At 41.7% G+C, this 60948-nt stretch overlaps 1 protein-coding gene across 2 annotated transcripts; it reads left to right on the forward strand.

Moving 5' to 3' along the window:
* Positions 1 to 3268: 3268 nt before the first annotated feature.
* igdcc4.S (immunoglobulin superfamily, DCC subclass, member 4 S homeolog) lies at positions 3269 to 59282 on the forward strand. 2 transcript variants are annotated; one of them, XM_018255252.2, is made up of 20 exons: positions 3269 to 3620; positions 25178 to 25471; positions 29847 to 29988; positions 31145 to 31278; positions 36056 to 36196; positions 37539 to 37694; positions 38708 to 39118; positions 39281 to 39445; positions 42570 to 42707; positions 43435 to 43605; positions 43805 to 44029; positions 44764 to 44871; positions 46507 to 46690; positions 46835 to 46962; positions 48287 to 48457; positions 51053 to 51190; positions 52188 to 52296; positions 55462 to 55696; positions 55786 to 55950; positions 56693 to 59282. In XM_018255252.2, exons 1-20 carry the CDS (start codon positions 3551 to 3553, stop codon positions 57194 to 57196), a joined length of 3789 nt encoding a protein of 1262 aa, XP_018110741.1. In that variant the 5' UTR covers positions 3269 to 3550; the 3' UTR covers positions 57197 to 59282. The 2 variants fall into 2 exon arrangements, with proteins under 2 accessions (XP_018110741.1, XP_041444132.1); XM_041588198.1 differs by having other exon boundaries at positions 52191 to 52296.
* Positions 59283 to 60948: the final 1666 nt, after the last annotated feature.

Genomic DNA, 60948 nt, shown 5'->3' on the forward strand with positions numbered 1-60948 from the left:
AGCTTTTTGTGATGTGATGCTATTAGTAATGCTTAAGCTCAATTCTTCTTAATAGCCGCTCCCAGGTAAATCATGGCTTGCGCTGAACTGGTTGGTTCACCTTCGAGTGAACTTTTATTATGGTATTTATTATGTTGGCTAATTCTAAGCAACTTTTCAATCGGTCTTCATTTTTTCTTTTTTATCGTTTTTGGATTTGTCTTCTTTTCCTGTATCTTTCCAGCTTTCAAATAAGGGTCACTGACCCCATCTAAAAAAAACAAATGCTCTGTAAGGCTACAAATGTCTTGTTACAGCTACTGTTTCTTCCTCATCTTTCTATTCAGGCCTCTCCTATTCATATCCCAGTCTCTTATTCAAATCAATGCATGGTTGCTAGGGGAATTTGGCCCCTATCAACCAGATTACTGAACTGGCAAACTGGAGAGCTGCTAAATAAGGCTAAAACCACAAATAAAAAGAAAATAAATTGCAAATTGTCTAATAATATCACTCGTTAAATCATGCTAAAAGTTCATTTTAAGTTGAGCAGCACATGTAAGAAAGCCGATAGAAGGGCAGAGTAGTAGTTCTAATTAGAAATAACTATTATATGTAAAAGACAGGTATGAACTGCAACAACCAATAATGGCCTCTCATCCTACTATCAACAGATTTTCAACAGTTTATTACAGATGATTTATTTACAAACCAGGGGAATAACAAAGCAAAAGTAAATTTGGTCCAGCATTTGGCAGTTTATATATACCGTAGTTAATCGGGAAAATAACAGAACAGGGAAAAATACATAAAAATATCATGAGTTATCTAGCTCAGGGGTCCCCAACCACCGGGCCGTGGACAGTCCTGAACTGGGCAGCAGAACAAAGAGTGCGGTGTGCCAAATTTGACGCCGGCGCACCCCTCCTGACCCCCCGACCCCCTCTGCCCCCCCGGTCCTAGGAAAAAAATTGTCTCTTTTTTTGTTCCCCTGGCCACAAAAGGTTTGGGACCCCTGATCTAGCTCATACCCTGGTAATTGCTGAGGGAATTATACCATACCACATTATTTAAAGACAATGTAAACATTAAATAGAAATGTCACATTTCTCAGAGTGCTATTCTAAGCAGATTGCTTTAATTATTTAGTTGAATGTGTCAGAAGAAACAAGTAAGTAAAAAATTATTTAGCAGCGTGCTCGGCTCTATTTTCCCCTTCCTCTCACTTTTATTTATTAAGTTAAGTATTTGTATTCAGTTCAGCCAGTCACTTGGATTTGACTGAATCCTGGCTGAATCAATTTGCTGCATTCCTAATATGCAGAGTCAGACTGGAGGCCCATCGGGGCTTTTGCCACAGGGCCCCCCTTTTCTTTGCCAGAAAGAAAATGCCAATATACCGCCCAATGACAATTGGTCACCCACTGTGCGTATGGGGTGTATTTCAAGTGCATTTTTGGCCAAAATTCCCAGGCCCGGATTTGTGGAAAGGCCACCTAGGCCCGGGCCTAGGGTGGCAGGATTTTAGGGGGGCGGCATGCTGCACAACCACACCCACATTGGTTCAAAAACACTGGGGATGCGCTGGAGATACAACCATTTTTTTAAATTTCCCATGCGCCAATCCCCATTGCTCCTGTCCCCCTGGAGGGGAGAGGGGCAACGAACGGCAGTGGGCCTAGGGGCGCCCACTATGTAAATCCGGCCCTGAAATTACCTCGTGTGACTGCTTGAAGGATATGGAAATCCTTATTCATTAGGGTTGTGCCAAAAAGTTTTATCCTCTGGTCTGTGTTTTTTTTTTAAACTGGTAAATGTCCAAGTGCATGGAAAAGTCGAACCTGGTGTCTTGCGTGTGCCGACTCTGCCAGTGGCATGCTGGGAGTTGCAGTTAAAGGGAAACTTTACCCCCAAAATGAATATTTAAGCAACAGATAGTTTATATCATATTATGTCGCATACTAAAGAATCTTACCAAATAGTTATATATATTTAAGTAAATCTTGCCCTTTTACATTTCTTGCCTTGAGCCACCATTTCGTAATGGTCTGTGTGCTGCCTCAGAGATCACCTGACCAGAAATACTACAACTTTAACTGTAACAGGAAGAAGTGAGGAAGCAAAAGACACAACTCTGTCTGTTAATTGGCTCATGTGACCTAACATGTATGGTTTGTATGTGTGCACCGTGAATCCTACGATCCCAGGGGCTAAATCTTATTTTTTAAAATGTCAATTTTCTATTTGATTACCAATGGCACATACTACTAAAAAAGTATATTATTATGAAAATGGTTTATTTACATGAAGCAGGATTTTACATATGAGCTGTTTTATGCAATATCTTTTTATAGAGACCTACATTGTTTGGGGGATATAGTTTTCCTTTAAGCTGCAGTTTGCCCACCTCTCCTTTACAGGATCGGACATACTGAGATCAGCATTTCTCTAGAAAGTGCCTGACCAACAACTGGTCAGTATTTATTAAACAAAACAGTAGAGTGGAGGTTATCCCTATCAGCTGCTTTCTTTCCCTTATACAGAATGCCATTTTATATATTTTTCATAGGACTAAATGGCCACTGACATCTCTGATGGGTTATGTATGTGTCATGCGTTCCGCTTCAGTAACCCATAGCAACAAGTCAGCAGTTAAATGATGCAAACAGATCAGTGGCTACTATTTTATTTATTTTTTGCTGTTCTGGGGCAAATTTTACTTGTGTTAATATATAACCACCCTTGGTTTCCCGCTGCCACCAGCAAGCAGTGACCTCTAGCAAAATGGGGGGCCGTTAGAGCAGTTTCTGTAAACTCTCCCTGCTGTCCTGCTATGACTTGTACATGCAGGTGCATTTTATAAGGGATACATATTCAATAAATATAGAAATAGCTGTGTCTGTGCAACTGTTGTTAGGGAGTAGGCACCACTCTCTGGGGCTGTAACTAGGGTTGCCACTTTTTCTGGAAAAAAATACCGACCTTCCTATATATTTATCTTTTTTCCCTATCCCTAACATTGGGATCAACCATCATTTTTACCGGCCAGGCTGGTAAAATACCGGCCAGGGGGCAACCCTAGCTGTAGCCCATATTTTTTGTGTGCCAGGGAAGCTGTATAAATGCTAATGGCAATTCCCCAGTGTTATCTCTGAAATGTTTTAGACCCCTGTCCTTTGCAGTTTAATATTTGTTATTTCTGTTTTTTTTTTTCCACATACTTCCCATGTTTTTCACAAGCTTTTTCCAAAAGGCAATTTGCCCCCCTGCTGTGAATAGTGAGGGGGCTGCCGATCTTGAGAACATGTGACCCTTTTGTTAACATGAGACAGTAAGGAATAATGTCCTCACACAGGCACAATAACCAATAGATGGCAGTAAAAGGACACAGAGATTGCAGCTGCCTAAACAAACATAAAGGGGGTTAAAAAAAGGAGAGAGAAAGAGAGAGAGAGGAAAAAAAAAACTTGTGCAAGATGGCGTTTGACTGGAGGGAGAGGGAGCCCCTCTGTGCAACCCCTGGCTGCTGAGAGAGGGGAGCAGGCAGCCTGGGAGGGAGGCTGCACCCTACATGGCGCTGGGAAGGCTATCTCTGCTGTGGGGTTTGCATTGGGCTGGCTGTGTCCTGGTGGTGGCTGCAAGTAAGTACTGTGCATGGGGGGCTGATACACACGAGGTGCTGCTGGGTGATGGCAGAGATGCAAATAATGATGAAAGGTTTGCATGTCCTTCCCTATGGCATGTAACCCTGCAGGGATCTAAAGGGGCAGCATAGCCATCTGTGCAAATTCTATGGCACCCTTTGTTTGCCAGATCAGTCAAGTCTGCATTTCAGGAATGAAAGGATGGATGCAGCATTCCAATCATGTGCACAACATTGGCACCCAGCGGAACTGGGGATGCTATGAGCACATACATATTTGATTCCTTATATTATTATGTTTTACAGCAGTATCTAACCATTTGTCTCTTCCGGGGGTTGGGAGTTATTGATCACCAAGGGGACCGTTACATTGCTGGGATACTCACATATGCCATATAGAAACCCTGCCTCCATTGCATGAATATTTATCCCACTGTTGTGAATAAACACCTTGATACACCGTCGGTTTCATTGACATCCCGGCTAGTAAAAGGCCCCATTGACTCGCTGCCCAAATGCTGTAGCATGGATGCCCTAATGATGCTGCACTGACAAGCTCATTTATTATGCCTTTTTGGCACCTGGCTGCCTCGCCTCTTGCTACACTTTCTATCTGCCTCCATTAGCAGCTTGATAAAGTGCTACTACAGATTGCTACATGATAGCTCATGGATAATGATAGAACTGGGATATAATGATTTTATTATCTTATATCAGTATTCATTGCATGTTTATTCTAACATTGGGTGGACATTTGACCAATTGGGTGTTTAGCAGCCGACTAGAGTTTAATGTGAACGTTTACCCTTTCAGTGCATGATTCTGGGTTCTAACCTGGCTTAAAGTTAGACTTTTGGGTGCCCCTTTGTTTTATTTCTCCTGATGCTAGACGACGGTGCAGCACTGGGGAAGAAGTGCCCCATAGGGCAAGACGCTTGCTTTATTACATGTGGGGGGTGGATCGCAGTCTATTATAGAGGCTGCTATGCAGAATGCTGGCTGTGTGTGCTATTGGGATTCATCCAATCCAGCATCCTGATGTAGGGGCATACTGAGCTGCCAGGACCTTGTTGCAGATGCAAAGGGAAACTGGTGATTTTGGCACCCCCTGTGTTCTGGTAGAAACTCATCATAGCCTGTCTCATTTAACACACAAAGCTTTAGCACCTGTTAAGTGTGAAATGTTGGGTAGTAAAGTGAGTGCCTGTACCAAGCTGCAATAACAGATGCAGACTATTATATGTCACAGCTCCATGAATTCCCCTCCACCACCACCACCACCATGCCAGAGGGTACAGGGAGTTGTAATCTGCTACAGGTTTTCCTTTCCATGCCTTTGCACTCTTCAGTCAATATATAACAATAAGCCTACTCTGCGCAGACACTTATTTAACTGCATGATTGTAAGTATCGATACCCTATGTGTGGAACTGCCAAAATGCTTCTTCCTTTCCTACCACAGACCAAATGAAACACAAGCCCCAGTGACCAAATAGCCAAGATAACGGTGAACGCTTGCTTGGTTGTAACAAGCAATAACTCTTATTGCATGTAGCATGGATCCTATAAGTTCTATGCAAGATGTTGCCATTTTACAGAGTGATTTGAATTGAATTAGAAAACTGGGCAGCAAACTGGAAATGAGGTTCAATGGCAGTGTGTTGGGAGTTTCCTTAAATGAGAAGGATCTAGGGGGTCTTTGTAGATAACAAGTTGTCTAATTCTGGGCAGTGTCATTCTGTGGCTACTAAAGCAAATAAAGTTCTGTCTTGTATAAAAAGGGCATTAACTCAAGGGATGAAAACATAATTTTGCCTCTTTATAGGTCCCTGGTGAGGCCTCATCTGGAGTATGCAGTGCAGTTTTGGACTCCAGTCCTTAAGAGGGATATAAATGAGCTGGAGAGAGTGCAGAGACTAAGTGCAACTAAATTGGTTAGAGGGATGGAAGACTTAAATTATGAGGGTAGACTGTCAAGGTTGGGGTTGTTTTCTCTGGAAAAAAGGCGCTTGCGAGGGGACATGATTACACTTTACAAGTACATTAGAGGACATTATAGACAAATAGCAGGGGACGTTTTTACCCATAAAGTGGATCACTGTACCAGAGGCCACCCCTTTAGACTAGAAGAAAAGAACTTTCATTTGAAGCAACGTAGGGGGTTCTTCACAGTCAGGACAGGGAGGTTGTGGAATGCACTGCCGGGGGATGTTGTGATGGCTGATTCAGTTAATGCCTTTAAGCTCTATAGTTAGTGTATGAGTATATATAGTTTATGGAGGGGTTTGTATATGGATACTTGGTTTCATTTGGAGGGGTTGAACTTGATGGACATTGGTCTTTTTTCAACTGGATTTAACTATGTAACTATGTAACTATGTACTATGACTAACACAAACACATATAATGTTCGCAGAGTCTAAATCTGGACTGTGTTAGATCAAGTTCTGAAAAAAATTGTCCCTCTAAAGAGCATTATAGATATGGATTTGTTTTGTAAATATGTTGTGAGCCAAAGTATGCCTTACCCTTTCTAAGTGGTTCCTATAGGATTTCTTTCTACTAAACACACAAATGTTATTTTGAGCCTGTGAATGGGTGATCCCATACTGATTCTGCCTATGAGGAAATCTGAAATGTCATCTGTAAGTGTAGCAGAGTGCTTCTTAGTGGTTATAATAGTGGTTTGCCAAGTATCACAAGCATCTCTCTTTCTAACAACATAAAGGGTCAGTATAATATCTATTTTAAGACATCAGATTCAAAAAACAACCGTAACCAATATAGGACCTGTTATCCAGAATGCTTGGGACCTGAGGTTTTCCGCATAACATATCTTTCATAATTCGGAACATTAAAGGGGACCTGTCACCCAGACATACAATGCTGTATAGTAAAAGTTCTTTTGAAATGAAACCCAAAATCGTTATGTTATTAAAACATGCATACATGTTAGAAACTCGTTTAAAAGTCTCAGCTATCAATCATATATTGCCTGCCCCTCCTTTATGTCTCGGCATAGAGGTGTAGTTATACAATGCTATTCCGAGATGTCCAGGGATGATCCTGGGGTTGTAGACATCTGAAGCAGCAGCCACGATGCCCCCCCCCCCCGCTCTGCACTAATATAATGAGCTCAATAGCGCCCTCTGCACTAGCGGAGTTAAAAACTGGAAATTCAGCTCTTAAAGTTACAGGAGATGACTTTTTGCCGTCCTGGCCTCTCACTGCCAAGATTTCTACCCTACCTCATGGCAGTAGCAGCTCTGTAGATGTCAGTGCCCTCCCCACATTCCCCCTCCTCACAATCTAATTGTGTATCCAGTTCATGGGCATCAGGTGCCCAATTCTGACGCATAAACAAGAGTTTGGTATGATGCAAAGCTTGCCTCAATAACAGTCCACAAAATGGCACCTGCCTGCTTTCTGTGATTCCAAGACTAAAAGAATCAAGACTTATATAGTGTAAGTGAAGCTTATTTTCTTTGAATAACATAAAAAACAGGATTTGGAATTATTTCTTGGGGTGGCACGTCCCCTTTGAATAAACCCAATAGGCGACTTTTGCTTCCACTAAGGATTAATCTTAGTTTGGATAAAGCACAAGGTAATCCTTGTTAAAAGATCAGATTTGGATAAAATGGAATCTATAGGCGATGTCCTTTCTGTAACATGTTAACATGTTTCCAGATTAGATCCCATACCTGTGCTGCAAGTTTTAAATAATATTACAAGAAAACATTTTTACATTTTACTCCCCCCAAAAAAAAGTCTGAAAGCAATACGTGGTCATTAGGGATAAAAGCTAATCTGTGTTCAAAGATCAGCTCTTGGTCACTGTCCCAAGGTCCTGTGGGATAATATTTAACAACAGATCACCCTCCTGCCAAATGGTTAAGCAAATCTACCTGCCTCCCAATATTAGTCCTACAATGGTCTAGAACAGTCCTGTACAACGCCTGTGTTACTGAGGGCCGGAATTTTTCTGGCCTATGTGGTGGAGGGCTGGTAATGGAAGCCAGTGTTGACCATGCGCCTTTTAAACCACACCAATTTACACCACACCCATGCTACCTCAAGAACTTTTAAGACCCTGTCCACATTAATGGTGATAACACACCAAAACAATAAATGGTTGGTGCTCACTGCAGGGATATCCCATACCTCCCAACTGTCCTTTTTTCGGAGGGACAGTCCCTCTTTTGACAGCTCAACCCGCAGTCCCTCATTTGTACTGGAAAGTCCCTCTTTTCTATGCACTGAACAGCCAGAAAAAGAAACAAAGTTTCTCACTTAATTGGCTTTTAGCAGAGAGCCCAGAACAGCTAACAGGTGCAAATAAGATACTTTGTAACAATTTTGAGACCCAAAAACACAGTTTAGATAAGGAGAAATATTTTCAAACTTTCATAACCTGCCAACTTTTGTAAAACAAACATGGTAATTAGGGGGTATGGCCACAGAAAGGGGTGTGGTCAAAAAATTGCTGCGCTACGTGCGGAAAATTTTTGTCCCTCTTTTTACTTCCAAAATGTTGGGAGGTATGATATCGGTCATCACTCATACCCTTAAATATACCGTAAACATACCCTTAAATCCATATGCTGCCTCCTCTTCTGTAGATAACACAGTACCCCTCCCCCTCCAGCAACACCTTGGGGCCCTAACAACAATTTCCAAATGCTAATACACTCCCAGAAGAAACCTTATCAGGTTCATATCCCACAGGGTACAGAGTAAGGCAAGCAGAGTATGGCACACACTGGGAGCATAGGGCAAGCAGAGTATGGCACACACAGGGAGCATAGGACAAGCAGAGTGTGGCACACACAGGGAGCATATGACAAGCAGAGTGTGGCATACAGGGAGCATTAGGCAGGGAGAGGATGGCACACACAGGGAGCATAGGACAGGCAGAGTATGGCACACAGAGAGCATAGGGCAGACAGAGTATGACACACACAGGGAGCATAGGGCAAGCAGAGTATGGCACACAGGGAGCATAGGGCAGGCAGAGTGTGGCACACAGGGAGCATTAAGCAGGCAGAGGATGGCACACACAGGGAGCATAGGACAGGCAGAGTATGGCACACAGAGCATAGGGCAGGCAGAGTATGGCACACACAGGGAGCATAGGACAAGCAGAGTATGGCACACAGGAAGCATAGGGCAGGCAGAGTATGGCACACACAGGGAGCATAGGACAAGCAGAGTATGGCACACAGGAAGCATAGGGCAAGCAGAGTATGGCACACAGGGAGCAAAGGCCAGGCAGAGTATGGCACACAGATGGAGCATAGGACAGGCAGAATATGGCACACAGGGAGCAAAGGCCAGGCAGAGTATGGCACACAGAGGGAGCATAGGACAAGCAGAGTATGGCACACAGGGAGCATATGGCAGACAGAGTAGGACACACACAGGGAGCATAGGGCAAGCAGAGTATGGCACACAGGAGCATTGGGCAGGCAGAGTATGGCACACACAGGGAGCATAGGACAAGCAGAGTATGGCACACAGGAAGCATAGGGCAGGCAGAGTATGGCACACACAGGGAGCATAGGACAAGCAGAGTATGGCACACAGGAAGCATAGGGCAAGCAGAGTATGGCACACAGGAAGCATAGGGCAAGCAGAGTATGGCACACAGGGAGCAACGGTCAGGCAGAGTATGGCACACAGAGAGAGCATAGGGAAGGCAGAGTATGGCACAAAGGGAGCAAAGGCCAGGCAGAGTATGGCACACAGAGGGAGCATAGGACAGGCAGAGTATGGCACACAGGGAGCATAGGGCAGACAGTGTAGGACACACACAGGGCGCACAGGCCAAGCAGAGTATGGCACACAGGGAGCATAGAGGATGCTTGATAAAGAGTGGGGAACCACTCAAAATGTTGCATCTTTGTACTTGCTGCCCTGATATGTGACCATTAAAGGCATTTTAAAGGTATAGAGTTTTTGGAGTGCTGTTGTTTGACAAGATTTATGTACACAGGGAGCATAGGGCAAGCATAGTATGGCACACACAAGGAGCATAGAACAGGCAGAGTATGGCACACATAGTTCTTGTGCTTGCAGTATGCCTCTGGCATGGTCAGGGAAACCCATTACAGTCCACTTTACACACTTATGCTGTACATAACTAATGAGAGACGGTGGTATCAGCATTTCAGATGCGAAGTATAAAGGTGGCCATACACGATAAGATCTGCTCGTTTGGCGAGGACGCCAAATAAGCGGATCTTTCCCTGATATGCCCACCAATGGCAGGGCGATATCGGGTAAATACAAATGTTCGGCCCTAGGGAAGAGAATGGGCGCCGGCAGGATGAGGACCGCATCAACTAGTGGATGTGGCCCTTGATTGCCAAAAAAATCAAACTTCCCTTATCGATATCTTGGCCAGTTATCTATCTGGGAGACCTATTGGAAGCCCCCATACACAGATAAGCTTCCGAATTGGTCTAAAGGACTGTTAATGGCAGCTCTAATCTGCCAGTGGATGGCCACCGTTTCCTCTTATGTCTGCACTAATAGTTTTATCCTTCAGTAAGAAGTCCAAAATCATAATTTTTGCATTATGTGGCATGGGGGTGGGGAGAAAATATCAGTTGGCACACTCCTAATGGAAGTACTATGTAACTATGTAACTATGTAAGGGCAGATTTTTTTATAACCTCCTATAGCTCCACAGTGGTTTGTAAGGATCAGAGAATACCTGAGAAATGTTACAGCAAAGGTTGGTCTCTTATGACCAGTGACCTTTATGTGGCCCTTTATATAAAGAATCATCCTATGTTAGTTGTTATTTTTACATTGGTATGTTGGCATCTCGTTCTCCTCCTTTTGTTCTGTTTACGACCTAGTCTTTGTAAATGTAAGTCTGTCTTTTGGACTGAAGTGGCAGCCCATCTGCACGCACATTACTGCATATCTCCTAATATTCTACCAGTGGTGTAACTAGATGTTACTGGGCCCCACAGCAAATTCAATTTATGACCCCAAAACATTAGTGAGTTGACCTATCTTATCAAGATCTATTTAAATTGCTTATTAATTTGGACCCTCTAAACTCCTGGGCCCCCCTGCAACTGCAGGGTCTGCTTCCTTTGTAGTTGCACCCCTGTATTCTACTGTAGGACAAAGGAAGGGCCCTCTAAACAGCAGGACACGTGTTACATTCCTGTATCTATTAGAGGTTTGATATATTTGTAACACTGGGGGAGATTGCTAACTTATCACTAATAATTGTAATTACTTTACATAACAGCGACAGTTACTTTGTATTCATTGGTTTTTGTTTGTAGGTCTTGAGAAAGGACGGCAGAGAGGGTCCAAAATATCAACTTTTGTAAAGTATTCGCTTTATATTATATATAATATATGTACAATATATTATACATATTCTTATTCACCACTGGTAGCTTGGCTTTCAGAAAAAAGCTAGGATAATGGGAGTTCATTTTGAATTGACTTGAAATGTATGGATTCTTTTGTTCCATTTTAGCTGCTAATGCTCTTCAGAGCATTTTAACAGTATCACATTTTCTTTGTGCTTTTTATATTTAGAACAACACTAATACATGGTTTAACCTCAAGAAAAGTATCTATTTCCCTACAAATGTAGGCCCCTGTTACATCTAACTTCTATCCCTGCAAATCTCAGTACAGATAAAAAGGTAGTAGCCTTAGAATAGTGGTGCCTTTACCTATCTTGAAGCTCTTCTCATTCATGTCTCACTCATCTTCCCCTGGATTTCGGGCAGTGACATAACTAGAGTGCGCCGCCCCCCCCTGCCAAAAAAATCTTCAGAGGAGCTCAGCACACTCCGATCCCCAACATCCCGCCCACTTCCCTCCTCCACCCACTTCCCGCCCAGACCCCGCCCCCTCTCCGCCCCGTGCCGACACACTTTGCTTCCCCGCCACAGGTAAGAGCACGGCTGGGGAAAGGGGGGGAGTTCTTGTTAGCTATAGAGGAAGCAGACCTTCCTCTATAGTTACGCCACTGATTTCGGGGTAGCTGTGACAAGGGACAGACTCTTGAGCCCCTACAATTATTGGCTGAAGTTAAACACTTCAGTACCTCCCCTAGTAAAGAATAACATCATTTAATTGTGCTTGTACAATGTTCAAGGATGCCCATGAATCTACACATGTATAATTACCATTTTCATTTCCCTCCTAAGATCCTCCTCTTTAAGTGCAACACGTTAGTAATGTCTTTCATTACTACTAAAAAGGACATTAATGAATGTAGTTGTCCTTCTCTCTCATTAACAGCTTTCAGTGCCTAAAGCACAACAGCACATTGGATTTGATTGTGATACATTGTTGGCTTTTGCAGCTGCTGACATTGCGCTGGGTTGCAGTCAATTGGGTCTAGCTAACACAATAAGTATCATGTTTATTTCTCATCTCTAAGTACAATAAGTTCAGTTTATCAAACTTTAACTTTAGTTGTTAATATCCCCTTTTTTGCCAACGTCCTCAAATGCAGTGAGCAAAGTGCAATTTTGAGCACAATCATCATGTTTTCATGCCACAATGCTGCATTTTCGCCCCAAAATTCCAACAACATTGGCAGGGGGCGCTGCACTTGGCACAGTTACTCTGCCCCTACTAATCAGATTTGCCAAAATAAGAACAGCTGTATGTGCATTTTGTTGCTCCATGGTCACAGTGTTAAGTAGATGGCCAGTAACATCCAACCCCTTTATAGAGTGGAGTCCAAATAGGAAGGATATGGAAGCTATTCCCATTTTATTGCAAACACTACATACATGCAATATGTTTCAGACCTACATGTGCTGAAACTTTATCTAGATACAGTAAATTACATACAAGATGCATGATTATATGTAAACAGAATGAGTCACAAACAAATACCATGTAGTCAAATCATCATTATTCCCACTATTCCATTTAAAAGCTCATTCTTTAACAGAACCTGCATTCTGTATTTGATGCAAACATTTTGGGGGGGGGGTGTTTTGTTGGCAGTTCAGCCATGTTTTATTGTGAGTTTGTCCTACTACCAGCTGCTGTGAACCTCATCTGTACTAATACAGGGTCCAGAATATAATACTGGTAATGAGGATATGGGATAAAAATCTAGAATTACAAGATCTCAGTGAAAAAAGACTTAAGAGTCTTTATTATTCCTATAGTGGTGTCCCTGGGCCATATAGAGGAGTTTGTCATTGCCAGGCCATCCTCCTGGGATTCCTATGCAGAGAGACTGCAATTCTTTCTAGAGGCAAATAAGGTGACAGTCCCTGTGCAGAGATGTGCAGTGCTGCTGAGTGTCATAGGCTCTAAGACTGATTAGATTGTTCGCTCTCTGGTATCCCCCACTAAACCCAGTGACTGCTCATTTGAGGAAATTATTAAGCAGCTTAAAAAAACATTTTGCACCTATAATATCTGAAACTGTTAAGAGGTTCCACTTTAACAGATGCAGCCAGCAGTGAGGTGTATTATGCTGCTTATTTAGCAGAGCTGCACAGATTAGATGAAAACTGTCGTTTTGGCAGCAGCTTGGAATCCTTGGTAAGGGACTGCCTTGTGTGTGGGGTCAGGGATGTAGCACTGCAAAAAAGGCTACTAGCAAAGCACAACCTAACCTTTGCTTTGGCCCAGGAGGAAGCACCTGCTTATGAGGCTGCATCTGTGCATTCCAAGGAGATACAGGCCTCTTCCAGTTCAGTTATTGCACCAGAGCTGCATCAAGGGTATAAAAAGCCTGATATTAAACTACAGCCTGCATCAGCGCAGGTATCAGATCCAGCAAAAGTAAGGTGCCACCGTTGTGGGGGAGGTTACCTGCACCAAAACTGTCGTTTCTAAAATGCCGTGTGTCACAAATGCAAGCGTCACAGCCACATACCGAGAGTCTGCTGCCAAATTGATAATCCACAGAGACCCAGGCGAGCCAGAGCACCTCCATCTGGGGATGCAACCCATATAATAAAAATCCAAAATAACACTACTCAGAAGAAAGCAGAAAGATAATTATGTTGAAAAGTGTTGAAAATGAGCCCAATGCGCAAAAAGAAATACACCGATGTAAAGCTATAAGGATCTAAATGTAGAATGGAGGTAGATACAGGCTGTGATTGCCCACCTATTTTACTATGTGAAGTTAGATTTGTTGACTACAGTAAAAAGCCTGTGGATGTGGTGGGCGCATGCTTCGTTAAAGTCCACTATGGAAAAGATAGAGAAAACTATGCCTCATTATCACTAAGGACATAGAGCAAGCTTAATAGGAGTAGAGTAGTTTGAGACCCTAGGCTTTCAATTAACTGGAGTAAATTACACAACAAATTCCAGACTCTCTGCAAAGTATCAAGACTTTAGCAGTGTATGTAAAAAAGGCATTGGCAAATTTAAGGGCTCACCGGTATCATTCCTTCTTGATCCCAAAGTTGTCCCAATACGCATGAAGCCACGACCTGCACCATTTGCTCTCCTTACAAAAGTATATGCCAAAATATATCGCTTGGTGCAACAAGGGGCACTAATCCAAGTAACCCACTCAACTTGAGCCACCCCAAAAGTGCCTGTACCGAAGCCAAATGGAGAAGTAAGGATATGTGCTGACTATAAATGCAATTTAGAAATACAGAAACATCCATATCAAATTCTTGCTGTCAATCAGATTCTCAGCACCTTGGCTAGAGGAAAGTTATTTGCCAAACTTGATTAAGCACAAGCATACAGGTATGGGACCTGTTAGCCAGAATGCTTGGCACCTGGAGTTTTCCGGATAACAGATCATTCTGTAATTTGGATCTTAATACCTTAACAGGGGAATGTAATAAAAGTCGCAAAGAGCAAAACAATTTGCACCAATAAGACTAAAAATCCACATCTCGCAATGTAATATTGTTCCTTAAACGGTTATTGCATTGCGAATTTTAATTGCGCACTGCGAATTTTAATTGAGCATTGCGAATTTTAATTGCGCACTCATAAGAAGTGCTTGAAGGTGTCGTAATCTTTTGGAGCAAACATAACGACTTTTTCAGTAAGAAGTTTTATTACATTGACTGCGCATTGGCGCAAACTATAAAATTCGCAAACGGTCTTTCACTGTCGGAAGTGGTCGCTAAACAGTTTCCGGGCTCGCAAAAGCTATATTAAATTCGCACAAAGCAAAATTTGTTCGCGCAAAGGCATAACTTTTCGCATTGCGAATAGTTTTTCCGTTAGCGATTTTTATTACATTCCCCCGTTAGTCTACTAGAAAATAAATAAACCCAGTAGGCAGGCTTTGCTTCCAGTAAGGATTAATCACATCTTAGTTTGGATCAAGTACAAGGTACTGTTTTATTATTACAGAGGAAAAGGAAATCAATTTTTAATTTGGAGCTTTATGGATAGTTTCTGCATAATGGATCCCATACCTGTACCAGCAGTTGCAAGTGGATGATGCAGCAATTATCACACACAAAGGAACATTTAAAGATACTCGGTTGCAGTTTGGAATTTGCATTGCACCAGGTGTGTTCCAGAAATGTATGGATGACTGTCTTTCTAACCTGTCATTGTTGAGTTCCTGGGATACAAAGTTGATGCAAATGGGATACATCCAACAGATGCAAAAGTAAAAGCCATTTATGAAACTCCAGTTTCCAAAAGTAAACAGGAGCTGCAAAAATGTATCGGCCTATTAAATTTTAACTATTCCTTCTTGAAAGACAAAGTTACTGTGGCTGAGCCACTGCACTGGCTGCTGGATAAAAATGCTACTTGCAAGTGGTCACCCTGCATTAGCAGGCATTCACTGATGCCAATAGACTTTGATCATCAGATAGTGTGCTAGTACATTATAACTTGCATAAACCTCTTAACCTTACATGTGATGCTTCTTCTTGTGGAATAGGGGCTGTTCTAAAGGAGAACTAAAGCTTAACTAAATAAGTAGGCTAGAAATGTACATTTTTTTTGGGCTTCTTTACCAGCCCAAGGCAGTCCTTTAGCAGGGAAGATCTGTGTCTCCAAAGATGCCCCAGTAGCTCCCCATCTTCTTCACTGCTGATTAACTGCACATGCTCTGTGCTGCTGTCACTTACTGAGCTTAGGGACCCACTCACAATATACAGTACACATATTATAGAAATGTCACAATATAAGGCTGATTAGTAATTAATACAGATAATAACTACATGGCAGCACAGAAACCAGTGCAACTAGCATCAGAATTTAATAATCAACCCTGTAGCATCATCTTATTTTACAGGCCAACCTCATTTTCTGCTGGATTATTAGTGACGACCCCTAAGTTTAGCTTCTCAACAGCTGCTCAGAGCCCACTGAGCATGTGAGTGTCACAGACACTTTCCAAGAGAAGAGAAAGAGACAAGGCAATGCAGATGCTTTTACTTGTAGGCACTTACCTAGTTCTGCTCTGCAGGCATCAGATATTGCCCATATGACAGCTACCGACCCAGTATTGTCTCGAGTGTTGAACTGGGTATGGAGGGGGTGGCCAAAAATAAGTTTAAAAGAAGAGTTCACACCTTTTGAGAAACACCAGCATGAACTCTCTGCATACAAAGGATGCTATTTCTGGGGAAATAGATTGGTAATTCCCAAAGCAGGTCAGACTCATATTCTGAAAGCCCAACATGAGAGTCACCCAGGCAGTGTAAATATGCCCTTGCTAGAAGTTATGTCTGGTGGCCTAAAATGGATAGATACATTGAAAAATTGATAAAAAGCAATGTTCCTTGCTGAACTACCTGCCTGCTAAGGCCCGGGTACATCCATGGGAGGTGACATATAGAATTTGCTACCTTCTTTGTATTGTACATATTGCACTTAGCCAAGTGGGTTTCGTTTAGCTGGAACAATCTTCCCATTATTCCTGCTCAGCATGGGGCCAGCTGCCTTGTATTTTCTTAATTGTCTTAATATGCAGAGGCTGTGGTTTCTCTATAATTGACATTTATACGCCCCGTTTAATTGCATAAAGCAATTAATACAGTCAGAATGTATCCATTGCACATTATCTCTGCAGATGGAACATTATTTCTGTGGAGGAATCTAAAGAGTATGCCTGGATTTCATTCTCATGGGTTGAGTTGAAAACGCAGAATAAAGAATTGCTCTTTATAATATTTTATTTTTTATGTTATTACACATAAGTCAGAAAAGATAAAGGTCTGTATGATTTAATTGGGTGCGAATCTAATACCTCAAAAGTAGTGATGATGAATAAATTCGACAGACGCGAATTTGCGAAACTGCTGCATAAATTCACCAGTGTAGAAAAATTTTGGATGCACGCCGGAATACGTTGCGCGCGTCAACATTATTTGGACACCCATTGACTTTAACAAACGGCGTCAAAATTTACACGAACATCAAAATTCACGTTTTGTGAATTTTTTGGTGTTTATGTGAATTTGGGGGGGAATTTGCAAATTTTTCATCAAAACGAAACGGGACATATTCACCCACCACTGCTCAAAACCACTGTTCCTAAACATTAACTGAGTAACCTGAACAGCCTGGAGCCAACTTCTATTATAGTATAATTAAAGCAAGTGAAGACCTTGGATATATATATATATATATATATATATATATATATATATATATATATATATATATATATATATATATATATATATATATATATATATATATATTGCTATAAATATCTCTTTGAGGACCATGAGATTCTTCTGTGAGCTCCCCTATACAGAAGCAATATTTATAGACTTGCAACCAACCTTCAATGGCCTCTTTACTTTGCTATCCCAGTAACCCATTTGCTCTATAGACAAGCTATAAATCTGGCCTCATAATCTTTCCTCGTGTGGATCTCTGAGGCTAAATTTATTTTGTGTAAGTAAATCAGTGCTCTGTATCAATTTATTGCTGCAGTCATGTAATGTTCCCATGTGGCAGGCAAGACTGAGTTCCTGGCATCACTATTCTTTATGAGTGCATTCAGATGCAGTTGCATCTCTGTGTTAGAACAAACCATCTGTATTTGGCTGTTGTGTATCACCTTGCATTATTACAGAAGATGTGAAAGCTTTAGGTGGCATTGAATCATGATACAACATGACTGGTCGAGGGCCCTCATATAGGGTCACATCATTATTTTGCTTTTATAGTCTCCTAAAGAGTTTATCAAGGGCACTGCTTTGTGACCAGTGGCGGAACTACCGGGGGAGCAGGGGGTGCAATTGGGCCAGGGCCCGCACCCGCTCAGGGCCCCCGGCAGCTCGCGCACTGACGATTTCCAGGCCGCAACGGCCGATTTCGTGTAAAATAATCAGATACGGAGGGGGGCGGGGCCCGGCGGCACGTCCTGCACCAGAGCCCGTCCCTCTCCAGTTACGTTACTGTTTGCGACTACCCATAGCCTTCCTTATCAAACCACAGTGTATAAATTATCTTAAAGGGGAACTATCGTGAAAATGAAAATGTAATATTAGCTTCATCATACTGAAATAAGAAACTAAATACAATCAATTAAATATTCTGCATAGTTTCTGAAATAATCAAGTTTAACTTCACTATCTCTCTCAGCATCTGTTTCTGCACATTCTGTCTTCATTCAGGAGTTGGGTGTCAGATGAATGATCCAATACATCTTATAGGGGGGCTTCTTTTGCCTAGAGGATGTATTAGAGCTCACTCTATTAAAATCAATAGAAATCCTGTCTCTCTACATGCAGAATTTGTGCAAAGGGCATTTATTTTGTTAGATTTTGTTTGTACTGGAATCAGTTATTTGAGTGAGCTCTAATACATCTGCTAGGAAAGGAGCCCCCCCCATAAGTTATATTGGATCATTCATCTGACACCCAACTCCTGCATGAAGAGAAACAGATGCTGAGGGAGGGATAGTCAATATAAACTTGAATATTTCAGAAACAATGCAGAATTTATAATTGATTGTATTTAGAAAGTTTCTTATTTCAGCATGACGAAGTTTATATTAAATTTCCATTTTCAAGATAGTTCCCCTTTAAAAATTTGCGGTCGACCGCAAAGACGCATGAAATAAAGCCCTACTTAAAATAATGGAATACGCACTGAAGTTGCTTTTCTGGTTGGTTTTTTTTCACAAAAGTTTAACAAAATTCTTCTGGTTGTGGGGAACGAGAAAAAACAGAAACGCATGTTGGGAAACGAAAGCTACCGGCTGAAAAATGCACATTATTAAATGTGGTTTCATTGGTGTATTTATGCTTAACTCAATGTTTTTAAAAACACCACATATGTGTGACCTCGCCCTTAGTGCTAGAAATTACTAGGTAAACGGTTAAAAACTATTTATCCCAGAAACATGGGGGAATGATCTGATTAAATCTGGTATTTATTATATTTGTGCATCAGGCATGGTCCCTAGCAGGAATTCAATAATCCTAGGACCCACCAGTAGGTTTTGGGTCACTTTTTGTACTTTGTACAAGCACAGTTGCAGCAGGAACAGCCACTTGAATGCATAGAACCAAACAATGTCTACAGAAGTATTCTTCTACCAAACACAACATCATTTTAATCCCTACTTAACTCAGTATAGTTATTGGATTCCCCGATTAGTGACAGAATGAATGTCTGGAGTATAGATTCTTATTGATATTTTTCTTGAGAAAAATCATTATCACGCTTGATCTAATTTGGTAAAATAATGTATTTGCACGCATTAGGCTCAAGAGCAGAAGGTGAATATGTACTGTAGCTTGACAGCAACATGGACAATTCAAGTGCTCTGTATATATATATTAACAGACAGTGAAGGGGTGAGAGGAGGTGTTTGGACAGGAAGGGTAAGCTCTTCTAGATTAACACGAGGGGTTTACTATGCATTAGGTATCTGCAAATAAAGCATTTTTGCAGTTCGTTAACTAATCAGGTTGAAAATGGTCATGGCCAACCTTTTCCTCAAACATAGATCCTAAGTAACTTTCCACTGGATCCAGAAGAAGTGCAGCGCAGACCCCAAAATCTGTCCTCAATTTGCCCCAAATGGTGAAAAGAAATTCCATCCAGACTCTAAAACAGAAAGTCACTGTATGAAAAATCTCATATAATTCTCAATCCCAGCAGCCGTGTATTTCCTCACTTGCTAAACAGGCTTTTTAAATCTTTATTGAAAGCTGATGATGTGATGAATCTACCATTATAGCTGCTTCTACAAGAAAGAAGGTTTCACCTTGTGGTGTGAAAAGGGTTTTTCCTATAGTGAGAGAAGTTATGGAGAGAATTCCTTACTTTCACTCACTATCAGAAAAACCCTTTTCACACGTCAAGGTGAAACCGGCTTATCTCAAGGGATGTCCTACAGAGAATCATTGAACATGGCATCAGATGGTTTATTGCATGCTCCACAGGTATATAAATACATAATATTGTAAACGTTTCAAGCGTGTCTTCCACTGTGTGAACAAACCCATCTTGTCAAGCCTTTTGTCACGGTCACAGACAAGCAAAGATCAAAGCCTGGAGTACAATCAGAATGGTCAAGACAGGCACGGGTCAGATAACGGAGTTCAGAATAGTCGGGTAACAGGCCAAGGTCAGGATCACAGAAGTCAGGAAAGTCAGGCAAGCAGGAGTCCAACACAAGAATCAGAATAGCACCCAGGAATTCACTAAGACGGACCAAACAACCGGCAATGAGTAAAAATAAAAGGTCCCTTTAAATACTTTTGAATTTGGCGCCCTTGCGCGCTGATGTCAATACGCCATCGTCAATGCGTCAATAAACCCCAGCAGTGCGCACTGCGCGTGCCCTAGATTACCTTGCCGGCAAAGAGAGAGGCGGGCACAGGGTCAGATTGGGGGGCTTGGGGCCCACCGGGGCTATTGACCCAAGGACCCCCTCCAGCCCCCGTTGCTGCTCCGGCGTGCTGCATCGCGTATCTGCATATGCGCGTTGTGCCGGGCACCTACGTGTGCACACGGTGCAGCGTTTGTGCACATGAGCAAAATTTATTTTGCCGCAACCTATGACAAAGTGGGGTCACGCAGCACCACTAAGAAGGATCTGGGCCGGCGGGGCCCACAAGAGCCCGGGGCCCAACAGGTTTTTTCCCGGTATCCCGCCAGCCCAGTCCGACACTGTGAGCAGTGGAAACTGAATTTGCCCTGCATACGGCTTTACCTGTGCTTTGTAAAGTGGATGAATTGCTTTTCCATTCTTTGAAACAATATGACCTTTAATATTAATAAATAATAGTCACAAACGCAGGTCCTGTGTGCTAAGTGCAATTTCCAAAACCCATACCCCATTAACCATAATGTTTCCCCATAGTTTCCCCCCATAATTGCATTTCCCATAATGCATCGTTTTCCCACTGCATTTGCACTTGATGTAGCAAAAAAGGATGCAAATCCACTTAAGGTGCAAGATGCATTTAGGGAGTGATGGCATTAGCTCTCCATTACATCCTCCTACACTTGTGGGTGTGTGCATAATTGATCTTTAAAGGGGTGCTTACCTTTACATTAACTTTTAGTATCTTATAAAGGTGCTGATTCTAAGCAAATTTTCAATTGGTCTCCCCCCACCCCTTTTTTTTATAGTTTTTAAATTATTTGCCTACTTCTGACTTTTTCCAGCTTTCAAATTTTTTTAATTTATTTAAAACAATGCATGGTTACTAGGGTAATTTGGACCCTATCAACCAGATTGCTGAAATTGCGAAGTGTAGAGCTGCTGAATAAAAAGCTAAACAACTCAAAAACCACGAATAATAAATAATGAAAACCAACTGCAGATTGTCTCAGAATATCACTCTCTCTCTACATCGTACTAAAAGTTAATTTAAATGTGAACAACCTCTTTAATATCTTGCTGGCCCTAGCTACCAATGACTGACAATGCATACTATATAGATAATTACTTCTAGGTCCTTCTCCATCAAGGATTCTCAAACCTTTTAATTCCATGAATGTTATAAATAGCTGCCTATTTTTAAACCCCAAATGAAGGTCACAGATGATCTAAAATGGGTTAGCAATCACCAAAACAATAGTATTTTAAAAGTCACCTAGGGGGAGTTCTTGTATACAAAAGATTAGAAATTTGTCTCCTTTAAGCTCCCTTATATATGGGATATATTTCACTTTAAAGGACAAGAAAAACCTGAGTCACTGGAAGGTACCAGTCTGTTTAGTGACCCTGGTAACCATATTGCATGGCACAGGTTTTTTGTACAAAAAATATATATCACTCTCTCCTATTTTAGCTAATAATACAATTACAAGCCTATAAAACATAGCTATAACCCTACTAGCATTTCATTCAGAAAAACAAAAACAAAAAACACTCCAAAGTCCACTAATTTGAGCCCATAGGGGCAGCCAACCAGCTGAATGAAAAGAGGATGATACTTTCTTTGCGTTTTGCTTAGACCCTCTCCTCTGCATGCTTCACTCTGACATTGTTAAAAATGCACCTCGGGTATATTGCACCAGAGGAAGGGTTCAAGTAATCCGAAACATGTAGTGCATTGCATCTCTAAATAAACGTAAATTTAACTGCACAGACACAGCTCTACAGTGGATTTATTCTGTCGCATGATATCTATTTTGGAGGTGGCTACTCCAAACCACTGTTTTGAAGAGCTAACTATACATTGGGGCAAATTCTCTAAACGGTGAAGTGGCTGTTGCTAGCTCGAATTCGGCAGAAATACAATCCCCAGGGACATCACCAATTTACTAACAGGCGTAGACAGAACCGGGGCACGCTGGCCAGACGCCCTAGGCAAGCCGGGGCAGTCGCATCGCCGGCTTAGCGTGCGCATGAGCGAATTGGCGCTCGTGTGCGCATGCCCGAATTTAGGGTAGGCGACAGAGGAGGTACATGCCTGGCGCCCCCCAGCTTTGCACCCTAGGCACTTGCCTACTCTGCCTACCCCTAGTTCCGGCCCTGGGCGTAGAGGACAATTCGTTGCTGAAAGAGTACATCACTCAGGCAAACATTTTGTTACGGCGCAAATTCACTAAAGTGTGAATTTTCCATTACGTTACCTCGTTCGCCAGAATTTCATACGCTAGCTTAGACCTCAGTCTTATTTCAGTGACATCAAATGTTTTTTTTTTACCATTTGAGGGGAATGCCACATTTGTTTTAGGGTGGGCTCATGTCTAGGGCATAAAAGGATCTCTCTTGTCTTAATTTTACTTCCTTGGACATGTGTAATAATAAGTGGCCACTTCAAGCATTTGCACCAACATCACTAATAAAGACATATGTATGACCTATATGTACCCGCCCTATTCAAATTGACCTAAGTTTTAGTGCAGTAACGAAGATTCACTAAGCAGAAATGAATGTTAGCGAAAGTTCGCTTTGAAATGCTCGGCTGACGAAGTTACGCTAATGAAATTTCGCCAGTGCTCGGCTGCTGAGACGTAACTTTGCATTTTAGTGAATTAGCGTAATGGTAGCGAGTTTGCGCCTGACGAAGTTGCATGAAGTGTGTCATAGCCTTTCTTTAGGGAATTTGCTCCATTGATTCATAGCAGATTAACATTGTAAAAAATACTGGGTTGCTAGGGTCTGTCATTCTAGAAACCAGATGGTAGCTACATTCCAAAATGATGCTGTAGCTTATTTACACCATGCTAATTAGTAATTGTAAGTTGACAGCCCTCTTGAAGATTGAAATTTGGCATTTGTGTGGTTTGGGCATGTGGATAAAATAAGAGGATTTCCAGGGCCTATTTCTTGCCTGCAGATCAACGCACAATGGATTATATTTAAAGGGTGATGAGTCATCAGACAAGCAAACGACTTGAAACCAGCATGACCTTGTGTCTCTTCCACATAATAAACTGCACTCAGAGATACTGCTGCCAATAAATATTATTTGAAACAGCATATTGTGGCATGTAGGTTTGTATGGAGGTCTGCCCCTGAATTAGGGGGGAAAAAGTGACATTACATCCATTCTACAATCATTCAACTGTCAGTGCATGTCTCAGCTTGGATGTTTCAATGGTAAAAAAAAAACAAATCTCACATATTTCATAACAACGTTATAATAGTTTTTTTTCAAAAAGCATTTGCCTGGCTGTCTAGTATAGTATATTATGTATAGCACTAGACTGTTGTTACTGTGACCTATTAGGAACCACTCTCTTATTCTCTACGTTTCCCTTTTCTTCTTTTGATATTATTATTATCCTTTATTCCTTATAGTGCCAAGTTGCCAACACATCCTGTTTTATTATTTCCTCTAGTTTGCTCCATTGTCCTCTCCTGATTCGACTTTAAAATTATCTCTCCTTCTTTTAGTCTCCCAAATGCCTGTTCTTACCCCACTCATCCTGCCTTCTTCTATTTTTCTGATTTCTTCTGCCTTTGTCTCTCTTCCTATAGCCACCTTCCTTTCTCTTCTCTTCTGTTTCTTGGTCCTTTTTCTTCCCCTTTTCCCGTTTTTACAAAGGCACATGTAGCAATTTGGTCCCTATGGGAAATTCCTAATTCAACTGGAAGCTAACCACCATAAAGTCTTTTAAATGTGTGATTCTAATGGAACCAGATGACATTATATTTTGTGGTGATTTGTCTCCAGCGATTTCCCACAGGTAACAAATCACTACCTGTGTCATTGCTCTGAAGAGCATTACTGAACAAGGGCACTTTGTTGCCTCAAAATGCAATATCAAGAACTTTACAGTAAGTTATGTGGATCAGCACTGATGTTCTGCTTCTACAGGGCACTAGACTAGAGTGCTGACTGAGTTTATGTTCAGATGAAGGCAGTACTACAGTTCAACAGAAGGAGACTCTTGCAGTCACCTAAGGTACAGGAGGAGAGCCATAGTGCCAGATTTTAGATCAACTGACTGGGTAGACTTGAGGGTCTACTGACACCTGGTCCCACTAGGAGATCTCCTGGTATCTTGGCAATCTAGACCATGTATGTATGCAATATGTGATAGTTCCATTGCAACCCAATGATTTTTCTCATGACTGTGCAGGCATCAGTTCTAGCAATAGAAGTCAGAGAAACCATATGTGGTTATACAAACTGGAGCCATCAGAGTTTGTTTTACTGGCTAGCATGAGAAGCTGGAAGGTATAGTCCATACATTGGTCTGGTGAGCCACACAGAGTGAACACTGGTCCTTTGAGTAAACAGACTGTGTTGATTTAAGCCTCACTGACAGTGAACAGGGCCTATTTCAGGTATTGGAAGGCTTCTGAGATTGGCCTCTGTGCTGTGGTAAATTAGAACATGGCACCAGGCATCCGTTAGTGTAACAGAAAACATTTGGGGTCTTAAACAGTTGACAGTCTAAACCTGAAAGCCTAAACGTTTTGAACAGTTCCTTAAAAATATTATGATGGGTGTTAGGCATATACAGTATCGCCTTTCCACCTCTGGGACTACTAGATTTGTGCAGGCCATGCTTTAAGTTGTTTTGGGTTGGAATTAGGTTTCTGTGATAATGGAACCTTTATCCTAAAAATTTAACAATTTATTTGCATTTCATAAAAGAACTCGTGCTATCCTGTTTGAAGCCCAAATCCTTGCTAAATGATGTGTTAATTTTTTATTGCAGGGGAGACCATCTGGCTGGACCTCAGCTGCAGCCCCGGCCAGACACACACTGTACTCCTACCAGACCAGGAAGCCATCTTACATTGTGAGGTGGGCAGCAGAGAGGTGCCGTACAATGTAACCTGGAAGAAGGATGGGGTTCAGCTGAAAGCAGATGAAGCCCTGAGAGTCCTCCGCAATGGGTCTCTGGTCATATCGCAGATGGAAAGTGACAACATCGAGGGAAAATATTCCTGTGCAGCCCAGGACTCTTTTGGGATTGTAACAGGCAGAAGTCACACAGTGAGACTGGCAAGTGGGTCCCACAACACCCCCTTTCCCAGCCATACCTTATTTATTATAATTAAGCATAAAACTCCTTTTCCTTTTTACCTGCTGATATGAAGCCTAGGGCATCATTGCTATATTTATTTAAATGCCTGATTTTAAGGTAGGGTTTCTCTTAACCAATCAACCAATATCCAAAAAGGCCCCTTTGAAGAAAACCTACATAAAAATACAAAAGATGTAAACTCTATACTGTTATTTTATATATCATATAAACCAGGGAAGTCCACCTGCAGCCCCCCTGCTGGTGTTAAAGGAGAAGGAAAGGCTTCGTGCACTTGGGGGAGGCACCCCAAGTGATTGTATTGACTTACATGAAACCCCGGGCCGGTGCTCCTATCAGCAGAAAACTGCACCGGCCCGGGGTTATACCAGTGAGCACCACGGTGCAATCCTCTTCCTGCTTCTTCTTTCCTTTGCACGGCTGCGAATGCGGAATAGAACGGAAAGCTGAACTTTAACTAAAATGTCGGCTATTTCGTTCAACTGCGCATGCGTTTGCCCCGGGAAATTTGAAGAAAGAAGATGCTGGAAGAGGATCAATCCGTGGTGCTCACTGGTATAAACCCGGGACGGTGCAGTTTTTTGCTGATAGGAGCACCAATCCGCGGTTTCAGGTAAGTAAATACAATCACTTGGGGGTGCCTAACATTTGGCACCCCCAAGTGCACAAAGCCTTATCTTCTCCTTTAAACTGGAAGGCTGTTGGGGGGGGGGTGCTGAGAACACAACCACAACTGGGGGAGCACAGATTGAGCATTTATGATTCATATAGTTTATTTTTCCATTGAACAGGGGCTCCAAATTATTGCATTGCCAGGGCCCCTTTGTTTCCTAATTGCTGCCAGACACACCCAAACTGCAGCTCTTCAGCATTTTTAGTTTATGTAAATTTTTTGTTGATTCAAGTTACATGCACATGCAGAGGCATTGAGCAAAATTTAGGATAAGTCTCGGGCCCACCACACCTCCCCCTTAGGAGCCCCACCCCAATCTTGAGCTCGTCCAGAGACCCCTCTTCCCATGCCACGTGTTCCTTTTCACTTCTGTCCTTTGTGTCAGCGATGGAGGCAGGTTAGGGGAGCTTGGTGAATGCCCACAAATTTTGGTGGGGATGCTAGGAAGTGCGCTTGGGTTGGTGGGGTCCACCCGTATGCTGGTGTCCTGCAGGCTCAGTCCAACCTTGGTATGAACATTGAATTGTTTGAGTTCAGAATGACCTTGCATGCATTCTAACATGGTGATGGTTGGGGAAGTGACAATATGACTTTGCATAGGACCCAAAGTAGTGAATGAGTGTATGAACCTGAAGGAAAATTAGGGGAATTAACATGTGAGGGTTAATGCTTTGGGTATCAAGAGCAATAGGAAAGTGACTATTACAATTAAGTTTTATATCTCTGTATCCATTTTATGAGCTAAGGAGACCTGACCAAATGCTGGACCAAAAAAAGGCGTGGGAGGGGGGTGAACCCAAAATTCTGAAGACCTTTGCAATAAAGGCTTTAGTAGAGAGTGGGAACTTTGCTAGGTGTTGTCTAGATATACACAATACACCATAACTTCATATGTAACGTACATAGGGTTGCCACCTGGCCTGGTCGGCAAAAATGATGGTTGATCCTAATGTTATTAATAGGGAAAAAAGAGAAATATATAGGAAGGCCGGTATTTTTTTTCCAGAAAGGGTGGCAACCCTAAACGTACAAGAGCAATGAGGCATAACACTTGTTTCTGCTACTAAAGCTGATATATCATTTCCTGGTAAGGGGACATTCACCTTAAACATAATTTTTAGCTGGAAATTCTCTGCAGTCCAAAAATACACTGCTCATTAGGGAAGCCCGTTTACCTTGTTAAAATCTGTCTGCATTATTTCTCTTGACAGGCTAGATTAGGACCATATGTTTTGCACATTGCAAAAATTTGGGTTCGTGAGGGAGTTCATAAATGTATTATGTAATCCATGGGATAAAGCTAGGGCCTCACTGATCCTACCAGCTTGTCAGTGTAGCAGCATTTCTTTGAAATGAGGCACCAGATGGGGGTGTCCACTTTCTCAGCTCATTATTTTGTTATTTAGAAATCCCTGTGGTCACTCTTAGACAATATGATCCTAAGATCACAGCAGGAAAGGAAAAGCTTGAGCTGAATCTGTTTACTAATAATATATTGCTCTTTGCAGGGCCTCCAAACTCTGCAATGTTCTCCTAAATACATATTCCACTCTGAGTTGGAAGAGTAGGGCAGCCTTCCTCTTTCCATGTTTAAAACAGAACGACTCATCAGGGTCGGGCCAAGCCGCCTTGGGAAACCGGGCCTACCATTGCCCCCCGCCCTTGCAAGAATACGTGACCATGAAAACGCATGTGCCGTGGCAGAGGGGAGAATGGCAGAGGGTAGGTGAGAGATGGAAGAGCAACAGAAGGGAGGTTAGGGTGGCAGAAGTGACAGAAGGCACTTTAACAGATACCTGCCAAGCACCCCTCCCCTACCCTAGGCAGGTGACTCTTCTGCCTAGTCTAGTTCTGGTCTTGCCACTCAAGTGAAGATGGGTTCCTTATGCTGAACATCTTATTAAGTACCAGTGTTCCCATTCCTTCTGAATTATGTCAAATAATATTTCCTCTTTTAAATTAAAAACAATCACCATAGAAAGTGCCAGTTCTCAGGGACACCATTGAGGAAAAATTTAGATTTTGGGGTTTGCATGAAACAAGGTCTGAGGTCTGGCATTAATTACAGATGTTCTCAACACAATTTACAGTGAGAAATGACATCATTAAGCACCGTTTACAAGGATAGAATTTACAGAGTATTCATGGCTCTTGTGTAATATATCAATATAATAATTAACTTTTGGTAACAAAATTAACTAGCTTCAATGACCCAAATTCACTAAGCGCCGAAGCGCCTAATGCTAGCGTCAATTCGCTATCGTTGGGCATTTTCGTTACTTCGCAAATTCACTAACGAACGCTGGCGTAAAATTCGCTAGTGTTACTTCGCACCCTTACGCCTGGTGAATTTGCGCAACCGACGTAACTATGCAAATTCACTAACGCGCACAGTGTACTCAACGCTACCTTTTACGCTAGACTTCCTTCGCCACCTCAGACCAGGCGAAGCGCAATAGAGTAGGTAGGGATTGCTTCAAAAAAAGGTCAAATTTTTTCTAAGTCCCAAAAAACGCTGGCGTTTTTTCTATATTATGGGTGATAGGCTGAAAAAGATCGAAAAATTTTTTGGGGCTCCCCTCCTTCCCCCCCTACATTTCCTAACTCATGGCAACTTAACTATACAGTGGGCACATGTTTAGGGCAAAAAAAAAATTTATTTGATGTTTTGAAGGTTTCCCAGGCATTTGTAGTGATTGTACGTATTCCTCCATTGAAATTTGAATTTGGCGCCGTATGCAAATTAACCATCGCTGGCGTAACTTCGCTTCGCTTAGCGAAATAACGCTAGCGCAACTTTGCAACCTTGCGCTACCCCTGTGCGCAACTTCGGATTTTAGTGAATTTGCGGAGCGCTGACGAAACTACGCATGGCGAAGTGTGGCGAGGTGCGGCGAAGTTGCGCCTGGCGCAACTACGATTCTTAGTGAATTTGCCCCAATGTATAACGCATCTATGAAGGGAAATGATAATAGAGCAAATGTTAGATATGGTATTTCTGTATTTTTTAATCTTTTTCTAGCTGTAGCTTGATAGTCTTTTTATAAAGAAATGGGATGGCAACAAAAGGCAGACGCACATAGTCAGTTTATTTATATGTAACAATACCGGGGCATTTCCATTGCCAAAAGTTTCATGGTAAAACACCAAATTGCAGCTGCTTACTCGGGCTGTGGTACCATAAGGACTTTGCAGGTGGTTTGACCTTTTCAGTCTTCTTCGAGATGCTAACAGAAAATAAAATGCCCAGTGTTCCATAGACTTCTTTATTCCTTTTGTTTGCAAACCTAATGTTCCCTTAAATATAGTTGCAGTACTTGAGGCCGAATAATTGTATGTGCCTATTAATTGCAAACGTTTACTTTACCAACTGAGATCTTAAGGTTGTGGCCTCTCAGTCTGTTATTCTGTTTGCTATGAAATATATACTCCTCTCCTGGACTTGGCCGCCCCCTGTGATGTTGATAATTCGGCTTCTGTTTTATTTCCTCCTTGCTAAGCATACCACATTCTTAGAGTCTGTCTTGATTCTTTTAATTCTTAATTCCCTATGTTTTATTTCTGAGGAGGGGAGCTGAAAACAATGGAGATACCTAATTATAGTAACCAGGGTGAAACAGAGCCTTTGTTACCCTAAGTAATACTTAGATTTTGTGTCTCTTCCAGGTCTTCCCTCTTTCCACCAACAGCCTGAGTCTCAGACTTTGATGCCGAACAGTATGGCACGGTTTGAGTGTGGTATCAGCGGGTTTCCACCTCCTGAGATCACCTGGCAAAAAGACCAGACTCCAGTTCCAGCTGAGTCTAGGTGGGTATATCAGAAGCGGAATGTCAGATCCCATTGTGGACTCATTGATTTGCTGTTCCAGCCTGCATGAAATAATACTTGACTCCAGCATTTTCATCACACAAGAGAACCACTCAAGGTTGCAACTGATTAAGCTTTTCTGCATATATCATTAATGGCTGTTGCTGTGCAATAACGTGAGACAGAGTCCTTATAATTTAAAGAGCTAAAAATAAAACAATTCAATTTAAACTGCCTTTTTTTAAAAGGTTTGTAAACCTTCTACAGATATGAGAAATCTTAAAGCTCTGCTCTACTGTTTATACCTTTATTTCTTCCTGGTTTCTAAGGGATATTTGCAGATTTATCCTAGCAACCAGTTGGAGTAAGAGAGACAGAATATAATATGAATAGGAGTGGCCAAAATCAGTGGCATAACTATAAAGAGAGCAGTCCCTGCAGCCACGAGAGGCCTGGGTTTGCTAATTCTTGGTGACCTGAATTTTTGTGTGTTTTTGGGGGGCCCGGGTCCATATAGCTACTTCACTGACAACCAAACAGGGCCTTAACTAGGGGTAAGCAGAAGAGGCACGTGCCTATGGTGCAGTGTTGGTGGGGCGCTGGGCACATATCTCTTGCCTGTATACCCCCAGTACAGGCCCTCTTGTCCCTCCAGTACTGGCCACTCACTGACCAGATTATCCTACTTCCTCAGCTTTCCGCCCCAACCCTGTCATGGCATGTGTACACTGGGGAGGTGGGTGTGGAGCAAGGTTGCTGGTCGGGTTGCCTAGGGTGGCCAGTCAGCAAGGCCTGGCCCTGCAACCAAATAGCATTTTCAGTTACAGGCTGGGAATGCCAGAATAGAAATGCTAATAGTTAAGTCAAAAGCATGCAAAATAAATAACGATGGCCAATTAAAACATTGCTTATAAAAATGACAAATATTTTATGCATATACAAATCCCTTCAGAGTGCAACATTTTACTCTCTACAGCTCTTTAAATAGATGTTGTTATTAGGCCAGAAGAGCTGAATCTCTACATTACTGAGGTGTCTCTATAACTGTATACTTTATTTGTACTTGGATCATAAAATGTATGTGGGCTCATTGTAATTTGGTCATTTATGTTAAACACCCCATGCTAATTTCCATTCTTTCGTTGTCTGTCTTAAGGTTTCTTACCATCCCCTCTGGAGTTCTGCAGATATCAGGGGTCCAGAAGAAGGATGAAGGGTTTTATCGTTGTGTGGCAACCAACATACTGAACGCCAGCTACAGCAGCGAAGCACATCTGTCTGTGGTGCAAGGTAGCAGCTGACTGTTTTTGTGCCTGTGTAACTATGTTGTATCTGTTATCTCTGTCTATATTCATTTATTGATCCAGCTATCACCTGATTATGGCATTAGGCTAGTGTCTAATACATCACAGTTGTACTGTATATTCATAAATGGTAAGTGGCCTCTTTCCTGACCCTGAGTAAGGTTTTCCATCTTAACCTGACCTCAGTATTACATTAAGAGCATTTGCTGGGATTTAGAAACCATGCATTTCATTAGGAAGGTGCAGGCTGATATCACAGAGGGGATGAGTGAGTAGTATCACTGACATTAAGCTACTGGAGTGTTTTTTTAGGCTCTCTGTTCTACCCCAGCAAGCTTCTTGTTAGAACTGTAGACTTAAAAGGCATGTAAAGGCAAAAAAAAAATCCAATTTTTACTATATTTAATGAAAAAGAAACCTATCTCCAATATACTTTAATTAAAAAATGTGTACCGTTTGTATAAGAAACATGACTGTATGCAGTAAAATTCTCCCTTCATTTACTGCTGTGGATAAGAATTGTCAGATGGTCCCTAACTGCTGAGCAGAGAAACAATCATACTTATGAACAGCAGGGGGAGCCCACGCCTTACTTCCCAGCCATGCAGAACTCAAGCAGCTTTGTTTATGACGATCCCTAAGCAGCCCAGACCACACTGAGCATGTGCACAGTCTTAGTCTTGCAAAGATGTTTAACAAAGTTACAAGATGGTGACCCCCTGTAGCCAACTTTGAAAGCATAAATCATTTGTTTGATTAGGCTTGTGGTGCATTAAGTTCATGTTTATGTTTAGTATACAAAATACAGCATTTCTAGCCTTATTCTATTTTAGACTTTACATGCCCTTTAAGGGATGTGAAAAAGAGGGGTGTGAACATCCATACAGAGGACTGGCAGTTAGTCAAGACCAAAATGTATTAAGCTGCAGGTTTCTCATGTTACTACTGATTTGTTGAGATCAACCATTTAACTAAGATCAAAGCTGTTAAACATATTCAGACCAAGTGACACTGATGGAAGTAGTCAGGGCTGGAACTAGGGGTAGGCAAGAGAAGCAAGTGCCTTGGGTGCAATGTTAAGGGGCACCTGGCATGTACCTCTTGTCTGTCTAACTCCCCCCCAACATGCTCGCCAGTGCAGTACTTGCACCTCCATGCATGCAACCGTGGGAACACATGTGCAAGAGTGTGGGGGTGGGAGGTAGATGGGAACCCTTTGCTCAGTGCCCTGGCCTTGCACTGAAGGCAGTAAATGCTTTGATAAATGTGCCAGTTTGTTAAACATTTTCCTCATAGACAGGAAAGTGTCAATAACTTGAAAAGCATATGGAATTGCTGGGAATCATTCTCAAACTACCCATTTTATATTTAATAAATCTGTCCCTAAAACTACAAGCTAAGACAAGACAGTAAACATGGGGATACAAAAAAAGTCCACTTTTTGGGGAGGGTGCAAATGACCAAATCTTTATCCTTTTTGCCTCCCAGGTGGAAGGATCACCTGACCAGTGATCAGATCATAATTGGGGGCTACTGTATGCTGTATACTGTAATGAGGGGATTTTTTTTCTTTTGGGCAGGGCCCTCTTTACATCTTGTATTGGTTATTTGTATGGTTGTGGTATGTTTAATGTATACACTTATTGTACAGCACTGTAGAATATGTTGAATCACTATAAATACATAATACGTAGTAGTAATAATAATAATAATATGGAACTTCTTGTTAGATATCTTGCTGATCCTTGGCTAGATATTAGTTAGGCAGGATTGGCCCCCATACACAGACTAATACCTACCAATTCGGTTTTGAAGGTTCACACCCAGCAGCTAAAATTGGTCCATGTATGTCCAGTTTAACACCTTTATTGAGTCAAGGGAGAAACAAAACTTGGTGGATAATGAAAACATTTGTTTTTTAATATTTCCACTAAACTTAAAAAAGTAGGTATACTTTTATTAATTTTAGTACCAGAAAGGTAATCCAAAGCAGCCAATCAGTGAGAAGGATAGGTAAACCAAAGCAACCAATCAGTGAGAAGGATAGGTAAACCAAAGCAACCAATCAGTCAAGAAGGAAAGTTATTATCACTGGGGTGACAAGTTTTCAGCACAGCTCAGTGCTTATATTAACTAACCTGATACTCTGGGTCAGTGTTCCTGTTAGCACCCACCCAGTCTATTTCTGGAGCACCATAGAACAATCTTCTTCTGCATCTTCTTTCTTTGCGCCAGGGATGCATGCACAGTTCAGTGAAAAGCCATACTTGAAGACGCCGGCGTCAAATCCTTGTTTCACGTATTTTTTCCCCGTTTCACGTATTTCGCTAAAAATTCATGAATTTTGTTGCAAAGCGAAACGGGACAAATTCGCCCATCACTAATTTTAATAGCTTACCTGAGACCCTGGTAGGGATGTCGCGGACTGTTCGCCCGCGAACTAATTTGCGCGAACATCGACTGTTCGCGTCCGCCGAATGTTCGGGAACGTCGCGCGACGTTCGCCAATTTGGGTTCGCCTTAGCTGGCGCTTATTTTTGACCTCTCACCCCAGACCAGCAGATACATGGCAGCCAATCAGGAAGCTCTCCCTCCTGGACCACCCCCACACCCCCTGGACCACTCCCCTTCCATATATAAACTGAAGCCCTGCAGCGTTTTTTCATTCTGCCTGTGTGTGCTTGGAAGAGCTAGTGTAGGGAGAGAGCTGTTAGTGATTTGAGGGACAGTTGATAGTAACTTTGCTGGCTAGTAATCTACTTGATACTGCTCTGTATTGTAGGGACAGAACTCTGCAGGGATTTGAGGGACATTTTAGGTTAGGTAGCTTTGCTGGCTAGTAATCTACCTTCTACTACAGTGCTCTGTATGTAGCTGCTGTGGGCAGCTGTCCTGCTGCTGATCTCTCATCTGCTGACTGCTGCCTGTAACCCAATAGTCCTTGTAAGAACTGCTTTTATTTTCTTTTTTGTTTTTTTACTTTGCTACTGTAAGAGCCCAGTGCTATTAGTCTAGCTGTGTTGGGGAGTGGGACTGGTGTGCTGCTCCTCCTAGTAGTTCACCACCACCAGCACCAACCAGAGTCAAAATTGTTACAAAGCATCTTATTTGCACCTGTTAGCTGTTCTGAGCTCTCTGCCAAAAGCTAATTAAGTTAGAAACTGTTTTTTTTCTGGCTGTTCAGTGCAGAGAAAAGAGGGACTTTCCAGTACAAAAGAGGGACAGGGGGTTGAGTGGTCAAAAGAGGGACAGTTGGGAGGTATGCAAGTGCCACCTAGCTGTGTGAGCTTTTTCACATTCTGTCTAAATAACAATAATAATTCCGTGTCCGTAAACATCACCTGAGTGATGTTTTTACAGCAGCAATAATATATTCCGTATCCACTACTGTATACGTTGCCCTTGCAGGCATTGTTTGCCCAGTCTTTAACCAAGTGCCACCTAGCTGTGTGAGCTTTTTCACATTCCGTGTCCAGAAACATCACCTGAGTGACGTAGTGTGATTTCTGCCCTTTACAGCACAAAACGCAGCGCTGTGTCAACAATGTATTTTTCAGATACATTTTTGCCCTTGATCCCCCTCTGGCATGCCACTGTCCAGGTCGTTGCACCCTTTAAACAACTTTAAAATCATTTTTCTGGCCAGAAATGTCTTTTCTAGCTTTTAAAATTCGCCTTCCCATTGAAGTCTATGGGGTTCGCGACGTTCGCGAACCGTTCGCATTTTTGACGCAAGTTCGCGAATATGTTCGCGAACATTTTTTCCGCCGTTCGCTACATCCCTAGACCCTGGGCCAGCGCTCCTGTTAGTGGGAAAACTTCACCGGCCGGTGTATTTCTTCAAGCACCACGGAGTGATTGCCTTCTTCTGTTTCGTCTTTCTTCTGTTGTCAGACGCATGTGTGGCAGAGTGAAATATCTTGCACTTTTTTTCAGTTATGGCTTTTCACTGAACTGTGCATGCATGCCCCGGCGCAAAGAAAGAAGATGCAGAAGTTTGTTCATCACTAGTTAAAATCACTAAAATTGCCCAGGCAAGGCCAGGCCAAGGTAATTTGGCACCCTAGACAGGTGCTTCATAGCACACCTGACCTCACCATTCCGTCCCATACCCCTAGTCACAGAACAGGCACACGCCTCAATTACTGTCAAGGCAATCTGCAATCTGCCATTATCAGTAGTTGTCACAATGTCATGTCTGACTGCCACTGTGTCTAATTTGTGTTAGTATTAAAATTCAACCTCAGATCAGATGCAAGTACTAAAAAAAGGGATCCTCTCCCTTGTTTGTGGCATTTTGATGGGTTTATTTTTAATTAACATTTAAAGAGATAATATTATGCATACACAGGGGCGATACCGGCCCCTCCACCGCCTGAGGAAGCAGCAGTTGCTGCTGCCCCCCTCCCCCGGAAATTTGCTCTTAAAGTACCAGGAGCAGCATTTTTGCTGCCCCTGGTACCTAGTGGGGCGCTGCCTCATTGGCGAAGCACCCCTGTATATACAGGTGATAGGGAATTTGGTGCCTGCTAGGAAACAGCTTCTCATTATATGACAGAACTGACAGAGTTTTAAATGTCTGATTCCCTTATGCCTAATATTCAGTATATTCTTGTTTGTAGGTTATATTGTTTATTGATGTATTTCTATGGCAAGAAGATTTCTTACCTCTCCTCTTTTAAATATCCGTGATTGCATCTGAAAGATTGCAAGAATAACCTAAAATATTCCTGCTTGAAACATGTACCTTGTCTCATAATCAGATGCAGATGTTTATGCCTTGCCGGAGGAGCTGACAATTACTAGAGCTCCACAAAACCTGACAGTGAAGGAAGGTCAGAGTGCTCTCATGGAGTGTATGGCTAAAGGGAATATCGTACCACTGGTCTCTTGGATCCGGCAGGGTAAGTCATTTATGCTAATGAATTTAGTAGTGAGAATAATATTGATGGCCCCTGGAATCCCCCCCCCCCCCACGGCTTTCCCCTTAGCACTGTGTAATTCCATTTACAGTATGCATGCACTGTATGAACCAAAGGACACTCACATAATTCTGATTAAAGTCAGCTACTGGATGGCATAAAGTTCACATGAAATGCTGCAGTGTGTAACAGATGTAAGTATTGTGTATGTAATTCAGAATATCAATCTGTTATTTGTTATATTGCAAAATGTTTCTCTGTATGTAACAAATGATCGGATTATAATAGAGTGTGATGCAGACCTGTTAGGAGAGGACTTTAGCTATGGACTGTCAGCTCTTTTGGGCAGTGCCCTCTTTACCTCTTGTATTGGTTATTGGCTGTTGTATGTTTTATGTTTACACCCATTTATTGCACAGAACTGCAAAATATATTGGATTTTTATTAATATGTTATACTATAGTAAATAAATTACCCCCTCTTGTAAAATATAAGGATATTATAAGGTACCGAGGAGTTCCATGACCAAAAAAAACCACGAGGCCTAAGGTCATGGAACTCCGACGGGACCTATATTTTGCAACAGGAGGTACTTTATTTATTATAATACACACATTTCAGTGAGTCATGTGACACAAATGACGTCACTAAACTCCGATTATAACTGATGACATCACTAAGCACCGTTTATAAGGATATCATTTTAAGGATATTCATGGCTCTTGCGTATTATAATAATATTAATAACAATAATAATTAGTGATGGGTGAATTTATTCGCCAGGCGCGAATTCGCGGCCAACTTACGTGTTTCGCCGCCGGAGATTAAATTCGTGAAATTGCGGCAAAAATTGCCCAGCGACAATTCCGACACCGGCGACAATTCTAGGTGCCCATTGAGTTTAATGGGCGTCAGAATTGTCGCTGCGTCTGCATTGTCGCCAGCGTCAAAAATATTTATTCGTTTTGCAAATTCGGCAAAGCGAAATGGGAGAAATTCGCCCATCGTTAATAATAATACATTTCAGTCTGGAAGGGCACATTCAGCAGCTAAAATTGGTCCAAGTATGTCCAGCTTAAAACCTTTATAGAAACAAGGGAGAAACTAAACTTGGTGGATAATGAAACGTTTGCTTCTTAAAGGAGAAGGAAAGTCACCTTGCACCTGGGGGTGCCAAATGTTAGGCACCCCCAAGTGATTGCAGGATGACTTTCCTTCTCCTTTAATATTTCCACAAGACATTATATTGAATCTATATAAATCTTATATTGAAGTGATTGGATCATAATCATTATGAAATATAACGTACGTCTCCTATTTTCAGATGGAAAGCCGATCTCTCCTGATATCAAAGTGCTGGGAGAGACAAATCTCCTGGTGCCACAGGCGCAGCCACGTCATGCTGGGGTCTATGTGTGCCGAGCCAACAAGCCACATACTCGTCATTTTGTCACTGCCGCAGCCCATCTTCACGTTCTGAGTAAGGAGAGCCGGTGTATGTTGTATATTAGCCCTAAACATTATGCCAATGAGTCATCTGTGTTGTAGAATAACATTTACAGTTGATTATATACAGAATGCGGACTTGAGTGTAGCAAAAATATTACAGGTCTAAGATTTGGGATACAGACTTTAGTGCATGACTACCAATTGTCAGTACAGGTCTCATGAATGCAAAAAGCTCTCTCCTCTTGGTTGGTTTTGTGCTTTGGCCAATCGAAATTCACTCACTTCCCCCTATTCCTCCCAAACTAGCTTTATGAAAATTGTGCTACCCCAGTTTAGCTATTTCCATCTTGACTACTCAGGTCTTGGAATTTCTAATGCACAGCTTGGTTTTGCACTAATGTACAATTTTAGTATGTGTGCATAGCAGATCATATTTCCCAGGGGTTTGAGGCTAAAAATATTTATTTGCCCAATTGCTTTTCATCAACTGGGCAATAACTGCTAGGAGTTTTTATGTTCTCCCAGTGTCCTCTCGCACTCCAAAAACATACAGGCAGGTTCATTGGCTCCTGGTGTGTGTGTCTTCTGTGAATGATGAACCGTCTGTGTTAAGCACTGGATAAATGATTGGAGTCTATATAAATATAGTGTACTATTGAAGTTCAAAGGAAATTAATATGCAATATTAATAAGCTGAGATTTATACACCTTTGTTCAACGTAAGTGCAATGAATAGGGCTTGTCCCTGCATCATGGACTACTGTTAACAAACAGTCACAGCAAAGTGGGCAAATTGTATAGCAAATTAACAATAATTTACCTACCCACCTCCCAAGGACCAAACATGTAAAAACTTCAGTTTCCCTGTTTAGCTTATTTTGATCAATAAAAAGCAAAAAGCACATTTGGCACAAGCCCCATTCATTGCATTCATCTTGAACAAGAGGATACACTGTCCCTTTAAATACAGTCTGTTTTTTTTTTAGTTAACATAATTTTGCACTATTCTTTCTTTCTGTCTCTCACTTTTTTGCTTCCTCTAAGTCCACCCAATCATTACCCAGCCTCCAGAGACTATCACACGGGCCCGTGCTGGAACTGCTCGATTTGTGTGCCGGGCAGAGGGGGAGCCAGTACCAACTATTCACTGGCTAAAGAACGGACAACCATTTCTCTCCAATGGCAGAGTGAGAATTCAGCCCAGGGGCAGTCTAGTTATCACACAGATTGCCCTGGAGGATGTGGGGTACTACCAATGTTTGGCAGAAAACAATGTTGGCAGTGCCTGTGCCACTGCTAAGCTGTATGTGACAGTTCAAGATGGACTGCCTGGCCCACCACAAGCTGTAAAGGCAGTGACAGTGTCCAGCAGATCAGTGACAGTGGGATGGGAACAGCCGGAGAGCAACTGGGAGAGAGTCATAGGCTTCTCACTGCACTACACCAGGACTGGAGGTATGAGGTACTCTGCACCGATACGTGAGTCATGAATTAGATGCAGGGGGAGGGCTATGTAGGGTAGTGGGTAGGGGTTTTTATTATTGGGGGTTTTAATTCTCCTTTATCCCTAAGTTCCCCCAAGTGTGATATACTGAGTTTTCCCTTTCTTTCTGCTAGGCTCAGACAACATGGAATACCAGTTTGCAGTAAATAATGATACAACAGAACTATATATCAGAGACCTGAAACCTGGGACAAAGTATACCTTCTATGTGGTAGCATATTCCCAGCAAGGTGCCAGCAGTGCGTCTCAGCCAATTGTTATAAAGACTCTGGATGAAGGTATGTACACATGAGCTGGACTTGACGTGGGAACTGAGCTCATTTATTAAAGGTGCCTTTATTAAACCCAATATGATTGTTTTGCCTCCAATAAAGAGTACAAGATATGTTTTATTAGTACTGAGAAAGAGGAAATGTGTTTTAAAATTTCATTAATATGCAGTGTATGTTTCTCATAATTTGGAGCTTTCTAGATTACAGGTTTTTAGATAACTGATCCCATACCTGTACTGGAAGCTGTACAGCATGTACACATAGTAGTTATTCTTTGTTATTCCTTTCTGCAGTGCAGTCAAAGTATCAGGAAACTAGGTGAATAACAGGCGATAAGGCTGATGCCTGGCCCAGTAGATGTGGTCATAGTTGGATCTCATTCTTTTCTATAGACCTAGAAGTTCTATTAATGTACCTAAAAGCACAGTCCTTCCTCATATTTGGAATAAGGCATTACCACTTTTACAAAACACTATTAGGAAAACTTGAGGAAGGGCTGTTTGTAGCGGTAAAAGAAGAAGGATTGGATTTCAGAAGGTTCTAAACAACATGGAAGGGCTTAGTTAATTATTTTTTTATTATGCTTTAAATTTTTTATTTAGGGCAAGGTGTAAATGACAGAAAAGCATCTAATACGAAGAAATGACAGTATAAATGAATGTTTTATATCAATACTGAATATGTCTAACAGAAAGTGAAAACATTAATATCAAGGAATAACAATCTCAACATTGCTCATTTATCAGAACGAAGATAATTGTAAGAGGTACAAGCATGCCCCTAATACAATTTGTGTAAAAAAAGAACAGTTCAGCACTTACTTACATTTTGTTTCCTGTAAGACCATATTTACCAGGAACACTTCCTGCTCTGCTACTGCAGAGGGAACTAATGTGCACAGCTGAAGTAGGAACTTTTACATGATGCAACAGTTCCCATGTGCAGCATTACGAGAAAGTTTCTGTTGTCTTTCAGCTCCCTGCAATTAGGGTTGCCACATTTTCATAAAATTTCTACTGGCGGTGGTGGGGGGAACAAAAGAGGTGGGCTCTGACATAAAAGGGGAGCACCGTGATTTAAAAGGGGGTGGAGCCACACCGCACGATGGCCAGAATGCAGAGAAAAGTTGGGGGCAGGCTTTTGTTAAGGGTATTACAAATTCACTGGCAACTACATTGTTTTGTCAAGTTTTTTACGGGCTAGGCCGGTAAAATACCAGCCAGGTGGCAACCCTGCCTGCAATGAATGGAATTACTTCTCTCTTACCCTACCCTCGCACTCTGAATTCATTTTTATAAGTGCAACATAATTAATTCCTAAAGTTAAATTAGGAAGTTTTTAAACAATGCCTAAATGAATGAATTAAAAAGATGAAGCTTGTGGTTAGGGGACAGCCCGGTATTTTGAAGGGCTGCCCGGGTCAAAACTTCCTGCCCGGTTTTCCAAATTAGGAAAACCGGACAAGATTCCCCTGACACGGCGATCGGCCAATCACAGCCCCCTTACATCATGGCCCGCCCCTGCCTCGCCACAGCCCAACCATCTCCGTGTCACGGTCCACCCCCTGCCTGGTCTCCACCGGTCAAAACGGTGGCAACCCTACTTGTGGTTCTGCATTATTGCATTCAGTTAAGCCAGTCGGCCAAGCTGGTCCAGTCTGGGGGCCATATTCGTTCCTGTCAGTTTGGCAATTCTGGACAACGTATTTTACATATTTTACATGTAAGGGGAGAATGAAAGACAGATGGAGTTGTAGGCTAGGTGTAGAGGTATTTTTTACTAAACCCTTACTAACTATTAATTTAGCATCCAGGGTAATTGTAAAAGAACCCCTCTATGTCACTTGGAGTACCACTGTCCACCTGTTACCCTATTAATCTAGATACAGCACTGACGTGAATAAACCAAAATATACACACCCAAGAACATTAATAACTTATTTCATATTATAGTATTGCTTATAACCAGTGTAGCTATTCATTTTTGTATGATTAACATATTCAATTTAAAATGCAAATAAAAATGTAAAGATATCAACAACAAACTAGAGAAACGTGGCCTTCAAAGAGGATATAAACCCAAATATGTCATTTTGCCTAATGAAAAAACAATGCACTTCTAAACAACTTTACATTATACATTTATTACAAAATAATTTGGGGGTGTTGAAGCTGTCTGTAAATGTAATTGCAATTAAAAAGCAATGTTTAAGCCCCTGCTCACAGATAGCGATGGGCGAATCTCTCCCATTTGGCCGAAAAACTTGCGAATTTCCCACAAAATTCGTGAAACGTCGAAAAATTAGCGAAAAATCGTGAGAACGGAAAGTTGATGAAAAATTCGTGAAATTTGACTGTTTTCATGAAAAATTTTTGAAATTCTGAGGTTTTCACCAAAAATTCATGAAATTCAGACGTTTTCAAGCAAAATTGAGCAATTCAAACCTTTTCACGAAAAAATCGAGCATTTTGAACGGTTTCACTAAAAAATTGTGAATTCTTACCAGCGAATTTTCGCAAGAGATTTGCGAATTTATTCACCGGCGGCGAAACACAGGAATTTGCCGCAAATTCATGCCTGGCAAATATATTCACCCATCACTACTCATAGACACTTTGGTATGCTTCCCTTTGCAGTGGCTTATTTTTAGGTTTCATCCCATTGGAATGCAGGAGACAACATAGCCAATTATTTTCTATGTAGCTTGTACTCTTGGGGCCGTGGGGAACCACTGAGCGTATGAGACACGGCTGCATGTTGCATCCTACCAGCGCGGCCCTGTGAAAATATAAAATAATGGGCTCTGTTAACTGCTATGTTTCTGTGCAATATAAGTTGTAAGTATATGGTGGCCTTTCTATGAATATAGAAAGGCCACCATATACTTACAACGTAAACTTGCAAATTAGCTTTTTTTCCATTAGGGAAAGTCTTATATTTGCCATTAATGTTCAAGAAAAGAAGCCTGAAGAGTTTCAGGTTAAAATCTGTTGTTATTGTCACTTCTAGACATGCTGTTTGTGACATGATTCTTTCACTAGTACCCTGCAGTCTTGTTCTGCCACTAAACTGTAAGTAGTGCATATACTGAATAACAGTATGACTAATAGGCTTTTGCTCTGTCCATCAGTTCCATCAGCTGCCCCAACTCTGAACCTTCACAGCGATTCCCCCTCACGCTTACATGTGAGCTGGCAGCCACTACCACCTGAGCTGATCAATGGGCAAGTCACCAAATATCGCATTGATTATGGCACGCAGAAGGATGGTAAGTGTCTGATGCTGACTGTACATTCCAAACGACAAAACCTGAGGGCAGACATTGGACTAGTAGGGGCAACATTACAAAGCAGGAAATAAATCACATCCATAACAGGAGTCGATAGCAAGATAAGATTACTTACAATGTAGGGAAGCCTGACATAAAGGCATCGACTTTAGCCTAAGGGATTGTTTATTTTTTTGGTTGTGGTTCAGGTATCAGAAAAATTAGTTTTGATGCTAATGAATGTTGGTACCCAATACATAGGTGCCGATATTTTGGAAGGGGTTTTTCACAGTGAGAGCTGTGAATCAGTTGTACAGGCTGATACGTTAGATAGCTTTAAGAAGGGGTTGGATGGTGTTTAGCAAGTGAGGGAATACAGGGTTATGGGAGATAGCTCATAGTACAAGTTGATCCAGGGACTAGTCCGATTTTAGAGTCAGGAAGGAATTTTTTCCCCCTCTGAGGCAAATTTTAGAGGCTTCAGATGTTTTTTTTTGCCTTCCTCTGGATCAACTGGCAGTTAGGCAGATTAAAAAAAAACCTAAAAGGTTGAACTTGATGGACGTGTGTCTTTTTTCAACCTTACTTACTATGTTACTATGTATTTATAGTTGTGAAATAATTCAGCTCTCTATAAATGCACTTTTGCGAGACGCTGAAGTTCTGGACGTGAAACAAACTTCAGGCAGAGAGATTTCTGCTACTTTCCAGCTTCTCTCTTCCTCAGACGACATCTCCTCCATAGACGTTCCGGGGAATGAGACTCAGGCAGTGCTGGTGCCAGTGCAGCCCAACAGTTTGTACAAAGTGAGGATCTCAGCTAGTACAGCCGCAGGAGATGGAATTCCCTCCCACTGGATTCAGCACCGCACTCCTGACACAGACAACCAAACACACGGTAAGAGGGTAAAGTCTTCTTCAGTGTTGTCTTCTGACTGTTGTTGGTCTACTACATGTAGAGGAAACCCCTGATGAATCATAATTTTCTTGTCCCTGATATACTGGAACTGCTTATTTCTAAGTGTGTTTAATAATTCATCCTAATCTATCCTTCCCTCTATATTACACTTACCATTCTGTCCTTCTCTACCCTGTAGTCCCTTCTCAGATGCAGCTCAAGGTCACTCCCCGCACTGATTCCCTCGCTCTCAGTTGGGAGCTGCCCCATGGCGAGTTTCCAGTCACGAGTTTCAGACTGTATTACCGTCTCATATGCCCTGCTCTGGCTTTTGGTGGCTCCTGTCAACAGCAAGTGGAAAGGTGGGATGGGACTCCCATCAAGCTGAAGAAGAAGAGGAGACAATATGAAATAACACAGCTAAGTGCGTAAAGTGTGGTATAAGGTGCTTCATCCCAACTTGTATAGTTCTGTTCAAACATGGCTGACTAATGCCATCTCTCTGCCTGTTGGAATGACTACTGTCTCTCTCCTCTCACCATTCAACTATGCAAACAAATAGCTATCTCTTATAATTAAGTATGATGATTGGGTCTCTCTTTTTCTCTTATCCCTTACCATTAATGCAACACACACAGCTATCTTTCATCCAACAACTGTCTAGCACCCCTCAATGCAAATCAAAACTAATGCTCACAATGAGTCTAAAACATAAACATTTGCCTTTCGTTTTTTGGGAGTAACATATACACATTTGCATTCAGTAATAAAAAACACAATGAACTTTTCTGCCTTCTTAATGTGACACCAGACTGAGACTGGGAATCTGTATATTCTGGCCAATGCAAGAGGGGCTATCAAAAGCTCAGGGCCACCATCAGAAATCATGGGACCCAATAATACTTATTAGCAGGGCCCTCCCTAGGGGGGGGGGCTGGATTACTTACCCCCTTGGTTGATGGGCCATGCCAATCAAGTAAAATGGAATAATGGATAAAAATGCCTTTGACACACACACAATTATTTCAAATCAGTGTGACACACTTCTACCTCACTACTGTGTGACACATGCAGCTGCTGCAAGAAGAATGATACCAGTACTTTGCCTTTTTTAATCTATTGCAACTAATGTCTGCCATGTATGCATCTTTCTGACAGTGCCCGGACAAGTGTACCAAGTGAAATTAGTGGCATTTAATAAGAATCAGGAAGGGCAGACTGTTACATGGAAAGGAAGGACCAGACAGATTCCCTCCATTGCACCAGGTAGGTAATACACCGATAAACTGGATATTTACTGTAGCTATGATGTGATATAACAAATTATGAATATCTATCTATCTAGTCTATCATAATGTACATCTGTATTTCTGTCTAGTAAAAAACACACATAAGTATAGTTAGTGACTGCCTGCACAGCTGTGATCTGATTGGTTGTATCTGACCTAGCTTTCTGATTGCATATACCGTACATTAATATCTATACCACCAGAGCTTGTTCATTCTAGAGGCATTGTGAGGCAGGTTTATTTAATCTGAGCATTAGACCATTTCTGGGTTTACACCATTAGGGTCAGGGCAAACAGGCAGATTAAAGGTCAGGGCACATGGGCAGATTCGGGGAGATTAGTTGCCCGGCGACAAATCTCCTCTTCTTCGGGGCGACTAATCTCCCCAAACTGCCTCCCCTGCCTTCCCGCCGGCTAAAATGTAAATCGACGGCAGGATGGCACTCGGCACGATTCGTTTTCCGAAGTCGGCCAAAGTTTCCTCGTGAGGCAACTTCAGGTGACTTCGGAAAATGAATTTTCCGAGTGCCATTCCACTGGTGGTGTACATTTTAGCTGGCGGGAAGGCAGGGGAGGCAGTTCGGAAAGATTAGTCACCCCGAAGAAGTGGAGCTTTGTCGCCGGGAGACTAATATCCCCGAATGTGCCTGTGTGCCCTGACCCTTAAGTACTTTGCTCTGGTCCAGTAAACCCTGTATAGCAGCTGGTCAGCAATAAGCTTTGACCAGTTTAATACAGAGTGATGAATGCAGATGTGTGATTGGTTGCTTTAGGGTTACCATTCTCCAACAAATTTGGACCATGTGCCGCAGTTATCCTAGTGAACACAAAAGTCCAATGCAGCAGCACACTGTTCGTTTCATGCCACTCAACAGACAATCCAACTTCCAATATAACCAATGAAGGCGCAATTATGAACGCAGTACTGTGCTGCAGAAATTATTTAATTGCTCATTATGCTCACAGTCGTAATTAATCCTAGTTGTGCAAATAAAATAATTTTTGCAGCATAGTAATTCATTGACACAGACACCTGTCTGTCTGCTACATACAATGCTGTTCTAACATCTGTACCCCGGCGGATTCAGAACACTTCACACATCCATTCATGCAACTCTAACAAGTAACACCTGTATCTAGGAGTTGCATGACACATTGGTAATCCTATCACAGTAACTACACAGAATCAACACCTCTGTGAATTTCTTCAGATGTCATATCTTTGAAGAGTTACAATGTGCCATTGTGATTGGATTAGTGGAAGAGTTTATATTCCGAGAACTTCCCACACCAGTCAGTTGAACTGAAGAAGCTGCTCGGATGAGTAGTGAAACGTCTTCATCGATTACTCAGCAAGTCCAGTTGTTTTTAGATTTACCTATACTAGATAATTCATTGATAATTGCTCCCACCAATGTTTGTGATTTTCCCAGCCCTGGTATTCATATCCTAGGGGGTTGTAGCATCTACAGTGGAAGTTTGTCAAGTTCTTGAAAGTTCTTTGTTTGATTGAGACAATCCAGGCCAGTCAAAATAAAGATTGAAATATACTGTTAAGATAGACCAGACATATCCTTAGTTGGTTTATTTTTTTTTTTTGCTGCTGCTGCAGTACCCCCTGCACAGAGGATTCCCCCGCTCCCGCCCAGTCATGTTGAAGTTAAACCTAACAGCTCCACGTCGGTGTGGGTACGGTGGAGAAAACCTACTTTCACCACTAGCAAGATAGTGAACTACACGGTGCGCTGTGGGCCTTTGGGAGCTATGAACGCCTCTCTTGTGACCTATCATGGCAGGTAACGGCTGGATCTCACAGCCTCTTTTATTTTTTTTTGCACCCTTCTGTGCTACAGGATTTCACTTGTAGCAGCCAGTAGAGTTATACACATAGACCTTTCTTGTATGTTCAGCTCTGAGCTCCATATTGTCTCTCCAACTAGTGCTTCTGAAGAGATCCTGGTTGCAGGCTTGAAACCTTACACCAAGTATGAGTTCCAAGTACGGTCTAATGGTGTCGGTGTGGAAGGGCCATATAGTGACATCATGGAGAAAATGACACTGCCAGACAGTGAGTAAGAGAACTTATGGTTATGGGAATGCTCTCTCCTTTATATGGATAATGTATTCTGTTTGATTTAGGGGGTTATAGCTCTCTGACAGAGCAATGGCATACACAGTGCTATAGAGAAATGCACTATTTTGCCCAGAACCCTGCCTTATTGCTTTTGAATTAAACATTTTTCAATTTCCACCCCATTTATTCCCCCATATAGTTCAATACTTGTATGTGGCATTGTGCATTGGCATTTTGGTACTGCAATTTGCATTTCTTCTGGGTTTAATAACTTGATTTACACAACCACCCAGGTTCCAGTTTATATAAGCCGTGTAAGGGTAAGAATTAGCTATGAAGGTCAAGGTGGGGCATTTACCCATGTCATAATGTGGTAACTTCTCATATGAACGAGATCACTTTTAAATCAAAAATAGACAGAGAGAGAGAGATTAGATAGATAGATCGAGAGATAGATAGATAGATAGATAGATAGATAGAAAGATAGAGATAGATAGACAAAGAGATAGAGAGAGGAAGAGATAAAGAAAGAGAATTTTGACCAATGCTGGACTTCTTCAGTTAAGAAGGTGGAGGTTTTATTGCACTGGATCCATTCTTGCTTTCAGGAGACTATAACACCAAATAATGGAAAAATGTATATATGTATAGTGAATAAAGTACCCCCACTTGTAAATTATAAGGATATTATAAGTTACTGAGGAGTTTCATGACCATATAAAAATACGAGGTCGAAGGCTGACAGGTCATGGAATTCAGAGGTAACTTCTAATATCCTCATATTTTGCAACTGGGGGTTCTTTATTTATTATAATACACAAATTTCAGTGAGTCATGTGACACAGAAGTTTCATATAACACAAGGAGGGCAAAATAGAGCTCTACCCAGGCCTGGATTTTTGGAAAGGCCACAAAGCTCCGGGCCTAGGGTGGCAGAATTTAAGGGGGGGGCATGCTTCCCGACCACACCCACATTGGTTTGGAAGTACTGTTGATTAGCAGGAGATACAATAGTTTTTAAAATTTCCCGTGCATCAATCCCCAGTACTCCAGACCTGATGCTGAAAATGTGCACATGTGCACAAAGGAAGAGGATGGGACCTGCTATGTAAATCCAGCCCTGGCTCTACCAGCTTTGTAGATAGGCAAATGCTTTCTGCATGTTGCTTCAGATGTTTTTATTCTCAAGGAAACACTATATGCAAGTCCAATTTAAATGTTTAGCGTAACGAAAATGTAGAGGCCCCAATTTCCTATTGCATCCAATTAAAGACCTTTGCTCTTGGCAACTCTCATTGAATCTCTAACTCTTCTCAAGGGCCCTCTTCGCCACCTGCTGACCTGGTACTGCAGCCCTTGTCCCAGTTTTCTGTTCAGCTGCACTGGCGCCCTCCTGTGGAGTCAAATGGAATCGTTGCCCAATATCTAATCATGTACACGTCCAACAACAGTCAGCCTGATGAGATGTGGACTCTCTTGACAAGAGATGGTAAGAAATCAATACATACTCAATTAGAATTAGAATTATACATGTGTATAAATATATCCATAATGATATAGAAAATAAATATATAGAAGGCACGTTACCCTCTATTTAAACCCCCTTCAAACACCATAATTTCAACCTAGAATGCATGAGGTTTGCCATTCTGCACTGGTGAAATATGCTTTGCTTCAACCTATAGATATAGAAATATAAGGGGTCATTTACGAACTGGAAGTGTAGTTGTGTGGCTGCTAAATTAGCCACAGGTAGTTGTGCGAGATATACAATTAAAGGTACCTGAATCAAAAGGCACTTCTTGAACTGTTGAACAACTGTTTTTCTTTTTTTTTTTTTTTAAGGGGCTTCTGCTTCTGTTTGTTTAAAGTCAGATACAAACACATATGACCTTTATACATTTAGAGGGTTATTTATTAAAGTCCAAATGGTAAAAACTAGAAAAATTCAATTTTTTTTTACTATAAAATCCAAATTATTAGTGTGGGAAAATTTTAATCTGAAAAAACTCCATGGCAGAGGTCCTATTTGGAATTTGAAGATATTATTGTCAGCACTGGGTTTTCTATAATAATCCAAACATTTCAGGCATTTCCACAAATTTCACAAAAATTCAGACTTTTCAGGCGTCAAATCCAAAAACGTCAATCTGAAAAATTCGGATTTTTCACTCGACAATCCAAAAAAGTAATGGTTTTCGTGGTTCCAATTTTTTCATGGTTTTTTTAATGATAAATAAGGGTAAATTGTGGATTCTAGTTTGGTCAGATTTTTTTTATTAATCAGAAAAATTCAGATTTTAGTATATAACCCCCTTAATGTCACTATGAAAATAAATTGATAATTAAAATTAGCTTTCTTGCACAAACTCATGAGTATGCACCAGGGTGTGCACTTGATGTATTGGTTGGGATGAGAAGTCCAAAATATAAAGTTTTGCATTGGAAATTGATATTGAAACTGCTTGTTTTGTATATGTTTTGCTTGCAGTAATATGTGTTTGTCTGTTTTGTTTGTGTGGTCTCTTTCAGCTTTGAAAAAAAAATCTTTTAAAAATGTTTATATAGAGCTGAGATGACAATAAAATCTATTGACGTAAAGAAACTCTAGAGCCACTACCATAATGGAAGGTGGCAGTAGCTCCAGGGTTCCCAGTGTGGGCTGTATCAATGGATGCAGCAGAGTTGCACTTAAAGAATGGGCAACACCAGGGCGGAACTAGGGGTAGGCAGAAGAGGCACTTGTCTAGGGCAACTACAGAGCGGCGCTGGGCGGGTACCTCTTAAACTGTCTTCTGCCTACCCCTAGTCTGTTATCACAGCTCTCTTTGGTTTCCCTCCCTCCGCTGCTCTCTCCATCCTTCCCCTCCCCTCTGTCGCTCTTCCTCTTTTCCCTCCCCTCCGTCAATCTCCTCCCCTGCGTTCCCTCCCTCCATTGCTCTCCTCCCCTCCATCGCTCTCCTCTCCTGCATCCCCTCCATTGTTCTCCTCCCCTTCGTCGATCTCCTGCCCTGCATCCCCTCCCCTTCGTTGCTCTCCTCCCCTGCGTCCCCATTCCTTCATTGCTCTCCTCCCCTCCGTCGATCTCCTCCCCTGCGTCCCCTCCCATCTGTCACACTGACCTCTGTTCCTGCTTTCTCTCCGTCCTGCGCATTTGCAAGTTACGGTTCATCTGGGGCGTGCGCGCGCGGGGGGGGAGGCCGGCCGGGTTGCCTTGGCCCAGCCCTGGGCAACTCACATCATTTTGACAGTGAGCACTGAAAGTGACACCCACCTGTCTTTTAGTGCAATTGCTTTATTGTGTAATTAAAGTTCATTTTGCTTGACTAATGTGATAAAGTAGGATTTTGAATATTTTTTTTGGGTGATGGGTCCCCTTTAAGGTAAGAAGATCCAAATTGTGGAAAGATCCGTTATCCGGAAAACCCCAGGTCCCGAGCATTCTGGATAACAGGTGCCATACCTATACTTCCTACGTACAAACAAATGCATTCAGTTTGAGTCCTCCACCCCAAAAGAAAATGTAATTCTAAACAACTTTCCAATATTCATTCAATAAAGATGTTCAAATGGTTTTACAGTATTTGAAAATGTGATTGGAATTGAAAGCAGTGTTTGTTTATCCCTTTCAGTTCTTTGGGTCTGACCCTTTGATACAAATGCAAGCAATGTAATGTAATCAGCTGGATTCTGCTTATTTTAAGGGTCAGAACCAGCAGTGCAGACTGCAGAGAATAGAAATGGGCAGACAGATACTGTTTTCAATAACAATTACAGTTACAAATAACTTTAGAACCACTGAAAATGAATGAATCAATATTGGAAAGTTGTTTAGAAAAACAGCAAGAGGTTACTCAACTGAGTGTAAATTTGTCAGAATTAAATTTGAAAATGAGTGCCACCTGCTTGTCTTGTAATGTCTCTCTGCTTAGCAAAACGTGTTCGCTGAGTAGAGTCATTTCTCGGGACAATTCTCAGAAGAGCGACATCCCTGTTCCTTTTTTGTGATTGGAAAGATACATTGGCAGAGGATGACCGCTCTCTTGCTGCAGCAGGTTCTGGTAAAATGTACTTTTTTTTTTAGGAAACATGTTTAGCACAGAGGTGCAGGGATTGCAGAGTGGGACCAAATATTATTTCAAGATGGGAGCAAAAACCGTGTCAGGCTGGGGACCCTACACCAAAGTATTAGAGGTGCAGACGTTACCTCCGACGCCACCAGGTACTGCACAAAATATTCTGCAAACTTATTCTCCTCTTGCACATTTATTCCTCAGTACAGTTCCGTTCCTGTGAGCACTGGGCCCCACAGCAAATTATTTTTGGGGCCCCCAAAATGTCTAGAGATTGTCCTGTTTTGCCAATATTTATTGAAATTGTATATTAATTGGGGCCCCTATACCTCCTGGGCCCCCCTGCAGCCACAGGGTCTGCTTTCTCTGTAGTTACACCCGTGGATAGGCCTCATTCGCTCATTCGCTCTTCTCTATAATGTCTCACTACTGCAAAGTCACAATATGGAGCACCTAATCAACCCAAATAGCACTATATTTATAGTCTTAAACATCATCAACCCTGATGCCACCTGATGCCAACCCTGATGTGCAATACACAGCTGATGTTTTATACAGTGCCACAAGTGCTAAGCCACGGTATAGAGTCACTTTTGCATTCTCAGCATGCTATCAGCTCAGCGTCGGACTGGGACACCAGGGGCCCACCCAAAAACCGTATTCCAGGGGCCCACTCTCAGTACTATTATTCTTCCTCTCATCATTCAACCTCTATTCTGCTAGTCCCTTTTCTTTACATACTATAATCTATTATTCCATCTATTTAGCCTCTTTGTTCACATAGAAATAGGGAATGGCCATGAAATAGGCCAAATGTTTAGCAGCATGAGGGCCACTGACACCTGGGCCCACCAGGACTTTTCCTGGTATCCCGGCGGGCCAGTCCGACACTGTATCAGCTGTAGAACTGAACTATTCAGTGCAACCTTGTCAACGATCAAGACACTGCTGCCATGACAATAGTTTTATACAATACTGCAGGACACTTATAACTCACCTTATCTCAATGTAAAGACACCTAATGGTGACAATTCAATGACATGCCAGAATACAGTATGTGACAATATTTAAATCTAGCCATAGAGCTAATGTTAAGCCCACTCTATTTTAATCTTCTGTGGTCCTGACTCTTCTTCTCGTCCCCAGCAGATGTCCTGGACATGAATTCTGTGACTGGAATAATAGTGGGGGTTTGCCTTTGTCTCTTGTGCCTCTTGCTGTGTATGTGTGCCAGCTTCCAACAGGGCAAGCAGAGGTGAGTAAAATACCAATACACCATGATTTTACTGCTAAGGGACATAAGGGTCCGTTTACTTAAGTTCGGTAAATTTGACTATAAGTTTCCGCATGTTATCGCTGAAAATATTTTTCCGCCAGAATATTCGCAGCGACTACGTTTACTAAACAGCGATGCGCTCAGAAGTCATTGCGATCACTTGCGGTAACTACTTTAATGAACCAGCTTACGTTAGTGGTAATTTTAGTGAGTTGCGAATTTTCTGGCGACAAATGCTATATCATTTATGCTATAAAATAGTCTTGTTTTATGGCCGGTTATTATGGCAATTTTTACTGTGACATTTATGGCCAGAAATGCATCTTCAAAACTCCTAAACTTTATTGACTGATGATTATACCATCCAACAACATCACCAGAGTAACACCAATCAAACATGTCTGCATCATATAAACCCTTCTGCCAATAGAATCATACGAACAAGAAATCATACCAGTCAATCTCTTTGCTTCATAGAAATGCACAGTTTAATGTAGCCAATCACAATGAAACCAAAAAAAGCGTAGAGGCTGACGAATCCTTGGACTGTGATGCCGCTGCCAATAATACAACTCTGAGCTGAAACTGCTGCTGTTGCAACAGATAGAAGCAGAAGCCAAAACATCCTGTCAGCAATAGCTACAGATCTCTATCCTGTCAGCAAAGAATGATGGGTAAAAAAAAAAAAAAAGTATTATGGGATATTTTCTGCCCCTTGAAAATTTTCTGGCGAAAAAATACTTTTACGCCACTACATAGGTGGCGGTAAAATTTTGCGAATATTCTTGCGTATGTTTAATAAACCAGGTGTTAATGTGTAGGTAGCGTTATTTTCAGCGAATGCGATAACTGTCGAACACTTATTCTTGCGTAAGAAAATTTGTAAATTTATATTTACCACAGGTTAGTAAACTGGCGAAAACATATTCGGCAATAAATTTGTCTTTATTTTGTGCGCATATTTTTACCGCGCTTTAGTAAATGGACCCCAAATTTCACTGAGCTTCTTCATTGTATTTTTTTTGTATTTTTTTTAGGGATGCACCGAATCCAGGATTCGGTTTCGGGATTCGGCCAGGATTCGGCCTTTTTCAGCAGGATTCGGATTCGGCCGAATTCTTGTGCCAGGCCGAACTGAATCCAAACCCTAATTTGCATATGCAAATTAGGGGCAGGGAGGGAAATCACGTGACTTTTTGTCAGAAAACAAGGAAGTAAAACATTTTTCCCCTTCCCACCCCTAATTTGCATATGCAAATTAGGGTTCGGATTCGGTTTGGTATTTGGCCGAATCTTTCACGAAGGATTCGGGGGTTCGGCCGAATCCAAAATAGTGGATTCAGTGCATCCCTAATTTTTTTCTCCTTAGCAGAAAAAAACTGTTTTAGCCTCAACCCATGAATACAACTATTCAGATAAATAAGACTTTATGTGCAAAGTCATCTAAACCCATATCATTTGCTGCATTTATGCAACACTTATCATTAGATTATATTACCCAATAATAGGAAGTACAGAACTGCTCCCTCTGTTGTTATACACTGGTTTTAGGCACAGGGGCTACAAGTGAAGGTAGTGGGTTTGTGTGTAGGTGGTGGGTGCAGGGTTACTGAATCAGACCCACTCCATATGTTGCATAACTACTACTCCTGCCTTCCTGCTCTTGTTTATATTGGTATAACAGCAAACTGACATAATGCTCTTTGTCCTATGTGGTAATTACCTGCTGAATCATAAGCATGAAGAGTCCAAACTAAAACACGTGCTGGTGTTTTCCATGCCTGGGGTGCCCTTTAATCCTACTCTGGCTTTGCCCGTTACACAAACTCAAAGGTAGCAATTTGCTGTTGTTATCTAATGGCACCAAACCAATGGTTGTTGGGTTTTTTTCAGTTAGGCTTCCCCTATAAAGCTTTGACCTTTGGTCTGGACCTTCCTTAGCTAGAAGAGCATATAGTCATCCTCACCAAATCTTACCTTTAGGGCAGAGACACACGTGGAGATTTGGGGAGATTAGTTGCCCAGCCACAAATTGCCCCTTCTTTGGGTGACTAATCTCCCGAACTGCCTTCCCGTCGGCTAGAATGTAAATCGATGGCGGAATGGCACTCGGAGCACTTAATTTTGCGAAGGTGCACAAAGTTTCCTCGCAAGGCAACTTCGGTTGACTTCAGAATACAAAGTACTCCGAGTGCCATCCCACCGGTGATTTACATTCTAGCCTTCAGGAAGGAAATTCGGAGGAATCTCCATGTGTGTCTCTGCCTTAACTGGACTTTAGTCTGAGGTCGAGGTAGTTAGCCCATCAGGAAAACCTAAAAATTTGTTCTTCCTGATTATGGTGCAAAGTTGCACTGACATATACATTATATACATTCCTTTTGCTTGCCTTCTACCTTTGATGGTAAGCTCAAATGAACAATTCCCCTTACCTTTTTAATTGATCTATATTTGCACTGAAATCTATTTTGCTTAAACGGGTTGTTCGCTTTAAAATTCACTTTTAATATGATGTACAGAGTGATATTCTGAGGCAAATTGCAACTGATTTTCATGTTTTATTATTTGTGTTTTTTTTAGTTATTTAGCTTTTTATTCAACAGCTCTGCAGTTTGCAGTTTCAGCAATCTGGTAACTAGGGTCCAAATTACCCTAGCAACCATGCACTGATTTGAATAAGAGACTGGAATATGAATTGGAGAGGCCTGAATAGAAAAATGAGTAATAAAAAGTAGCAATAACAGTGTAGCCTTACAGAGCATTTTAGTTGTAGATGGGGTCAGTGACCCCCATTTGAAAGATATAAAGAGTCAGAAGAAGAAGAAGGCAAACATTTCAAAAACTATAAAAAATGAAGGCCAATTGAAAAGTTGCTTAGAATTAGCCATTCTATAACATACTAAAAGTTAACTCGAATGTGAACGAGCCCTTTACACTCATTATACAGTTCTGCACAATCCATTGGTACTTTGTAAATACATTATGATAACAATAACTAATAATCAATCGTGTTCCCAAATTTTTCAACAATGCAATAAGGTGAGAAAGAAATGACGGCCATCTTAAGGGGGAGAATTGGTAAATGGTTTGGTCTCAATGCATTTGGTTTACACAGGTTTATAACTGTGTCTGATTTATGTACAGGGACAGCTCGGATACAGGGTCCCGCTCCAGTAGGGCCCCCGCATCTTATCAGCGAGCCAGGCAGGAGTCCTGCTCACAGGGTCATGGTCAAGATTCACATGAACTGGAGACTCTCATGCCCTCCCAGCAGGAAGATACTCCATCCCTTCCTGTTCCAGAAGCCACTAATCTGATTGTGGGACAGAACCCAGTCACAACGGCCCAACCAGAGGAAAAAAATCCACTGAAAATGAAGGTCAGTAAGCATGCACTTTATCAACTCCCTATACATCTAGGTGTCTATCTGCATTGTCACTCAATAATTCACTTACCTGTGCCCTGCAGCCATCTTGGAATGGGTCTGTTACCCAGAACTGGGCTAATCACATCACCAGTTACACAGAGTCCATTACTGGGGACCTCACGTCAGCAGCTAATGGTTCGGCAAATCCATTGTCCTCTGGAGGCTTAAGGATGACTTTAAATGACTTTTCTTATGAACCCTTAAAGGTAAGAAGGGGCTGGATGTAATATTATGGAGAAAAGACCAATAGATACCAGTTAATGAAAGATTTCCCCGAATGGTCAGTGCTGTGAATACTCCAACTGGTTTTGTTTTTTTTATTCTATCTCTAACTCAGCTACTTCAGTTACAGGGGTTTTAAACCTACCCCACCCCCACCCCACAACACTCTCCCATAAGTTTTCAGTTTTAATAGTTCAGGTGATAACTATATGAACAACAGACCTGAGTGTACACACAGAGCAGGCAGGTGTTACATCCAAATTGCCTCCAGTATTATAAGAAATTCAGGGTTGTTGTCAGGAATTATCGGCCATTTTGTACCTAGATGTTACTGACCCCTACTGCAAATTCAAGTTAGGGCCCCATAAATTTGGTAAGTTGAACCATTCTATCAAGATATATTGAACTTGCTCATTAATTAGTACCTCACTGAGTCCCCTCTGCATTATATTCCACTGCTAAATGCAGTCCGCATCCATGTCTTGTTCACATCTTGTAATGTTCAGTTTACTAGAAGGAAATAGGCGAAATAAAAGCCCTGGATGACAGTAAGTGCTGCAGCTATCTTGCTTTACATAATCACAAAATGTGCTGACCTGATAAAATGAAATAGTCTTCAACGAAGTCTCCGATTCAGTTAAATTGAATTTAACATACAGCACCACAAGATAAAATGTGTTGTAATAGAAATCTAATATTCTTATTTATCTTGCCTGTATCCTACAGGTAGATCTTGGGAGGAGTCACAGGAATTCATCTCAGAACCAAGTTGAGGCAGACGTCATTGTACATTCCGATTTCTCTGCCTCGGAAAGGAGTGGACATTGTGCTGGACTGGATTCTGAAGAAGAGGAGGAAGATCTCAGTCTGGATCAGGACAGGTCCATAAATGGGACTCAAACCACAGTTCTCAGTTCTCAAGTCCAGCCTCTAACAGAGGAACATAGACAAGACAGGAGTGAAGAGGAATTAAACCCTACAACAGACACAAAAGCAGATGCTACAGACTTAAAGAACCAGCTCCTGCTCAATGGCTTCCACAAGAGTGTGGACTCTCAGGATCTTCAGCCAACAGAGAGCAGTGTTCTCAGAGCAGAGTGTGGAGACTCACTTGCAGATGATGTTTCTGTTGTACTGAAAGCCCCACAGGACTTAGCACTCAGCAATACACACGCATCACTTCATCCCAGTTCACCTGACAGGCAGTGTATTGACTCATTCAATGGCTGAGGCCCTAAACTCCAGCTTCATGAGGCCAAGTGTGTGTGTGAGTTTGTTTAAAGTAAAAGGGCAGAGGGGACAAACTCGCTTTCCAGGCAGAAAAAGAACTCAAAGACCATCACTTTTATATCACACTCATGGAAAACTGGGGAAATAGCATTGTTTCGGCAATGGCCTGAAGGTAACAGACCCTCCTGCAACAATCCTTTAGAAAGCAAAGAGTATTAATAATGCACTCGCACTTGTGAGTCAACGTTCTCTGTGAATGGAGTTTACTATTTGGAGTTTATCAAAGAATTGTGTTGCATTCTCACGGTATTTTCAGTACATGAAGGAATTGAAGTTCTCCTGCTGAGAATCCTCCTTGTTAATAATGAATTTTATTTTTTATAAGACTTGACATTCCTGTACCCAAACTAAGCCGTGTGCCTAAAGGAAGTCATGTATTCGTCAATAAAAAAAGAAAGAAGCTGAAACCAAGCCAGGAACCCCAGCAGGCCATGTGTCAGAGTTTAATTCACCATACAAGTTGCCTTTTAAGCTTTGAAGCATCAATAAGTATACTTCACTACTTACACTACTGTCCAAAGAGCTTGCAGCAGGGATTTCAAGTTCATCATGATCCTTCAACTGTTGCAAACTACAACTCCCTATAGCAGAGATGTCAGACTCACATCCTTCCAGATTGAGTTTCCTAACACTAGACATAACCAGAGAAGGATAAAGGTTAAAAAAATTGGTTTAAGAGGAAGTCAGATGTTTCTATATCTCTCCAGAAAAAAAGCAGTCCATTGTTGGCTTCCCCAAACAAATATCTCAACTGCCATCTCTGCATAACAGGCCAGGTATTTGGCATTCTGTTCTACTATTCTTCTAGAACAGACAATTTAGTGTTGATCTCACCTGCACCAAAGTTGGGATATTTTATATCATGGCCTTTAAAAGCTCATGGCATCTTGAGTTGGACAGCTGCTCAGAACCAAAACTCGCAGAACCCTACACAAGCCAAACATGTGTTAGGATGCTGTCGTACATAAACTGTTGGTGGGACACAAACTTGACATCTCTGGCTGACAACCTGAAGTTGGTACAAGGAGTTCAGGAAACATTTACCGGGTTTCACAGAACAAAGCCCAGTGCATCTTTGATCTTGTTAGTGATGGGTGATGTTGTTTTGTATCTCTGCATTGGTGCATTTGGTTACATTCCAAGAGTAAGTCCTAGATATACTAAAGAGTGAAACAATCTCTTGGCAAGTTTCTTATCTGCTTTCTAGTGATTTTTATGGCATAATTGGGTGATTTTATTGTGTCTGGGGAATTTTTACTTGTGCAATGGCAACATCTCCAGAAAATATGCCATTTGCTGCTGCTTCTCCAAAAGCCAAATGCTTAAAATTCACCAGAAAGTAAATAAAGAACCGAAAAGATTCTCATGCTCTGTGGATGCTCATGTGGTAATGGAGTCATGCTAGAGCTGGGAAAATGATTTTGTTACAAATACCAATACCATAACAACTGTATGACGTCTGGGACTTATGGACCTGCTCCACAGTTTCCCATCTGTGACAATACCTCCCTTTCTACGCACTCTGTGAGTGTCTTCTCAGAACCTCCAAGACTCTTTCATTTTCTAACTCATTGCGCCCACCTGGGTTAAATTATGGTGCATTACCTGGTACGTTTTATTCCCAGAATTCCTGGGCCCTTAAAAATAAGTTGACCATTTTACTATTGTGCACTGTATATGCTCGCAAATTGTCTCTGATCAGTCTCATACTCAGATATTTTGACCTCCTGCAATTCTATGCACTCAGCTCAAAAAAAACAAGTTGGTCACTAACCAGGTCAGCTGATGGGTGGGGGGTTTCACATATTTAATATGAGATACCTACACTTAAAACGGGGATACACAATAGCCTATATTCACCAAAGGTCAATAAAATAAAGTTTAAAAAAAGTAACAGTATTACTACTGTTAAAGTAACAGTATTACTAAATTTTAACATCAGTTTTATCAAGTACCAATATGAATTTTGTTTATAAATTTCATTAAAGTATATAAAATTTAAATAAAGTGGATTGATGATTGCAAACAATGCCTTTGTTCTATGTTTAATGCTGGGGAAACAGTAAACACAGTTGTTATTACCCAGCAATAGAGATGTCGCGAACTGTTCGCCGGCGAACTTGTTCGCGCGAACATCGGGTGTTCGCGCTCGCCGGAAGTTCGCGAACGTCGCGCGACGTTCGCCATTTTGGGTTCGCCATTGTTGGCGCTTTTTTTGCCCTCTCACCCCAGACCAGCAGGTACATGGCAGCCAATCAGGAAGCTCTCCCCTGGACCACTCCCCTTCCCTATAAAAACCGAAGCCCTGCAGCGTTTTTTCACTCTGCCTGTGTGTGCTGAAGAGATAGTGTAGGGAGAGAGCTGCTGCCTGTTAGTGATTTCAGGGACAGTTGAAAGTTTGCTGGCTAGTAATCGTTTTGATACTGCTCTGTTATTGGAGGGACAGAAGTCTGCAGGGGTTTGAGGGACATTTTAGCTTAGGTAGCTTTGCTGGCTAGTAATCTACCTTCTACTGCAGTGCTCTGTATGTAGCTGCAGTGGGCAGCTGTCCTGCTTCTGATCTCATCTGCTGACTGCTGCAATAACAGTAGTCCTTGTAAGGACTGCTTTTATTTATTTTTTTGTTGTTTTACTACTACTACTACTACTACTACTATAAGAGCCCAGTGCTATTAGTCTAGCAGTGTTGGGGAGTGGGACTGGTGTGCTAATCTGCTGCTCCTAGTAGTTCAGCAGCACCAACTTTAATTTTTTTTTTTTAATATTCATTTTTTTTTATTTTACTTTTTTTTATTTTACTACCGCTGTAGTAGTGTATAAGTTGACCTTTTAGGCATTATTTGCCCTGTAGGCATTATTTGCACACTGTTTTCTTCAACCCGCCATCTAGCTGTGTGACCTTGTTCACATTCTGTCTAAATATCCATAATATTACCGTCTCCAGAAAAAACACCGGAGTGACTTTTTTCAAGCAGCCATAATATATTTTACGTAATCCGTATCCACCGCTGTAGTAGTGTATACGTTGACCTTGTAGGCATTGTTTGCCCAGTTTTTTTGGCCGCAGCCACTGAAGCACAGAGGCCAGAAAAAATATGCCATATAAATGCTGAAAATAGTCATTTTTTGCCATACGTTGACTCAACGTATATGGCAAAAAATGACTATTTTCAGCATTTATATGGCATATTTTTTCTGGCAACTGTGCTTCAGTGGCTGCGACCAAAAAAACTGGGCAAACAATGCCTACAAGGTCAACGTATGGCAAAAAATGACTATTTTCAGCATTTATATGGCATATTTTTTCTGGCAACTGTGCTTCAGTGGCTGCAACCAAAAAAACTGGGCAAACAATGTCTACAAGGTCAACGTATGGCGAAAAATGACTATTTTCAGCATTTATATGGCATATTTTTTCTGGCAACTGTGCTTCAGTGGCTGCGTCCAAAAAAACTGGGCAAACAATGCCTACAAGGTCAACGTATGGCAGTTGTTTAAAGAGAACAGTAGATTACTAGCCAGCAAAGCTACCTAAGCTAAAATGTCCCTCAAATCCCTGCAGACTTCTGTCCCTCCAATACAGAGCAGTATCAAGCAGATTACTAGCCAGCAAACTTACTATCATCTGTCCCTGAAATCACTAACAGCTCTCCCCCTACACTATCTCTTCCAAGCACACACAGGCAGATTTT

Source organism: Xenopus laevis, chromosome 3S (assembly GCF_017654675.1).
Source record: "Xenopus laevis strain J_2021 chromosome 3S, Xenopus_laevis_v10.1, whole genome shotgun sequence".
In the NCBI taxonomy this organism is placed as follows: Eukaryota; Metazoa; Chordata; class Amphibia; order Anura; family Pipidae; genus Xenopus; species Xenopus laevis.

Excerpts from the sequence above, each read along its gene's own strand:
- igdcc4.S (XM_018255252.2), top strand. The coding sequence starts at position 3,551 with ATGGCGCTGGGAAGGCTATCTCTGCTGTGGGGTTTGCATTGGGCTGGC. Across the intron at positions 25,472-29,846 it reads TCACACAGTGAGACTGGCAA|GTCTTCCCTCTTTCCACCAA; the intron begins GTGGGTCCCACA and ends TGTCTCTTCCAG. Across the intron at positions 43,606-43,804 it reads CACAGACAACCAAACACACG|TCCCTTCTCAGATGCAGCTC; the intron begins GTAAGAGGGTAA and ends TCTACCCTGTAG.